At 38.1% G+C, this 72089-nt stretch overlaps 3 protein-coding genes and 1 long non-coding RNA gene across 4 annotated transcripts; 3 read left to right on the top strand and 1 right to left on the bottom strand.

Annotated features, from left to right (window-relative positions):
• Positions 1 to 1986: 1986 nt before the first annotated feature.
• On the bottom strand, positions 1987 to 19976 carry LOC135470269 (MAP kinase-activated protein kinase 2-like). Its single transcript, XM_064749104.1, has 10 exons — positions 19727 to 19976; positions 17966 to 18105; positions 11626 to 11690; positions 10907 to 10986; positions 10505 to 10631; positions 9584 to 9659; positions 8525 to 8649; positions 6520 to 6605; positions 6163 to 6243; positions 1987 to 4940 (listed from the first exon to the last, which is right to left on the bottom strand). The coding sequence occupies exons 1-10, from the start codon at positions 19877 to 19879 to the stop codon at positions 4809 to 4811; spliced, it is 1065 nt and encodes a 354-aa protein (XP_064605174.1). The 5' UTR covers positions 19880 to 19976; the 3' UTR covers positions 1987 to 4808.
• Positions 19977 to 21607: 1631 nt separating this feature from the next.
• Positions 21608 to 29942, top strand: LOC135470413 (RNA-binding protein spenito-like). Its single transcript, XM_064749340.1, has 2 exons — positions 21608 to 24834; positions 25422 to 29942. The coding sequence occupies exon 1, from the start codon at positions 21672 to 21674 to the stop codon at positions 24015 to 24017; it is 2346 nt and encodes a 781-aa protein (XP_064605410.1). The 5' UTR covers positions 21608 to 21671; the 3' UTR covers positions 24018 to 24834; positions 25422 to 29942.
• Positions 29943 to 43552: 13610 nt separating this feature from the next.
• Positions 43553 to 46281, top strand: LOC135469611 (uncharacterized). The gene is made up of 4 exons (XR_010444340.1): positions 43553 to 43608; positions 43861 to 43917; positions 44913 to 44952; positions 46114 to 46281. It is a non-coding gene; the product is annotated as an uncharacterized LOC135469611 (long non-coding RNA).
• Positions 46282 to 48666: 2385 nt separating this feature from the next.
• LOC135471404 (uncharacterized) lies at positions 48667 to 58620 on the top strand. The gene is made up of 9 exons (XM_064750632.1): positions 48667 to 48792; positions 49737 to 49982; positions 50600 to 50914; positions 51482 to 51796; positions 52360 to 52683; positions 53937 to 54065; positions 54354 to 54443; positions 54783 to 54863; positions 56795 to 58620. The coding sequence occupies exons 1-9, from the start codon at positions 48732 to 48734 to the stop codon at positions 56923 to 56925; spliced, it is 1692 nt and encodes a 563-aa protein (XP_064606702.1). The 5' UTR covers positions 48667 to 48731; the 3' UTR covers positions 56926 to 58620.
• The last annotated feature ends 13469 nt before the right edge of the window (positions 58621 to 72089 follow it).

Consider the following 72089-nt stretch of genomic DNA (forward strand, 5'->3'; position numbering starts at 1 on the left):
TGGTCCATATTTTGTCGAAGTGCGACCCTTTGTGCGTAATTAAAGGACTACTCTCATAGGTGCTTTTGTATGACCTCTCCTCTAAAGAGGGGTTTTTATACTAATTAGGCATTACTTCAGATGAGGTAATGAGGAATGATAAGTCATTCAGTGTAACGGGCAGCTACAAGACCGGATTATCTTTATATCATATGTACCATTCATTTTCTTTCTCTGTCTCTCCTATTTGCATACTCCAAAATAACTTTTTAGCTGTTTGTCACATTCAGCCTATAACCATGGAGAAAAGAATTCAAAATTTCGATAAAAAAAGAAAAACCCCAAAAAACAAACCTGTGTAGACAATCCTGCTTCTGTTGATGTGACATAATGATCAGAGTTTTTGATAAACGTCTTCCTTATTTTATTGACAAAAAGCTTGTAATACATAGCTCTATGATCGTGTTTTCTTTCCTTTTAACGTATGTTTACATGTAAAACTTGATAAGAAAACATTAGGGTCTGTTTGATTGTTGATTTTAAACTTGCAGCCTAGTGTTCTTTACCATGAACTGAGAATCTGATCATTTGTTTTTTTAGGAAGGAGTTCCTTGTTGGGTTAATCTTTGGTCAGATCATGCGTTAAAGAGCTACTCCAGTGTCAAGACCTGCATGTCTTAAAAGCATGGTTAAACGATCAAGATAGTCTGAATTGCTTTGTATTAAAACCAGTCCTGAGTTTTGGAAGATAATACAGAAACAAAAGGTTTCTGTTTTTTCTAATTTTGCCTGGTGTGACATATAAGAACACTTGACATCACCCATGGCTAACATATGGCGACAAAGTCATGCTCTCAAACAAATATGAAAACACTCCAGCATAACTGCCTTACTTAACATCATACCTGACGGATTCATCACCAGAAGAATTTTGTCACATAGCATGAAAAAAACTTCCAATTGTTCTGTTTTTGTATGTCTTTTTGAACAGGTTGTTAGCTCTGTTCCATAGGCTGTCCTTATTATCACTTTAATATTTCAGCCTGGTTTCTTTAGCGACTTATGTAGCACTTGAAATTATTTTAGTTTTTTTAAAGAGGGACACTCATGTCAGAACCTGTGTAGCTTAACAGCATGGCTAAATATTAATGGAGATAATGCCTTACTGTATACCAGTATCATAAAGAGGTAAACTTATGTCACATCCTGTGTCATAAAATCAATTCTGGCCCAGATTGTGGCCCGAGTGGATAAGACCGCTTGTCTTTCAGCTGAAAATGGCAGGGAATTTATGGGTTCCCGTGCTTCTCACCTCTTGTGTGACGTTGGTCACAAAAAGCAGCAGATGACATCCACATGATTGTTTGCACAGTTAACGTGTTGAAAACCATTTGTAATTCCTCAGTATGGTGTGCATGTCTGTGCCTTACTCAAGGGAAAATATGTCCGTGACTTGCCAAACGTTGCTGGGATACGCCAAGCTCTCCAGTTTCCTCCAACCATAAAACTGGCCGTCATCACGTAACTGAAAAATTCTTGACTAAGTGTTAATTAAAATCAAGGTGTTAATTAAAATCAAGGTGTTATTTAAAAGAGATAACTAAAATTGCATAGCATTAAAGCACACAGGGTGTAAACCATTACTATCGAGTAACGGCAAATGGCGCTGTACCTTTAATAGCTCTGGTTGTCGTTCTCTCGTAACATACAACAGATGTTATTCATTTGGCCCGTAGTTGCTTAGAGGAATAGTATCAACAAAATGTCATCACTTGGTAACACAAGTCTTACTCAGAGGAATAGTATCAACAAAATGTCATCACTTGGTAACGCAAGTCTTACTCAGAGGAATAGTATCAACAAAATGTCATCACTTGGTAACACAAGTCTTACTCAGAAAATATGTAAAAAGTATATGTAAAGGGTCCATGTATATCTCTTCCTGTTGGTGCATGTCCATGTAACTAGTACAGCATCAGTGACAAAACCATTGACAACAACAAAAGGTTTCAGAAAAACTAAAAACATTATTTATTTATTGTTAACACTCACATGGCATTCTAAACAAGGGGTGTTCAGTCTACCATGGCAAAAAGCAATGTACAGGGTGTTATTAATGCAAATGTGGACAATACATTGGATTTATATGGACTTCTGGAGGCTTCAAATTATTGGAATATCAGGCACTTATCGACTGTTTAGGATACATACTTCTCAGTAAGCCTTATAACCTAAGCCCTCGATGTCCATAACATAGATCTAATAGTTGGATTACACATAACCTACTTCCCACAAAACATGCTAAGACATAATGGCACTTTAAAAAACGTACACGCAGGCCTATTTGTAAATACCAGGTGTAGTGAATTCGAAAAATAAAAGGACAAATAAACAAATATTGAAATACTGCAGAAAAAAATTAAATGACAAAAAATGAAGAGAAAATCCCCTGAACACCTAAAATCTAACAAATAACTGTATAGCAGCAGTTAATAAAGTTTTGTGGGACATTCCAAGAGCACTAATATAGGAATCTTCAGGTGCACTAAGAATCTGTCTTCAAACCTTTGCCAGGTTGTAAGGTGTAGTAACCACATTAACTGAAATAAACAGATATGCGGAAACTGTTGTAAAATCATGCAGGAGTTGTAATCATGACTATAATTTCTCATCAGACCTACAGCTATGTATAATCACTGAAATTTAAAGATTAAAAAAGATTAAACTTTAGTTGCTTTAAGAAAACATGTCAAAACAGCCATTAAAGGCAAAAAAAAAAAAAACTAAAATATTTATCAGATGAAAGACCATTAAACACTGTCCAGGAAAATAGTTTTATTTTTTTAGAATTTATCTAACCAATTAAAATGCATTTAAAACACAGGATTCTGTGGTGGTCTGTTGGGACCAAGAGGGTATCAGTGACGTCTCAGCAATATTTTTGGCTTGAAATAGTTTGCTTCAAGGTCCATTTGTTGAATGCATTCATAGCTCTAAATGAAGATGCACTTTAAATGATGCAATACAGAAATCGATGTGTGTCAAGTGGCAAAAAGCTGAAATGACATGATTGGTCCGAATATGGTCAGAAAAGGCCACAGTAGAATTCAAAGTTTAAAATGCATTTGTTTAAATGCATTAAAAAAATATTCTTAAAAAAAAAATAAATCAAAATATTTTTCTAAAGAATATTTAATGGTCTTTCATCTGACATGCTAACATTTCATGCTAATGTGTTTTTTGCCTTTCAAGCAACACATTTCAGTCAGGAAATACATGGTATGGAACACATTTTTATATGCTGCTCCACAACAGTACTGGTGACAGCACCTGTACCTGTTGGGCCATTTCACAGATCATACAGGTAAATAGTGTTGTGTGTCTAGTCTGTATACAAGCAGATACTTGCAAGTACTTCAATTAGCAGCCAAACACAAAATACACCTGTAAACTACGCAATAGAGGCTCCATGTCACTGTAGTCACGACACAAAATAAGCCACAGAAGCTGGATACATGCAGGTGTGGCCAAGAGGATTGAGTCAGCACTATGTATATCTATTTACATGCTCATAATTACAGGTGTACATAATATGTACAGAAATTGTACTTATGAAGATGCTACAATGAAAACACATATTATAGGAAGAGTAAATGGCAACAACACTTACATTTTAATCAAATTCGTACAATCTCATGCCTGGTACTATTATTCATTTGATATGCACTTGCTTGTCATGCCTACTTTCATGTCGTCTCTAAAACCAAACAGAAACCATTTCCTGTGCAGAGGTATTCTGTTCCTTGTTGCGAATTTATTTAGTTTTTCTTTAGTAAAATATATAGCATATTCGGTGTGGTGATGTAAACACATGTAGGTGCTAAGAACAAATGCAATTTCCGACCTGAAAACAATCATCTCTTGGTTAAAGACAAGAATTACAGCAGTTGACATGACGAGTAAAACCCATACATTCACTTAAATGGAGGTAAATAGTGTGTGCACAAACTTTACACCTACACATACATATATAATACGTAGAAACGCTTCATGCAAAGTAAAAATAATCTGCATAAATTGGACTTATTACACATAAAGTCATAACGTGTCATAACATGAAGTATTAGTATAATTTTATCTTGCAACATACCAATAACGTATACCCTATATGTTGATCCAGTAATAATACATCACTTGACCGATCTGACAATCAGATTTCATGACATTCACGATACAGCCTATTTACAATTAAGCTAATGTACTGCATGAAAGTTGCAATTTTCTGAGAGACCCGTGCAGGTGAAAATGTATCAGGTACATGTGAGCTTTATCACTTGCATTCTGTCCTACATCACGTGACACTTGTGGGATGCAAGTATCAAAGCACACTTATGAAATGAGCCTCTCTTCACAATCCAACACAATGTCCAAGTACATGCACGTGCAAGTGTAGTCAAATGTGAAATGCAAAAGTCCACAGCAACAAATACGTCACAGAGTTAATGATATATGGCATATATTCTTAATTACATACCACACAGATGTGGGAAGTATGCTTTTACAGAAGACTACATACATTTGGCAACTTATAACATTGCCAGTATACTAACACATACTGACAATGTGATATGTATCACCAAATGCCACATAAATTTCGAAAATTTAACTTCTCAAACTCTCTGGTCTCATGCAATGGCTACACTTTATTTTCAATATAGAAAAAAAATATATGGGGATCTATGCTTATTTATATATTTAAATTGGGTACATATATATATATTGTATGTAACAAAGTCATTTAAAACATTCGTTGCTACAGTTTGTCAGCCTCAAACAGCTGAACCTGGCTCTTCCTTCTTTCGGCGTTTCTTCAGTATTGGATTGTTAGAGTCATCTAGTTGTTTAATAACACATTGGTCATAATCCACTCTCATTGTTGCTAAGGCATTGGTCATCTCCTCCTGGAAAAAAAATTTTTTGAATGAAAGAACCTTGCATGTAATGAAAAAATAATGAGCTTTTTAATAATACTTTTTAATAATAGAGTACTGATCTCATTTCAGCTATTTTAATTAAGATCAACATTACCTCAAAATCAAAACAAACCAAATGAAAATGAAAAAAAAAAAAAAACTTCTTGTTTTAACATTACATTTTAGCTCAGCAATAACACACTTTGCCATTACAAGAAAACTGAATACTGCTTGATCCTACATCACATCTGTCAAACAGTATTGCTATATTTTACAATGAAACAGTGGACATTTTAAACTTTAATGAATCACACCTGATTAGCACACCTGATGCTAAGTTTCTGAAGCTTAGGTTTGAGGTTTAATCATCATGTTGAACATGTACACATACAATTTGGTACTAAAGCTCATCTCAGTTTCTGGTAATCCTCATAATTTATTTGCCCAACACATTACATGTCAGCTACCAGTACCATGTCGTATGGATTATTTTTCATCAAAATTCCTTGCTTACATTTTTGCATTAAAATGTGACAAGGAGTTACAACTGTATCAAAGGGAGTTAATTCCACCCCAGTCACCTATGCCACCAGGTGACAGTACCAACAGTACACATTAGCAAAAGCCATTTAAGCTTTTTCTCTAGACATTGTTGCACAATTAATGTCACCACAAAAGGTTAACAACAAATGAATGGATGGTTTGTGACATGCACATCTGAGTGAGCTAATATTTTACGTGCACAGAAACCTCTGGGACAAACTATGCATTTGTCTAGCAATTATCATTAAATTATATACAAATTCAAATGAATGGTCTACGTGTTCATTTAGAGCTAAGGCACAGCTAAGCATTCTTGCAACATGTGGGTAAGGCAAGCTTTGTTTGGTTAACTAATCTGCAGGTAAGAAAATTCTTAAATACATATATAATAAAACTTACAACCAAAAAGTTTAGGTGCCCAGAAAAACTTTACTATTCTGAAACTGCATGATCCTAGTGCCATATAATAAAAGTTAGCCAGATTTACCACTTCATCAAAAATCCATGTTAGTTTTTCAGAGCGCGACCCCGTCCTCTTTACACGCTACCCTCAGCCTTTTCCCTTGGGAGCAAATTACCGATGGGACTTGACCAACTACACTGTATATGCATTTATATCGCATTTTTAGTGCTCCTATGACCCTAGTTACCTCCCCTGAGCACCCACCTGAACATCCACCCACAGGTCCTCCTCCTCTCTCAAAACCTTTGCTGATAACAATGGAGTCTGAGGTACCTTTGTGAATTCCTGTGGGAAAAACAAATTAAAAGTTTAACTAAATAATACTTCTTGTTGAGCTCAACTGAACCAATACAACCAGTGTGTGTGTGTGTGTGTGTGTGTGTGTGTGTGTGTGTGTGTGTGTATATATATATATATATATATATATATATATATATATTTACAGTAATGAACAGATGTTAAACACTTAATGAACTAAATAATGGTAACATTTATGGAGAAGCATACAAACAAATGACTTCCTATGTAAGAGAGCACAAATCATTAAGAGCAGAGACTTACTGCTATCCAAGGTGTTTTGATGACCTCTGTTATAACCAGCCTTTCATCTGGGTCTGTCTTCAGTAGTCGTTTGATTAAATCCTTTGCTGCCAAAAAAGACAAACACAATGTTAAGAAATTATGTCATGTATGTATAACATATCTATATCAAAGTGAGTTCAATGTACACCTGCGAAATATTAACACCTATGTATATGTAACATACCTAGACACAGTGCTGTTTTAATTTCAATTTATTGCAACCATAAAAATAGAATTTGAAGGCCTCGATCAACCAATCGTGTGGATCTAGCCTAGGTATACATTTTGCATTACGCAATATGTCAACCATATGAGCTGTGCATAGATTCCCTTAATTCAGGATACAGCTGCGTATCTCCAGAAGTAAACAGATTAATACATCTTACTTCTTACATGCAAAGACTTTTGTGACAGATTTAATACATGTGTCAAATCCTGCTTACCTCCCTATCTTATTTGCTGTGTTCCTTGGAATAATGTTATCAGATTTTTTTTTATCACACAGCTACAATCAAAACACTTGAGACCCATAGATCCTGTTTTACAAACTTCAGCTAAATGTACCCAGTACAAACCATACTGAAAAAAAACAGATGTGGCACATCCCACTGTAAAATATAACCATAGTCATTTTTTTCTGTCAGTTAATACAAATGCAACAGAATTGCTTTTGTTAGGTGACAGTACTAACTGCTACTGTAGGAAACTCCATTCAACTCTTGCACATACACATATACGTAGTAATTTCCACAATGTACTGCACACAAGCTTTATGGCACAGCAAAAGACAAAGGGCAAGTGAAAGCAACAGGCCAACTACATGTACCTTGTAAGAACAAGGCAAAGTCAGGAAAAGCAATAGGGTCCCTCTACAAGTTTGATGAAAATCTCATGAAGAGATACTGTGTTTACTAGCCTGTAACAAAACATTACTTACATGACCTTAAAGAAATTGGTCAAGGTCATCATAAATGAATAGGCTTTTTCACTCAGGAATGGTGTTTACAAAGATATGAATGGACACACAAACATATGTATGCCAGTCACTACAGTAGCACTTGGTCAAATTTGGCCCCAAGAATAAAATAATTACAGATTATCATCACCTGAGAAAACTTGTAATAAACTTGAAACAGCTCAAGTTTTTACAAGAAAATGACTTAAAAAACCTTAAGTTTTTACAAGAAAGCTTGAATAAAATTAAGTAAAACAAAACAGCTTGAGAACACAAATGTCTGAACAAGGAAAACTGGGAAATGGAACCTTTGAATGAAAAACTAGTATCAGTTGCCACATTCCAACTAAATAATTTCCATAAAAACTTTCCTTACACTTGATGTAATAGTTCTGGATATATTGTACAGACATCCAATCACATGGCTGCAATATACATGTAAAAATACTATGAATACTACTGATGGACAAAGCTGTTATGTTCACAGGGCTCATGTTAATAAATAATAGTTTTAATACAGGTATGTAGAAGTAAAACAATTGCAAAACCTCAAGGAAACATTTGGTGACATGCATTTTCAATGGACTTTTTAGCCAATGGCAGGTACATAAGCACTTCATGTTTGAAAGCCCTTAGTGAAACAGTTCTGTCAGTTGTTTGCAGATATATTGCTAACATCATGAAAAACCAGTATACTGTAAAGAGGTGTATAACTATTTAAAGTCTTTGCCATCAGAATCCATTTAAATAGGCTTCTAGGCCAATGATGGGTGTGGTAATCACCTTAACAGTAAATGAACTGAATGAAACAGTTCTGTAGATACATTGGTAACACGGAAAAGTTTATGGATGGACATACCATAATACATTCCATCCTTAGTAGAATGTCCAACAGAGAGGACTGCAGTATTATTGAAAGTATGAACAGAATAAACATTTTTATCTCCACTGCCAAAAGTAGCTCGTAAACACAAAGAATTAATACATGTTAACAAGCCTAATGGAAACAGAAGATTGCTATAAAGGTACCTGCAGGTGAGACTCTATCCCACTCTGGGTGAGGAAATTCATATTGTCCATTCCTAATTCTTTTCTTCATCCCTGGTGATATTGCCATGCCGTGGTTACTGTAAAATGGGGGATAACCGCACAACCTGCAAATACACACATACTTGTGACACACGTGTGATTTACCAGTACACTGACCATTAAAATGCAGCGTAATAAGTGTTTATCCTAAGTTATATATAAATGACAAAATCCATGATTCTGACCGAAGGTCAAGTAAAAATATAAATTTACTGATGTAAGGCGATCAATTTCACCCCTACACAAAGGAAAAAGAACAGTCATTTCCTTTCTATAAATATTTACAGAAGTCAGTTTGACACACTTAGTCTCTTCTTGGCTAACCCCCACTATATAATTGAACATTGGAGACACACCTCATTGATCACGTTCGTACTGTCTAAGCCTTGCATCGTGAGGAAGTCCTTGGTACTAACTACTGTTAATGTAATCAGGTTAGCTGATATGTGTAGTCTAATTAATGAACTGCTAAAAACACTGACAAAGATAAAGATATTTTGACTCTTTTGTATTGGTTCAATGGTTATCGTAATGTCCGTTGCATAATTTAAGAGTTGATCAGGAGGGAAACATAATATTTTACCAAACTGACACTAGCCTAAATGGGAATTTTATTTACCCCTGACGGAACTTACATATACATATATATTCCAAATTTGACCTTCCTATCTCACACCACAGTATGATTTCTAATTTGACATCTTCAAGAGTTTGTTGCCATAGAAACCAGAAATTAATTGAAATGACAACAGTCTAAAATAGGAGAGTCACAATCACCTGTGTAAAAAAAAATGTATTGTAAAGGTAAGAGGCAAATACTGAAATTTATTTTCAGCTGCAACCATATTTTAGCTCGATTTATCACACTAAAGCTTGTCTGAAAACAAATGCTTTTAAGGAAAGCTAACATGAACGATATAAGAAATTGCACAATGTCTATACGTGCACAGCATCTTGTAGATTCTGCTGATATGCTTACTAAATCTATAGTATACTTACAATATATACATGATAACACCTAATGACCACATATCACATGATCGATCATACTTGTCCGGCCCCAAAACTTCTGGTGCTGCAAAATCCAAGGTAGAATATTTTGATTAATTTCTACAGCAAGCATAGATCTGGTATTCACCTCAGGTTTAACATTTACAAAAGTCAGGAGATGAACAAAGCTGCTAGGTGTTTTCAAGTGGTTGCTGTAAAACCATACATCTCACTGAATTAGCCCAAATATGTCAAAAATGTCCCCATGTGAGCCTCTATAACAAATCTGGAATACGTTAGGACAACAGGATTCTGTTCATGTTGGTGAAACTTTCGATTTCAGTTTGTTTGCCATAGAAATCTGAAACTTAATCAAGATAGCAGGTAAAATACCAGCTTTGACCATCAAAATATAATTTAATATAGGTGATCCTCATACAAAGACCATATGTGTGATTTGAAGTAAATCAGCCAAGCATTTTTAGAGATTAAGTATACGGAGTCAATTAAGATGAAAGCCAGATGTACCAGATTTGAATGAATGATTATGAAAAATTTTCCCAACACTAAAACCTCTATGTGAAATTTATGTGTATGTTTTGTCTTATGATCGCAACATTCAATTGTGGCATTTGTAGACAGCTTCCATGGACACAAAAATTTGATCCACACAGCCCTAATTTAATATCTACTGCTTTTACTACATGTGCAGTCACATCATGATGACATAATCCAAATATGCTGATAGGACAAAAACAGCTGTAGGGAGACACTGGTTAATTCCAGATATTCCACTATTATCATGGTCCATGGATGGGTCACAAAACCCCATGAGCAGCTGACCAGGTAACAGTTAACACCTGTAAATGTTTGATGATCATACAATGTGAGAAATAAGAGAATCTCTTCTGAAGAAAGCCTGATACTTACCTACATAATAAGGTGTGTAACATGGTGTTTGTAAAGCCTTTGTGCTTGTAATTTCTTTGGCAAACCCAAAATCGGTTAATTTGAGAATTCCTTCTGGACCTTGTTTTGAGTACAGTAAATTTTCTGGCTGCAAAACAAGGGTAAACCCATAAAAATCACATCAATGAAAATGATAAAACAATTAATAATTTCAGCATCTATTAAACCATTCACAAATGGCATTAACCCGTTACATAGAGAAGCATGATATCAAGATCACAAAGAATTTACAAGGTAATCAATCAATAAGGAAGCAATCGCACTAATGTTGCTGATTACCTGTATGCAGTTATCAGCTCTGGGATGTTATTATCAAATATACATATGATATGTATACATAGATATTTTCATATATTTACTCACCTTCAAGTCCCTATGGGCTATATTCATGGAATGTAGATGTAAAATGGCCTGACACACATCATATATTATTGCTGCTGCTTCTGCAAAATCAGAATGATGCACTTGTAAAGGAAACATCCTACATGTACTTCATGGAAACAGCGAACGGTTAATGCCAGGCATGCTTTACCATAATGTTAATATATGAGACAGTCTAATACTGATGTTTCATCGACTCTTAAAGCTGCATTTTTAGTAACTTACGTGTACATGTGTAGGCTTTACACGATGCAATTGCTTTAAATTCATGACCTAAGATTTAGATCTTGACACAGGTGCTAATTTTTCCTGATTGCGTGAGCTCTACTGAGTTCAGAAAGGTGTTTTGAAGGTTGTTTGGAAATTAGGATGGTATGCTACTAGAAAAATATAATGAAAAAAGTTTCCGATCAAAATATAATACTTCCTGACATTTACCTCTAAAAATGTTCTTTAGGGCTGAAATTACCCCCCACATTGCCTATCAGCTAAGTGAAACATTTCTAAATGTTCTGAGTCATTTAATGCCTGGAGTCATAAAATATCTGTCAGTAGCAATCCAGAGGAATGTGAAGTGTCCTTGAGTTTAATGTCTCTGATTTTAACACATAAAGTAACAAAAAAATATGACAAACATAATTAAATATATTTGTGGATGTAGCACAATGAACAGGTGACTGCATGGTCACTGATGAGCTTACCTCTTTCTGTAAAGGGTTGGTCTGCTCTTTCCTGTATTCTTCCAAATAATTCACCTCCTTCCATACTGCAAAACACAGAACATACATGTATGCCTGTACAAATGTTCACAGGAAGATAAATTGGTGATTATTTGTCTTACATGCACATGTACTGAAAAGTAATTTTTGCCCTACTATGGAAGTCTGTGGTTAATTCAGCATGCCATTTATATAATGGAATATTGAAAAAGATCTGATATGTTTATAGTGTCTCACAAGAGATTCTTAAATTCTTTAGATAATAGTTTTACTGACTGAAATGTCTTTGTGAGCAATACACTTCCTGTTGGATCAAATTACTTGTACAAGTATTTCAGAATGATCAGCAAATTTCTGATTCAAGAAAAATTCTAAATGAATCCTAGGTAAGTGTACAAAGATGTTGTCTGAAGCACAATGTTCTTCAGCTACAAGAACAGGATGCTAAAAACAAAGGTTATATGTGTGGTGACTTTTATTCCTCGTCCTCCATTGACACGCTTAACACATATGTTCAACAATGCATTAACGTGTCAGTGTTTAGTGTCATAGAAATCCAGGGATACACCTTGCCACTTTGCTATCATACATGGAATGCCTATCTACCTGTTCAACATATCAACGCAAGTCAATAGAGGTCAAGAGGCAACACAAAAGGAAGGGTGCTTCACCTGTACAATTACAGTAATTCAGACAAGTCAGACAAGACATTACAGGTACATGTAAAATACAAAGCTCTGAAGAACCATGTACAGGTATTAGGTTGGCCCAGACCTATGATACATACATTTATATGTACCCTGGTATGTCTGCTACATTAATGTGTTATTACGCCATAACGACAAGAATTTTACCTCTTCCTTCATATGAAAGGCAAAGATCAGATTTCTTGCCTTTCTCTGTTAAAACTCTATTCATTTTATATAAACCAGTCCGTTTAAAACAAAGTAACTGCTCATGCTCAGTTTACATGTATGTATTGCTCCACACCTGACTGGTTTTACTGCAATACACACAAGCATACAAAAAGTGCATCTACCTGTACATCCATAACAGTGTGTGTGGTGGGGTAGAAAAACTGAAGCATTAATATGCACGCCCTTTTTAAATCATATGTGACCAGATTATTAACTACACAGCCTTGAACACCTCAATATCGATGATTCATTTAGGTCTTTTTCTTGCACTAAAATGCTAGGAGTTTGAAACTCAATTTAGATGAAAATAAATTACTGTATGTTGAATATGAATCTACTTGTAACATGTTACAATACATTACAGGTAAAAAAAAAACAAAAATTTTTTTGACCTGAATATACTTTCATTTAAAACATGTTAAGTAGGATTTTTATCTCTGAGAATGCAAGAATACGTTTACATATACACACCCAACAACACCATAAAAAGGAAAAAAGTAGAGTGACAATGGTTTTGGGAATTCGATTGGCTGGAAGATTACAATAAAACTGGACTAACAAAATGTTATTATAACTGGACACACGATCAGATGAGAAAGATGCTGCTTCTCATCTATATATATACTGCTGAGGTGATCATAAATTTCTATACTGACTCAAGCCTGTCAGCATGTTATTTAAATGTAGACCAAGGTTGCTTTATCTTTTATGATGCCCCAGGTATTTTTTTTTTTTTTTTTTACTTTTTCGCATTTTGTACTGTGATAGTAACTCACAATATAATTATAGCCTGATGTGAAACATTATTTCCTTGATAAAGCTTTTTTAGCAGGGCCTCAGGTGGCTCAGGTGAGTTACCCAATCACAGTTTTGTCTGGCCATCAGTATCCACCTGATCTTACTTGAAGATCTATAATGGTATTTGGCAATATTGTCCATCAGTACTGGACTTGCATTCTGGCAATGTAAAATTACAGTTGTCATCTTCTATCTATCATGAAAGTAAAAAGAACTGAGAAATTACAAGTTAAGTATACTGCACATGTTCACATGTATGCACAATATAAAAATTCATGAAAAAAAAGAAAAGAAAAGAAAACTATATCAGAAAATTATATTTATTATTTCAAATACTCATACCTACATGGATTTTTAAAGGAATTATTTATGATTTGAATGTTGTTTAGCATCAGATGTGTAAATAAGAGTGGCTGGGGTAAACTGTCAACCTTTGGTGAGTTACTCAGAAACTTCCTCACAAGATGTGACCTACAGATGTGCCCACCATATCGGTCAGAGGCCAGTGATCTTCGATGAATGTTACTCTGGGTTAATGAGCAATACCTGCCCTCAGACCACTTATTCTTCGTAAGTCCCCACGGCCTCAAGCAGGGAAATCCACATATTAGCTGTCCAAGACTAGTACAGAACCCTGATCTGATGTTTCCTAGCGGTTGAAAGGCAAGCCTGTAAGCCTATGGGCACAGGTTTTGAGTTCCTAGTTCACACTAGAACCCAAACCCACCTCCTTTCTCTGGATTAAGAATATGATGCCTCCTCATTACAGATGCAGCACGGGCAAGATCTCATGACAAGTAAGAGATTAGATCCTGCAAATTTGTGAGAATGTACACGTGTGATACCCAAGCTGAGGTTGATACACACATGACCACTCCCATAACATACTGCGTGTTTGATCTAGCTAGGAATGTCATGCCCTTTGTTCCAGGATGCGTTATGCACAGCCCTGCTCACACTCATCCATGAAGCAGGTTTACCTCTGTCATGCAGATCATAGCAGATATACACCCCCGACATACATCCACCAGTGCACGCTAGCTGTCACAAGTCAAAACCTGCAAAGTCACTTTGACTTTAGGTAACCCTAATTACAAAAACAATACCTAACATGAGAAGTACCTTCTTTCAGTACATCACAGTCAGAGATGAAACACTCACTGAAATGTTGATGTCACTTTTAGGAAAACTGTCATATTGATCAAATGAGTGGGTGTGGGTAACTATTCTGTTCTGTATAAGAAGAAAAAAGAAGCAAAAAAACAAAAACCCACAAAAAACAAAGAAATGTAAAAACCCTCCTAATCTGCCCCACCCTATAAATTTGCACATGTACACAGTCATACTTTACCCCTTACAGAGTAGGGGTTATTAGACATGAACTGCACAGATCTGTTTATAATATTATCAGGTAAATGGAAAATTACATGTATTTTAGGATAATCGTAGCACTATGTGTACTATTACAGGGATTATTGGGAAGGGTACACTTGATCGTTTTACCTGGTAATATAGTAGGACATTTTAAAATTGTATCCTGTACTACATCTCGTGAGCTGTTACATAAAATCACAATCCTTACCAATTCCTCTAAGTTCCTAAAAAGAGCACAAATTCACTACAGCTGCAACATTACCCAAAATATCAATGTCATCTAGCACTTGGAGACCATGTAAAGTGAATGGGCCCTGTTGACAAGATAGGCTGACTAACTCTGTGCACGACAGAAATACAGGTCTCTGTGAACGACAGATCAATTTGACTCTGTGAACGACAGACCAACATGACTGTGGACAGATCAACATGACTGTGGACAGATCAACTTGACTCCATGAACAACAGATCAACTTGACTCCGAGAAAAAAAAGATCAACTTGACTCCGTGAATGACAGACCAACATGACTGTGGACAGATCAACTTGACTCTGTGAACGGCAAATCAACTTGACTCTGTGAACGACATATCAACTTGACCCCGTGAACGACAGACCAACATGACTGTCGACAGATCAACTTGACTCCGTGAACGACAGATCAAATTGACTCCGAGGAAAAAAGATCAACTTGACTCAGTGAACGACAGACCAACTAACCAACAGACACACAAATTACGCTATAAATTGCTTGTCAGCTAAAAATACACGTATTTACAGATGAACACTATAAGCATAGAAATTAGGACATCTCATTTTAAATTTTATAATGTTTTCCCAATCTCTTCCATCTTAATTTTGTCAGAATAGGGTGTCTCACAGACACAGAATCACAGGATAGAAATTACGAAACAAATAAACATAATTATCCTTGAAAAAAAACTAAGGGTACAGTTAAAAAAATAAACTAAATGGAAAAGGTTACACGGGGGAAAATGTTGCACTGGGGAAAAGGGAGAAAAAACATGTTACAGATATATGACAAATATGGCCTCTAAGGTTCCTCCACATCTGCCAAGAAATTGGCAATTATCTGGGTATTCCCACCTTGTGTGTGTGAGAGAAAGTTTTACCAAATGGAGTTCTCATATCAACTAGACACCATGCAAATGTGCATGAGACATAAGACTTAGTCATATTACAACATTCACATCATCATTTGTCACTTGCCTTTTGTTAATGATTTTCTTATCAAAACATATAATTGGGAGGCTATTTTTTCAGAGTGACAAAAGACTGACTTTGTGCTGTTAATTATACTGATCATGCCAAAATAATGACTATGTAGAGGACTTTTAACAAGACTGTCACACAGCTGTGTTACTGTTTTTACTGGAGAACAGATGAATGACATGGACAAATACTCTGACCCCAGATTTAACAAGGAAGTCAATTTATTCATCTAGAATATTCAAACACTGAATTATAACACATGTATACATACCCTAATTCCTCAACCTTTTCACATAGGAAAGTGCAGCTTTCAGTGTAATTTATGCACATTTCTAATTTCAATTTAGAGACAAAACTACATTGGCTGCATTGGCCAGTTTCAAAGCTTCACAAAAAGTATAGTTTTATCAGTCAACACAGAACATGCTTGAATAACCACCTTGCATACATGCGAAAAGTTTAACAACTACAATATGTTTTATGTAGGACTCTCAATGACTCCATTAAAAGGTATATCCAATAAACTCTAAAATGGAGATAATGGTTTTAAGGTAAATAAAAACCTTACAAGGTTATCCCAAAAAATTTTAAAAATGAAAAGGAAAAATTTTATTTTAAAGTCATTTTCTTTAAAATCATCTCTTAATAACCCCTTGCTTTACCTGCGTTCTGTTAATGGTTGGACTAGCTTAGGACCTTTACTTGAACTCTCCCCTCCAACCCCTCAAAACAGAATTGTTTTGAAAGCTATCACCATCAGCTAACTAGTTTCTGGGCTGACTGCTGAGGCCTTATGAAAACTGTGGCTTAAGGCCATTTTTATGCTAGAAGAAAATATATACTTCAACAGGTTCATACCTAAACTGAATATTGAAATATAAATGTTTCATGTATCCATAAGTGTATAGATCATTATACAACACATAACCCAAACATTTGCCTCTTCAATACACAAAGATTGTGAACAAACACCAAAGCATTTGCTATTAACTAATGTAACACCAGATTCAGGCATGTGCACATAAAAAATGGAGAATGAAATGATGAAGATAACAAAGATGAAAGTGATGACCGTACTGGATTTTCAAAACATGTTTTTTTTTTTTAAACTGCAGAGCCAAGAACAAATCTTAGTAAAAAGATCCAGACATTAACCAAACTCAAGTTTTAAATCTTCTATATGTGTTTAACCAAACAGATATCTACAAAGCATCTCGAATTGATGACCTTGAAAAAAAAAGCAATGTTCTTTAAAAACTGAATTGTAAAAAATGATATGTATCATGTTTTTGTTTTCTCTATAAGGAAATACTGATCAATTCTGTTCCAAATTTTGTATTTCATTTTTACAAGGAAAGGTACCTGTGGTTGGCTGGATGTATTTTCTTTATTTTATACAAGACTCAATATACATAGTTACATCACTGATATAATTCACCAAGCATACATGTGTGTATGTTAACAGAGATTTAAGATAACTACCAATAAGGAGTATTTTTAATAAAACACAGAAAGATAGCGTCTGTATCAAGCACTATAATATACTGGAAGTGAGACAAATGTTGGGGTGTCTGTGTGTTGTTGCAACTTCGTTGACAGAGATCAGATGTCACATTCTGATTTGATGTTGCAGTTTTTTCACAAGGCATGGCATAATCTTTGCTGATTTGTTGAATGCTTCGGCCAGCAATAACTAATTGAAAATTCTTATCTTAAACAGTTGTCTTACATAGTGATCACCTTGTGCATACAAAAACATAAACGGCCATCTTGTTTAAATTCAAATTTAATTTTAAATATCTAAAGTTTTTTATTATGGTATAAATGACAGAACATTTTGTTTATAAAATAATAATAAATAATCCAAATATAGGCTATATTTCTGGGTGTGGCTGATTTCTCTGTAACGTAATATTCATCTCTCACCAGCAAACAATTATAGTTTTCATTTTACAAAATTGAGCACATTAACTAAGACAGGAAGTAATGAACACCACTTACCATTCCATTACCACCAAAAGACACTTTTGTCCTCCATACATATTTTCATAGACTTCTACAATCCGGACAATGTGCTTACATCCTGACGCTCGAAAGTGCAGACTCACTTCTCTCCGTGCTTTTGGTGCATCCCGCAAAACCTGCACAACAAAATAGATTAGTCTTATGAGCACAATATAACACTACATAACTCATGCCGAGAGCAGTTTATCTTGTATTCTTATGCACCTATACATTACACTGATAAATGTCAGTTTATTAAAACTTACAACTGCAGGGTGATGTCAGAAATCAGGAAGGTTGCATGACGTACAATGTGATGCATCTCAGTGATGCTACCTACAGCATGCATAGAAAATGACCTGCCAACATGGTGGCTGCCTAAAATTCGATTACCCGTCTGAAAAATGATGAACAGTGCCACGCATCAGTGTCTTCATAAGGTTTTAAAAGAGCTATGTCAACAACCTGAATGGTACATGTAGAAATTCAACTTACTCAGTACAACTACGTATTGTGCACAATCAATGGCCATATAGAACTGTAGAGTTCTGAGCTTTGTGATACTGTAAAGCAGCTTCATGTAGTGGCAACTACAACTGCAAGGCAGTGGTGCAGTACTGCAGCATTGTAATACTGCAGTAATGCCACACATAGTAATCAGCAGCCACAGCACAGTACCAAACACTAGATTGAAAACTGAGTGTTTCTATTTTCGTGAATCTTTCAGTAAAGTGCAGTATGTCTAAAGTGCTGTGCAGCAAAAGAACTGTTCAAAGTGAATACTATCATGTTGTGTTGTTTATTTATTTGCGTGACTATATATTATCTGTGTTAATGAATTTACTTGACAAGTGGGCTGAAAACCTGTGAGAATAACCTACAGGCGAGTGTTGTGTGAGCGAAGAGAACGTCTTTGATTTTACCCTTAGACGTTCAACATTGGATGTAGTAGGAAAATGCAAAGTATAATAGAATTAAGCATTACTCAAATTTCTACCGAGCAGAGACAACAAAACAGTTGATGCTGTGCCTGCCCCGGGAGTCTATGAAAATAAATATGCACCCGTTTACCGGCTAAGTATGACTTTTGATGTACCCGCTGTCAAAGGCCAGCGTGCTCAGAGTCGCGCGCACAAAAAGGATTGGAGGCCAGCTAAATGTTGACCGACGAGAGAAATGTTAGAACATTAAATAAGGAGGGAGGTCATTTAGTTCGCTGAGTTAAATAGCCAGTTAGCCATATTGGAGCCATGTTAACGTGGACTGGTATAGCCACAGTACTCCAATATGGCTTCAAAAGTAAGTCATGCAACGTCTATTATAAATATATATATATATATATATATATATATATATCTAGTTGGTCACAGATGTTTGGTGTACGCTGTGGAAGATAACATGGTAAAAATTGCTTCAAGCTTGGCAAATTATACACCACTGAAGAGAGCAAATCAACAGCAGTTGACCAGTAGTGGTTTTGAGTCGAAACTCCTTGACGTTTTGCTTGGATGCCCAGACTGGATCTCAAACCAGAGGAGTGTTCCTCAGACCGGCGTTTAGTTTTAGGCCGACCCATGGATCAACCCCAACCAGTAGAGGTGTGGGATGATACCAGAGGGTGTTGATATTGCAACAGTGGAAGTGTGTTGGTACCGGTACAGGAGAAAAACGGGGTCATGTCGGCATTTCTAATGAAAAATATCATTAAACCACTGATCAGAATAGAATCAACAAAGCCCGTTCTTATCAATAAATTACCTTCAACGCGAATTTCTCTCCCGTCTGTTTAGAAAAACACTCCACCACTTTTCCGTTGATTCCTAGACCTAACACATTTTTCGAAATCCTGTAATCTTCTGTGATCAGGTTTTTCTTGGACACCAGATTTCGTGACTGGGTTTCGCCCATCATCCTGACAGTGGCTTTTACCTCTTTCACTGCCAAACTCGACGTAATCGATGACTTTCCCTGACTTTACCGGTTATGCCTTTCTGAAAATCGCCTGCTTTTCTACAGCAAGTGCGATCTGTCTGTGTGTCCTACACAACTTTCGGTGACGTAGTTAGCTATTTTTAGAAGCAGAAAAGGTCATCGAGGTCATGTATGGAAACGTCACAGGAGATTTCACCACTTTTATGCGACTGGTCTAATTTCGTCACCAATGTACCATGAAAAGACGAAGAATGTTTATTTATTGGATTTGAATTTTATGTCGAACTCAAGGATATTTCATTTATATAGATATCGGCTTTGAGATTTTGAGGGGTAACCCTAGCTGGTGCCGCAATCTGTATACCTAGTCAAGTAACTGGAAAAACATGACTGGATTAGACCAGCGATGGGCAGAATCATATATTATAACAACGTGACATTTATTATGTGCATGAAAATATCTGCTTACTCTGTGACAAAAGAGAACTTTATTCAAATCTATATATAAATAAAAAATAAAAAATACAAATTTTTTTAGGCACGTACGTGTTACTAAACTTTGGTTTAGTAAAGAACTGTCTGTGATATATTTTATTGAATACTATTGAGGGAAATAAACTGTTGGAACAATTAATCTGAGTTTAAATACAGCAATAACTATATACATGTATTGTTAGGTACCGTAAAGGGTCCGATAGTCTAGACGCAGTGCGCTGGTATTTTCCATCTCTGGTACATTGATTTCTACATAGTGTTAAAATACCATTGTTCAATATGCTCTATGCGGATTAAAAAAAAAACTTATAAGGGCCGTGGGTAATTATATTTAGCCTTTGAACCAATCTATAAATACTCACAACAATATACAGAAAATGTTTCACAATGCCATATAGAAATACAATGTATAAATATGTGTATAGATGGGGTATATGTTCAACATAGGCCTTATGAAATTTTTGCCGCCACTATAATCGCACTGTTGTTACTGTACGAATTGTAGTACAGAATGGCATTAACAATGGATGAAAAATCTACTTTGTGTAAATGACTAACTTCGACATGATTTTACACCACCTTAAGCGGGACTCTTATAGCTACATCCATGAAATAGTCGGTGATTTACCAGATGCATGCTAGGGCAGTGCATGTGAGGTACTTTGATTATGTTCAAAATATTTTATTTAAGTGTTTATTTATTTGATTGGTGTTTTCACCGTACTCACTTCATTTCACTTACATACTACGGCGGTCAGCATTATGGTAGGAGGAGCCCGCGGGAAACCCATGACCACCCCCTGCAGACCTTCCCATCTTAAGGTGGACTTGAACACACAGCGACCGCATTGGTGGGAGGCCCATGGGTTCTTGCGCAGGAGTACATGTATATGATGGTACCACAACATACACGTTTGAACGCCTGACATCTGTTCAGATATTTTAGTATGACCCCTAACAGTGTATTAGCACGAGGCCGATTTACCTTGACCTGCAGGTGCTTGCTCTCTCTACGCGAGAAAATATATATCAGAGGGTTTCGACCAAAACGTGAAACGAAAGGCATAAAAATGCAAAAATCTTAACACAGTTGTATTTTGCCGCTTGCTAAATTATCGTGTGCAGTGTTTGTGCGAGTAGAATGAATATGTGCAGAAGATAATGGTAAGTGGCTGTAATTTATTCTTCCGCGCATCCTATACAAGATGGCGGCATAGAAGGCGTGTTGTGTGGAAGCAATCTTTGTTATTTGTATCAGTATTCAGATTCATTTCCAATGAAAATGAAACGACAGGACCGTGAAACTCCACCTAGGAATAAGCGACAGAGAGCTGGATATGGCATGCATGAAAGGGATGCCCCAAGAGAGCGCATGTCACCTGATTTTGACCGAAGAGATTCGAGAGGATCGGGACGTATGGGACCGGGCGGGCGCGATGGTCCCCCGCCATACTTGCCCGATCGAGATTTTGACTTTCCACCAGGACCCAGAAAATCGTTTAGAGATGACAGAATGATGGGTGACTTTGGCGGTGGCACGGGACACATGTCAAGAATGGACCAAAGAACGTTTGAGTATAGGTCTTTGTGTATCACGAACATAAGCAGTAAAATTCCTGGACCTGCCTTGAAGGAATCCCTTACAAGAGAATTTAAGAAATTTGGAGAATTTAATGTTAAGATTACTTTTAACGGTGATCATAGGATTGCCTATGTGAACTTCAGATATCCACAAGACGCTAAGGCAGCTCGGCACGCCAAAGCAAAGCTGACCTTATTTGAGAGGCCAGTGCGTGTTGAACCTGTCCACAATAAAAGGCGCAGTGTTAGTCCTCCAGGACCAGAATTTGGTAGAGCAGATGGCCCGCCACCACCCTTTCCTTCTGGAAGGGGTGGCTCCCCTTCGCATTCAATGGGCAGTGGTAGACGAACTGGTAGACATCCAAGTATTGATGGGAGGGACTTTCCTCCTAGGGATCGTGATTTCCAACCCTTCGAAAACCGTCGGGCTCCCAATGAGAAATTCCCCCATCATCTTCAACATGTGAATCCTGAAGATGACGACAAAGCCACTCGAACCTTGTTTGTGGGTAACCTTGATTACAACATCTCTGAAAATGACTTGCGTCATATTTTCGAAAGATATGGAATGGTTGAGGACATAGATATTAAAAGACCTGCTAAGGGACAGGGAAATGCATATGCATTTATTAAATTTTTCAACCTTGATTTTGCTCACAAAGCTAAAGTTGACATGTCTGGAAAACACATTGGCAGGTTTCAGTGTAAAATTGGATATGGCAAAGCGAATCCTACCACTTGTTTATGGGTAGGTGGCCTGGGACCATGGATTACACATGAAACATTGGAGCGAGAATTTGATAGATTTGGTGTTATTCACAGAATCGAGTGGCCACATGGAAAGAATTATGCCTATGTGCTTTATGACAGTATTGATGCTGCTCAAGCAGCCTGTCAGGATATGAGAGGTTTTCCTCTAGGTGGTGCTGACCGTCGGTTGCGTGTCGACTTTGCTGATATCACCCACATCACGCAGCAGTCACCTGTGCGTAGAGACGATGGTAATTTCAATCGCCCTGACCAGAATTTTGGAGGTAGGAACTTTCAAGGTGGTATGGGTTGGGGTGGGGGGCCTGGTTTTCCTGATGGTTTTGGGGACGATCGACAAAGATCACGTGGCGACTGGAGTCAATCAGATAGAGACCCAATGAATGCCTTTCGAAATCCTGATAATCCTCGTGGATTTGAGGGTATGCCTCGTCGAGGCCGTTATGATGATGGTGATCAGCCCGGTGACATGGGAGACAGACGACAGAAGCGGCCAAGAACTCCTGATGAGCAATTTGACAGACATTTCAGGCGAAGTCCGGAGAAGAGAAGTGAATTTTCAGGAAGGCTGCCTGATTTCAATGATAGAGACCTAAGTCCAGATTCAAAGCGTGGATCTCGGTTTATTCATGACCGTGATGGAAATTCAAGTTTTGACAAAACTATGAGAGACGGTGGCCGCGATGGGAGAGCTCAGATGGGTAGTAAGGAACTTAGTGTTGTTGATGGAGTTGATACGGTTGTTGATTTTGCTAAATGCCTGCCTGTAGCATGGAACGGTGCACTAATCCTGAAGAGCAATGCATTCCCAGCTAGAATGCATGTTGTCAGTGGTGATGTGACAATTGTGGACACTTTGATGCGAGACCCCACAACAACAGAAACGCCTGTGTTGCGCATAACCCAAAGGCTGCGATTAGACCAGCCTAAGTTAGAGGAGGTGGGTCGCCGTGTGCAGACTGTAGGGCCCACGGGTCACTGTATTCTTCTTGCACTCCCTAGCACACTGCAAAACTATGAGGACCCTTCTGGGGCCATACAGCAAAGGCCTCTACGGAACCTCATTTCCTATTTAAAACAGAAGGAGGCAGCAGGTGTCATATCACTGCCCCCAAATCCCTCCAAGGACAAGGATAATGTGGGAATATTGTATGCTTTTCCACAGTGTCAGTTTGGTCATGACTTCCTGTTAAAACGAGCCCCAAAGCTGCCCAGTTCTCCATCCCCACGAGATGAACATTTAGTTGTCGTAGTGGTTAAGGGAGCTGCTTAGACTTAATTATCCCTGAATTTTTACCATGAAGTAGGCTGGGTGATGCAACGGTCTTTACATCTGTCTCAGTTTCCAACAACAATCCAAAGTTTGCATGTAGTTTTCATACACAGTGCAAGTGTATGATGCCATATGTGTGTCGGAGTGATGTGTTGTTGACAGTTTCGCCATGCCAGAGCACGGTAATTTAAAGTAAAGAATCTACTTTTGTATAAAGTGCTGTCAAATTTTGTAGATGGAATATAGTGTTACTGTAAAGGTAATCTGAACCATTTTGTTGTTTTAGCAATGTAAAAATTTTCATATTTTTATTTAGTTTGTCTTCACAGCTCCTTTGGGTTACAGAATGCTCTGATGTTTTGCAGCTAACATTATACAATTGAGATGCCAATAAAATGCTACAGCATTTGAATTTAATGACCATACCACTTTCAAAAATGTAGTTCTTATTTACATTCAGATACGTAGTTGTTTACAGGCAAGAAATGATATTTTCAGTGTTCCTGATTTTTGATTTTGCCAGTTTGATGAACAACTAGTACTAGTTAGTTTGATGGTTATAACCAGTTTTCAAAGCCATTTTCACTTGATACAGTATATTACACAACAAACAACTCAGCTTCTTTGAGGTACCCTGTTCCTGCCTGATCATGTGCTGATCAGGTAAAGGGTAAATTGCTATGCAGCTGGCTGTAATTTCTTTATTTTGTTAACAATGGTACACATGTTCACGTTGTTTTGAAGAAGTTTATTTCAGGAACTACTGTGCCATGATGTTTCTTATTCAGGACACTTCCCTCGTCTGACAGAGTGACCGGTAAGATTACACTTATAAGATGAATCTTGAACTGTACTATAAATTATACATGTACCACATTAAAATGCACCAACATTATGGGGGTAGGGTGACAGCAAGTCTAACTGTTATTTGCCGAGAGTCTCCTAGGCTGAGTGGTTAGCATTCTATCACTGCAAAATGACTTGCGAGCCTCTCACCCCTCATGGTTATTTTGAGTTCAGGTTCAACCTGCAGATGGTTGTGAGTTTCACTAAGCTCTGTGTGGCATCCTTCCCACATAATATTGGCTGTCATCGTACATGCATGGGTGAAATATTCATGAGTATGGCATATAACACCAGTTAAATAACTCTCTAATGCAAACATTGCATCATGAAATCAATTTTGAATATATGCACTCAGACACTGTTAGCCCCTGATTTCCTCAGACCATAATGCTGGCTGCTGCAATATAAGCAAAATATTCTTGAGTGTGGCGTAAACACTAATCAAAGAAATAATGAAATAAAATCTGAGCCACACTTTGATTTATCTGATTCCATGAAATACATGAACATGTAATCAATGATGCTACCATCCACATAGTTCCGTTCTTACATTTGCAGGCCACAAGACATCTTGGCATAGCCTTACAGTTCCAGCACTGACCTGATTTACTGCACATCAGCTTGACCACCCAACGGTCAGTCCCAGAACAATGCAGATTGTGGAGTGATGTGTAGGAAGAGATGAAAGTGAATAATGGCCTAACAAAATGCCATTTTCCCATTGCTCAGATTAGGCTAGTCATCAACTTTAAAGACGATTCATTGTTGTCATTTTGGTGATCCTCATGATGACATAGGACTGAAGAAATGGTTATCCACAGGTGGCATGTAAGACTATAAACTATTGGATGTTCAGCTGAATCTTACTGAAAACTACTGTGACAACAAGACTTCAGTCTCTCATAAGTGTCGTCTGATTCATCTCTAGTCTTAGTTGTGCTACAAGTGCCATCTAGACCATGTGTCCCATGAAGTGAAATGGCCAGCACAGAATTAACCGGCAGCTTTTAGGAATGTGAATATTTTGGCTTCCTTCAAGACTAAAAAGGCATCTCTTAAGAGGTGAAAGATGCGATTTCTTGACCAAACCAGTATCAGAAGAGCGAAGGCCTGCCAGCAGATACCCTTCTCACGTCGGTTTGGATATTTTAATCCACAGGTTGCAGTGTGTTTCCTAGCTGAGAATACTCTCCTGTACAACTGTTAACAGTGGAAAACAGGAAGTGTGTTTATCAGGATGACTAGCCCTAGCCCTAGCCCTAGCCCATTGTTGTGGCATCGAGGCTTGGTGCTTTGAAGTTCAGTTGAGAATCTTAATCTAAATTCAGTGTGATGACTTCTTGTGCCATCCTTGTGTTCGGTGTAGGTGTGAGGAGGTTGTGATGATTCACTCCCTAGCACATTGGGGCATGCAGCAAGATTCTGTGTAATATGCCAGGTGTGTCATCAGGTTAATTATACACCTGTGATTAGTTTCGAGCCTTAGCCACTAACTCACCTGTTGGCAGAATTGACTGTCAAAGTTCTGATGTTTCTAAGGAAGTGGCACAGAATCACACGAACAAAGATTGAGGTTTGGTAAATTTTCTTGTGATGTTCTGTGATCTGCACCCTAGGTGTGTGCTGTGCTAAGAATGAAAGTGTTTGCAAAGCCTGATTCAGCTGCAAAATGTCAGCTGTGCAAGTGATTTTGAAAGGTGAAAACTACTTTACCATGCAGTTCAAGATAATCAGTGTGATTTTGCCTATTAAAATGATCCCTAATGTAGAAAAAATGACAAAAGTAGAAATTGTCAATTAGTATTTTAATTTTATTGTATATACATGTAGTAACAGTTAAAAATTGAAGAGCAGCACATGGTCATCTCCGCAGTTATGATTATATGGATGTCATCTTTTCATGTCACCCTCAGATATTCTGTGAAATAATGTTATGCACTCTAATGAGTAAGAGCCAATCAAAGTTAAATTTGCTGAACGTTTATAAATTGTTTCACTGACTACAGTATGTAAATGTCTCTTTATTCTGGATCTATTTTGGCTAGGTAGGCTAAAAATTTACATGGTCTCCACTACCCGTAAAGCTACTCCTAACTAGAGAGAGAAATTATTCTTAAGTTTGTCTGTTTTGACAGAAGATTTGAAATGTAGTTTCCATGCTGAACAATTCATTGGCTCTTACTTATAAACATGTATTCAGCTGTTCAAAAGTAACCAACCAAGATGTCTTAAAACAAGGTGTTTTAAGACATTATTAGTTTTATGAAACAGTTACATGTACTGCACATGTAACTTCAGAAACATTAACTCCACCATATTTAACGTCAATCTTCCTGTTAAGAATATCTCTCTTTAAATGACCTTAAGGAAAAGGGCTTTCATATTATATATATGATGTTCTTTTCCTGTAGATCTCAGTTTATGTGGTGGTTAGATCTAAGAAATTAAAGGGGTTGGACAACTTTCAACATTTATAAACAGAATAATCTTCAACTGATTGTTAAGGAATATAAATCGTCTAAGAAACAGAAGATCAAACTGCAAAAACATAGCACATTCAAATAAGGCTTAAAAACCTTAGTGCACTTGATGGAAATTGTAGTCGAAGTAGTTTGTGGAAGTGTTCTAAGAAACAAAACATAGATTGGGAAAAATAGTACGTTCAAATAATGCTTGAAAAACGCTTGTGCAAATGTTTGAAATTTGGAACCAAAATATTTGGTTAAAAGTGTGAGATTCCCTATTTATTTGTAACTTTTTTTTTGTTCTTATACTTTTTGGGCTAATCTTTGACACATATTTACAAATATCAGTAATAATTTCTTTAAAAGCTAGTTGATTTTTTCTGTTTGTCACATTATGCCCAACAAATTTTTTTTAAAGGATGGCCTTACATGTAGCTCTTTCATAACTTTGCTCACAGATATTTTCTCTATACAGAATTTTAAATTTGGCCTATTTGGCTCAAGGTTTCCACAGTAATATGTCAAACTAAGGTATAGCCCCTTCTGACCTTCTGACCAGGTAGGCAGCTATGGTTCATCGCACATACCTACCAGAACTTTGACTGACCTGTGTCCGCTGACTGTTCACACAACCGTTACACCTGTACGCCAGCTCTACCATACAAGATGAACTTAGAGAACTGTGGGTAAAAATTGATGCTTTACTTTCGCATAAAACATCAAGGGGCTATGTGACTTAAAATGTTTATTTTAAATATTTTAATATTTTCTGTTTTGTTTTTTTTTTACCTGCATTGAAAACTTTTTATACTATTACCAAAGAATCTTTGGTTTGTCACTTGGAAAGTTTTAAAGATAGACAGCTGAAACTATTCACGACCATGTTACACATATTGTCTGTTGATGATGTACGAACCCAGACTTTCGTTACTTGTATGGCTGTAAGGCATGTAACAGGTCCTATTGGTACATTCAGATTTGACAGTTTCCAGTGAGGTTTCGGCTTTTCTCGACCTTTTTGTTGCTGGACACGCTGCAGTTTTATGTCAGAGGCCAGGTCAGTGTGTTGGGTATAGTGGTACTTGCATGTAGAATGGTCCAGTTCCACTGACCATTAAGCTGACCACCAACCATCTGATAAGTTGGGGGATTTTAAATCCGGGGTACACCAATCAGTGAAATACGATGATCTAGTGTATTTATGTGTACAAATGAACATTTCCGTAACTATTTCGCATGCCAAGTGCCTATTTTATTTCAGATGTGGAGAAATTCTTATTTAAGGAAGCTCAAGTAAAGAGCCTCTATTTATTACATTAGAATAAATGGCATACATGTTTGTTAGGTGCTTGGTCATTGCCTGACAAATTACAATTCTCAGTGGCATGTGAAATGGTTAAAGAAATGTGAATTGTATAAGACATCAAGAAAACAAAAATCCAGTCATCCGTATTCACTACCTTAAGCACGGACTTACAGAATTATGAAACAGGAATGGAGGTTCAACTATTTGCCACTATCTCTGAAATCTTAGTATGTTCAGAAAATTAGCGACGTTGAAGAGTTGGATTTTTGTTAAATTGAATCTGTTATGCAAATATTTAATATGTTTGCCACAATAACTGATAAATTCTGTGCATAAATTTACTACGTTGGCTGAATATGTATATAACAATTATTGCATTAATATTGAATGTTTATAATATGCTATTCTAGTATGTCGTGTAGAGTAGCTTCAGTTTTATTATAAAATGTAAACTTATATATTTACATGTATTTCGTACCTGTATCCTGACAGTTTTTATGTGTTACTAATGGTTATATGCATGTTGCCGTGTTCTGAGCAGATAGGAGTGCCCCATTTGTTTGGGATCCTGTGTGACATGGTAACAACACCATCGTGAATTGTTCGCCTATACTGTACTCTTCTCCAGTAAATAAACTCGTGTATTTGCCAAGTGTCAAACAGAATGTGAATTGTTTGCCTAAGTGAACCGCAGTGTGAGTGTATATAGTGTTCAGAAAAGGAGTGAGCGACCAGCCATTGATTCTCGCCGGCACTGGTCCATTCAATCAGCCGTCTTCATGGTGATGTGATGCCTTTTTATTTTAGGCTCTATTCAAGCCTATGGCTTCATTGTTTTGAGCTGCTATGTGCAAACAAATGAAACCTGTGGGAAAAGGTGTTGAGTGCTCTTCCAGAAGTTACACCTGAGACCAGTTTTGCGCATGATTTTTAAATGTGTGCAGGCATTGAGGAAAGCAATGTTATATTGAAGAAAAGTGTCAAATTCTTAAAAAGTCATAACTTGAAAAGCATCATATGATTGGATGTGACGTGCTGTGTGTGAGAACTAAGTTGTTTATACTATATCTGAGCACAGTTTAGCTGAAATCTTCTTGACAGGCTTGTCAAATGTGGATAAGCTGATCTATTATCCACCCCGTGTGTGGATGAATTGTGTTTTTGTGATCACCCCTGATGACCAGCAACCAGCTCAACTCTGTTTCAACAACCATTAAATTGGGTGGTCTCCAGGCAAGATTGTGCGACAGAAACCTGTGTTATTTTTCTTTGTTGTGTGTACTTGTGATCCCTGTGTCAATTTACTGTGTGCCATGTATTCGTTTCATTATTATTTTCTGTGATTCCTGTGTTCCCACTGATATTCATGAAACTTTGGTACGCTTCAGACCATATCGAGCACCAAAGAGTTACATGAAGCAATTGGGATCGTCGTTAGCAACAATATTCAAGGCTTTCTTCGAGTGGAGGTGAATTGCAGTGTCGAGTTGAGAGCCAGCGAACAAGGTGTAGGAGGTGAAAAAGAGGTTTCAGATATCATTTTGGAGAAACAAGACCCCATGGATTGCGTGGCTTGGGTGCCTGTGCATGTGTTCATGCAGGGGATGAGGGTCATCGGATTGTAACAGCCGCTGTGTTGTGCCTGGCTTACTTATGAAGCCTGCCCGAAAATCACAATACGGCAAAGTTCCAGGTTTTTTTTCCTATGCAGTTGTATGGTGACGATAAAGTGGAGTGCATAAGGATTACATGAATGTGTCTTCAAAAAGTTGGAAAGTCTCTCCACGAGTTCTGCTGAAGTGTTATTTGTTCTTGGTCGACTTGTGATGAAAAATTAGACGCGTTTAACAGGAAGTGTTGGTAGTGTCCGTGACACCTCAGACAGATCTAGCCGACGACATCTATTATTGCATGCCCGGTATCATTGCACCATGCCACAAGTGCATTCAGAATACCATCTAATCTTTGAAAGGAAGTTCAAAAATTCCACAGATTATGTGCTGTGATGGTCATAGTGAAAAGTGAATATTTAATACATGTTTGAAGTATGTTCTTCAAGAAATAAGTTCGTGAAATTGAATGTGCTTTGGAAACAGAGCTGCACACCGCGACAATTCTGATGGGTGTATTTCATCAAGGCTAAAAGCTCGTAGAGAGTGCGTGACTGAATTCTGAGTTATTACACGTCTTTGGCCAGTTTTCAGCAGTGGAACTTTACAAGTGATACAGTTCACTGGTTGGAACATATTTCCTTGGACCTCCGAGAATTTGTATAATTTACGCCCGTGACATCTTAATGGAGATTTGCAGAGTTTCGAATAAGCCAAAGAAATTCCGCTTTTTAGTCACTAGGAATGAATACACATAATAAGAAGCTACATTTATAGTGCTTTGTGTTCCCACATCACAACTTCTGAAAGATTCCGTGAAGGTTGTTCATATCAAGAAAGACAACTTGTACTGCCAACGGCATAATACATGCACGATATCCATCGTTGAGTAGAATTTTCGAAACACCAGACTGCATGTTGTGTTCAAAGTGACAAGAAGACATCGTCGCTTTGGCTGTTAATTTTCTGTTCTCTGTTCGAAACAGTGAACAGCTTTTAGCTACCAACCACATGAACTGTGATAACCTCAGTGGCTGCTGTCATTTATTCAGGTTAGCAAACACAGTAATATCTAGCTCCCTACATATCAATCCAAGATGACTCACAAAATGACACGCAGTTAAAATTACATCGGAGTGACTATTGGAAATTTGGATGGAAGGTGATGGCCACACCGGAGACGTTTTGAGTAGGATCAGCTGTGGTAAGAGTCTGCGTTGAAACCTGCCAAACATGATACCATTCATTAAGCGCGTGGATGTGGTTACTTGAGAATTGTCCGAACAGACGATTGTGTCATACTAGAGATAAATTCCTTGTGACCTGTCATCACATAATGATGAAAGTAATATGATATCAGAGTGTGTCTTAGAAAAACACGTGCGTAATGTGATTACACGTCATTGGAGTTGTCACATAATTCAAACTGAGGAAACAGCTAAACTATTATCCCACATGGCGCCCACGGACATTGCTGTATAAAACGGACAGACCAAAAGTTCCACTTAAAACAAGGTGTACTGTACTCTTAGCTCTGATTGGCTCCCCTCGGCTTGACTTGCGTGGATTGTCTGTTTTCGTTTGCAAGTGTAAAAGATGTGTGCGGTGAAACAATAGATTTGTGCACAAGTCATAGCGAAGGTAAGCCAATCAGACTTCACTTATGGTTCTTGAATGTTTTTTTTTTTCCGGAATTTTCTATAATAATTTCGATTCCAGACGTTCCGTTGAGTCCTATATACTCCGTTAAAGCAAGACACGAAGTTGTACGAAAAGCTCTACGAAAATACTCCACTAAATTAAAGGATACAGGAAACATTTGATTTTTATTTCACATTATGCAGTGTAATATATAAAAGCACCAGAAAGGCTTCTTGGCTTTCTTGAGGTATAAGAAGGCCTTTACAGTTTTCCTAAATCCGGTAAATATACTTAGTAAATTAACTAGGATCACTAGTTAATCCGGTAAATGTAGCGATTATTAAGCTCTATAAAATATGCTTTTTAAAATTAAAAAAAAAACAGTTTTGGCCGAACTTTATTGTCCTTAATAATCTTTTTGCATGTATTGGTTTTAGTCGAATTCATTTTTTCTCACCATCAGAAAAAAAATTGAAAATTTCAACACGCAAGTCTGTAACTGTGCAGTATTTACTCTGACAAGGTTGTGCTAGGTCAGTCATCTGAAAACTCAACCATGGTGGTTAGTCTGATGGCAGTGGAGAACAGAGCAAAAGGAAGAGTTCCTCGGTAGAACATGGTGTGAAGAGGTAGATGAATGTTGACGAGAGGTGGAGTGTAGGGGTCTACGGGTTAGTGGGAGTCCTTGCATAGAAAGGAAGGGAAATGGTGGGGTTGTGGAGGGGTGGTGGTGATTGTGGAGACCTCCCTTTGTGGAAGAGTCAGGCCAGAAAAGGAATTTACTGTGTTATACAGGAATTGGCTAAGATGTGTGGAAATGAGATAAGTGAAGAGAAGCGCTGAAAACATTGTATATGTGAAGTAAGAGAGTCATTGTGGGATTTCACGCAGGCATGCATTGAAGACACACAGGCCATAGAAATGAGTCATCGTGGAGAGTACATGGGTAAGAGGGGGGGGGGGGGGGGAGGGGAAACATTGCGTTGAAGAGAAACAGGTCATAGAAAAGTCATTATGGAGGGTCCACGGGTGAAAGGGAAAAATAATTCTATTGAAGTGCAACGGGGCACAATAAGCGAAATATTCTTGAGTACGGCGTAAAACACCAATCAATTAAATAACTAAATAAATGTAGAGAGAACGTATATTGTGGCGAAGATTTACGTGTGAAAGGAAAAGGTCACTGTTTTCAAGCACGGGAAAGGAAAGAACTATTGTGTAGAGTGAATGCGTATGAAAGAGTCTCTATAGAAATGCAATAATGCAATTGACTGGAAACAGCGATTGCGTATAAAGGGTTAGAGCGAAAGGAAAGTCACTGTACAAAGGGTTGTGGTCGCTGTGTACAAGGAAAGAGTCGCTGTGTACAAAGGAATAGGGTCAAAGGAAGGAATCACTACAAAGGGTTAAGGTGAAAGGAAAGAGTCACTATACAAAGGGTTAGGGTGAAAGGAAAGTCACTGTGTACAAAGGGTTCGGGTGAAAGGAAAGTCACTGTTCAAAGGGTTAGGGTGAAAGGAAAGAATCACTGTAAAAAGAGTTCGAGTGAAAGGAAAGAGTCGCTGTGTACCAAGGAATAGGGTCAAAGGAAGGAATCACTACAAAGGGTTAAGGTGAAAGGAAAGAGTCACTGTGTACAAAGGGTTAGGGTGAAAGGAAAGAATCACGGTATAAATAGGGTTTAGGGAGAAAGGAAAAGTCATTGTTCAAAGGGTTAGGGAGAAAGGAAAGAGTTACTGTGTACAAAGGGTTAAGGTGAAAGGAAAGAGTCACTGTGTACAAAGGGATCGGGTGAAGGGAAATAGTTACTGTGCACCAGGGACAAGCATGAAAGGAAAGAGTCACTGGGTACAAGCGACAAGCATGAAAGGAAAGAGCCATTTTTCTGAATGTACAGCGGAAAATTTTCAGTACCTATAAATGTTTAAACATCCATCCTTAACCCGTTTGTATTATTTTTAACGCCCACATCATGTAATTATTCAATGTTAATATACCTAGACCTACATGTGTATATATAAGGTGACATTGTATGTGTGCAAGATGGTAGACATGGAAAAACTATTGTTTGTAGAAAGGAGATCTTGAACACCTTACTTCTAAATCCAGTATCACAAAGTCTGTTGTCATCTTCTTTGTTATAGGGTAAGCATCTTCATGCAAATGTACATACATTTACAAGCATACTTACACACATGCAGCGTTGATCTACACTGAGTTTTACATTAAAACGTTTTTATTAATTTCAACGACCAATGTATATTTTTGTGTTACTTAATATGCATTTGATTTGCCGTAGAACAGTTTCCAGCAAGGATTGGGATATCTGAGGGTTCAAGGTGAAAAAAAAAACTTCACAATACGGACGATGTGTAAGGTAAGTGCACACCTAAAGGTAAGTGTTTTTTCCTGTAATCCTTACAAAACCGCAATCTGGCCATTTGCCAGGGATGCAGTGGGTATTCTGGAAACAGACCCGAGGCTCATTGGCTGATAGTGGAGATATTGGATTAAAAAAGTGCTAAAAGTGAAAACCGCTGACTTGGCCGCGCTTGAATGGTTCGGGCATTATTCTACGGGAATTCTAATGGAGCACACATTCGGCTTCGTACTGCAGACAATCGTGACGATGTCACTGAGTTCAGGTAGGCGGACCTCAGATGCTAATCCTCTGTGTTGGTGACACCTAGCCAGTCAGAGTTCCCTGATGTCGTTGCTTTGAAACAGTTTTTGAGCCTTTCCAACGAATTGAACTAACACTGCCTGGTCGAAAGCGTTTCAAGCTGAGATTGCAACAGGAGCACTAGTTAATCCACCTGCAACCATTTAATCACGAGTTGAGCGCGTTGAGGGAAGAAAGGTCACGATTCACCTTGGCCTGCTTCTCTCATAATACAGATGTGAACACATACCAAGAACTCTCGGACGATTGCAAAGAATGTCCTATCTGACGGTGATGTCATAGATTCTGCATACAAACGTTTTGATTTTTAAGTCAATTGAGCTTGCCTGAGTATTACTTGACAGAGCAACACTGGACCATGGGATTCCATTGTAAGAGTTCCAACATGGCCGCAAACAGGCTGGTGTATGATTTATTTATTTCATTGGTGTTTTACGCTGTACTCAAGAATATTTCACTTATACGAAAGCGGCCAGCATTATGGTGGGAATAAACCGGGCACAGTCCGGGGGAAACCCACGAATATCCGCAGGTTGCTGACAGACCTTTTCACGCACAGCGGAGCAGGTGTATGAAATTTAAGATTATCTTATTTCAGTTTTGTGAAAAGTATTGCGATGAAACAAGGCCCGTTCTCAGACCTTAAAAGAGGAAGTTGTAACTTCCTAATGCAACGATTGATTGACCCGTATCAGTATAATGGCCAGGGTGAGGCGACTTACTTGCCTTCGGTAAGTGAAGCAGCACTAGATAAAAGGGCGGCAAGCATTCTAAGGACTCCTTCGTCGTCATATGACTGAAAAATTGTTAAGTACGACTTTAAACCCCAAGCACTGACTCACTGAAGGCCCATTCTCTTTGGTGATAAAATATATGAAATAAACGAAAAAAAAAGAGCAATTATTTCTAAACGCTTTCTTTAAGATGTGGATAAACTTACGGTGATTATAATGAATTGATAATATTCTTGTGAGAACTAACAAAAACATAATGGGAGCTGATACACATTAAATACATATTGCTTCAGTTACTTTATGGATTTGTTTAAGTTCTGACGAATATAGTCCTTAATGTTATAAAGTTGTCGACACGTACATATTTTTAAATGAAAGCCATGCACGTCCCAATAGTGAAATTCTAATTTTATGTCTATTCATATACTGGGTATTGTGTGTGTGATTTTTTAAATATTTTTTTTTGTTATTCATTTAGGGCTGATAATGAATTAACTTTTGCCTTGATCATACTTAGGTACTTTTATAACATAAGAAGATAAACTGTAAATAGAATAACATCATCTGCTGTATAAGGTTTTCTAGTTACATATTCGTATTTGTTCTATACAGACAGAATTCGTAGTGCCTTATAATATCATTTTTACACGTTTTCAACTCCTTTTTATGGCTCACAACAACGCAATAAAAGATATGTATGTGTAAAATAGGTCTCATGTTTGTGAACTTGGAGGAAATAAAAGAAATTATTTCTGAATCATTTCACGCGTTGGACGTTAATTTATTCATTGATATCTACCTGAAACTCTTGTCAATTTACTGGGTTGTTCGAAAATTATTACTACCGGTATGTTCAGCCAGGTGGAACGATTATTCAGTTTCCTCATTGACTGGTTGTCGCTTTAAGTGTCCCAGTTAGGCCTAAGATAAAGGTATTGTCACCTCCGTTTCAACAATTTGCATATATGTTCAACCCCAGTTAGAATCTTTAAGCACCTGTGTCTGGTTTATTCCATAGCACACCTTTCCCATCCAATGGCATCTTGGCGCAATAGTATTTTGTGTGAACCGTTCAACACATTAGGTCGCTGCACGAGTGAAAATCGATGCGTCACGCATGCAAAAGTTACTTGACAAAGTTCAATGGTTTATTCATAGCCAATCGGCTTTCTCCTCCCCTGACTGAAACTACCGCTGTCGTATGAGTGAAAGTTAACCATCAATAAATCAACAGTGCAGTGTATCTTTCACTGAATGGATGTGTAACTAGAAGTTTGTACCACTAAATTACGCCAGGTATATGGCCCCGGATCTTGATAGAAACCATGCAGTGGTCGTCAAATATTGTCATCTTTTGCTTCTTGGTCATCGTTGAGCACTAGCTGGGTAATGAAGTGGGACAGTGTTTACGACCACATGTATAAAGAGATTACACAACGAGAGACCCTGTGTTACAATCGATATCACTGGAGTCTGTTAATTTTTAGAATAACGAGCCCTGGCTCATAGCCTCAAGTGATATCCATCATAACACGGGGGGACTCTAGTTGTACAATCTTTTTCTCACACCACACAAAATTTTCACTTTTAAGACGCTTAAACACATCCAACTCACAAAGAAACAAGTTTTGCATGGTTTTCTCATAGTCACGAATATTTATGAGATCAGGGGCCTTTTTACCGTTTGAAAAGAAGACAAACAATATGAAACACAACATAGGTCACAAAATTCAAGCCTCGATGACCAACAGTTAAAGCTGACAGGTAAAAAAAATGTGCCGTCCGATTCGCAAAGCATATTATTTACACTATTCAAACATTCTTTAAAAAGTGGCTTGTAAATCATACTCGCAGTTGTGTACATGTTGGAGTGGTACTTGGTAGCCGGGAGCCCAGCGAAGATAAGTTTCTGTCGAGTACATATCATCAGTTTCACAAACACAATGATAACAAAGGGGAGCAATTGTAAAATCAATCAAAAGAAATAACGAGCAAAACGTTTACGGGGGAAAAGGTTATCACTGATGAAAATGGCGTGAGGACTTGTCGAAAAGATGCGTGGTGGAAAACTTCGAGTAACAACAACAATTCCCATCGGAATAACTTGTGTTGTGGATGAATGTGGATTGTAACGAAAAACATAGTTTTTATTGCTGTCTGTTATTGCCCGCCCAATCAATCTGGTAATGAACGGGAGCTCTCTATTTAGTAAGATACATGATTCTATCACATCTATCACAGAAAATCCAGACGTATTTTGTAAATTTTGGAGACTCAATGACAAATGTATCGAATGGCTCGACTTTCACGTCAAGAGTGAACTAAAAATGAGTTTGTATGACTTGATCACGGGAAACACCTCTTTCAACTTATCGATGTATCGCTGGCTACACCGACGAAAGTGGTTATATATTAGACCTAATTATTACTGACAGTATTGGATATATAGATGACTATGGTGTGGCGGCATCACTTGCCAATATTGACCACTGTACTAATCTATTGTACATTACAAATCACCCGATATGAGGCCTAAGACTTGCAAAAGCATGTTTGGGACTACAAATGTGCCGACTTTTATGCCATCTCCTATCTGTTACGCATGGATGTAAATCTTTGCTGACATTAATGACAAAGTCCTTTTGAAATACGGATCAAAAACAGATGCTTTACCAAAAATTCAAACGTACCAAAACAGAGGAAGACAAATTCCGTTCCTACATTTCTAGACGTGAAGCCAATACTGCTAAACGTAATGCAATACTGCGTTTCTCGGCAAATTTAAAACTTAAATTATCTGACCCTTAACTATATACAAAAACGTACTGGTCAGTGATGAAATCTTTACTGGGCCCAAAAGCAAAGCCCCCAATTCTGCTCTTAATCTTGATGGTAAAAACGTGTCGAACAACAACGACAAAGCCTACGAATTCTGCAGTTTCTTTGCCTCCCATTCAATTCTACCGCAAACAGTACCAGATTTACACAACCCACCCCCCCCCCCCCCCCCCCCCCCCCCTTACATATCTTACCAACTCACGACGTCTTTGCAAACAAACCTGTGGGAAGAGGTTACTTGTTTACTTAGAAACCTAAGTACAAGAAAAGCCTCTGGTGGTGATGGTATAGATGGTTGTGACGGTTGTGATGATGGTAAGTAACTTCATGCTCAAATATTGTGCTGAAAGTATTGCTCCATCTCTAACTAAACTATTTAATTTTTCTTTACAGTCTGGGGTATTCCCCACTTCATGGAAACTCTCTCGTGTTAGTCCAGTGTTTAAGAAAGGGGATAGACATGACATTTCAAACTTGTATCTCTACAACCTCCGCTTTCCAAAGTATTCGAGAAAGTTGTATATAAACACCTGTATGAGTATTGTATCAGTAACAATCTTCTAATACCGAACAACTATGGATTCAAACAAGGAGACTATCATATATCAGTTACTGAAGATAGTACATAACATATATCAAAACCTTGACAACGGAAATGACTTGTATGGTCTTTCTTGATGTGTGTAAAGCATTTGATAAAGTTTGGCATAAAGGTCTTATGTTTAGGTTGGAGCAATTTGGTATTGGAGATACCAATTCTTGGCTGAATGACTATCTGACTGATAGAAAAATCAAGGTCTGTATTAATGGTACTGCACCAAACAATGTCCATTACTTTACTTAATATTTGTATATAACATTATTACAAACATTGAAAGTAATATTAATATTTTTGCTGATGACACGTCACTATTGGAAGAGATCAATAACTAGAGTGACTCAGAGGCTAAACTAAATCGAGATCTTGACCATTTGTCAAAATAGGCAAGTCAGTGGGTTGTTAACTTTAACGCTCTTAAAACTGTTTACTTGCTTATATCTTTAAAATGTCACCCTCGTCATCCTAATTTGTATTTAAACGGTGTTAATGTAAAGAGCGTTCGCTCCAACAAACACCTCGGCATCATTCTGCAATATAATGGTAAGTGGAACGAACACATTCGAGCTGTAGTAAAGAAATCTAACAGGACATTAAGTACTTTCTACAGAGCAAAGAAAACTCTCACTAGAAAATGTCTTGTCACTCTCTTCCAAAACCCAGTAAGATCGTCAATCGAATATGGCAATGTTCTGTACGACAACTGTAGCCTCAAACTGGTAAACTCTCTTGAAGCTATCCAAAGACGCCTAGCTATCCAAATTACTCTGTACTAGAGGATTACGTCAGATGTCATACAATAGTTTATTAAATGAACTCAAATGTGAATCTTTACATAATCGATGTTGATGCCATAGAATTCTACTATTCCATAAAATTGAAAATAGACTTTCTCCGCCTTATCTAAAAAGGATATTAGACTGCAGAAATATCACTGATACAAACACATACAACCTTCGAAACAGGGACAATGTTCGACTTTCTAAAACTCGCATTCAGTTATTTTTCTCCTCTTTCTTCCCCAAAACTGGTAAAGATTTGAAAATTTTACCGTCTCATATCCACAATGTCTCAGTTGGAGTAATAAAGCAATTTCTTTTTTTCAAGAAAAATAAAGAACTCACTCAACTGTACAACATGTTCGATTCCTACTATTCTGTTATTCAATGACGAATGAGAATGGGACTTAGCGCTCTGAATGCCGATCTTTACAATTGCCGAAGTACAATTTAAGCAATGTTCACGCGTAGGCCTATCCGATTTGTAATCATTTATGTGAAAATGTACTTCATTATTTCTTTGAATGCCCCAAATATGCCAAAGAAAGAAAGCATATGCTCGGACAAATTACATCAACAATATCTCCAGGCGTAAACTACACAATACTTATTCCTTCGTGTTCAAAATACATTTGTAATATAGTATTATTTGGATCCGATGAACTAAGACTTGATGAAAACAAAACTGTCTTAAAAACTGTGCGTAAATTTATTGCAGAATCAAAGAGATTTTAAATCGAGGAGTAGCATGGAAATTTCTTCTTCTATTGAATGACAATGATAAATATTATTTCAGTAAGTAGTCATTATGTCCTTGCATTATAGCTTCATTTTATTACATATGGTATGATTCATTCTTTTATATATTACATACATATGTTATTCGGTCTATTATCTATCTGTATCATTTCCTTTATTTATGTTTGTAACCAATTCCTTGCTTTGTCCTGTACATATGTTATATGTTGTCGAGGAGACCCCCCGAGTGGCCATTGGGTTGTGGGGGAATCCTCGTTAAACAAATGAAGCATTACATTACATTCTTTCTTTACTCTAAAGCTAAGTGGAAAGGTCAAGACCTTCTATTTTGCGTAAAAATAATCCCAATTGGTAAACGTCATTTTCATTGGTTAACACTTTACGACGTTGACGAATTGACATTGCTTTGTGGAATTGAAGACATAATTTAGGTCAGAATATTACTCCGCCACTTTGAAAACCTTCTTTTGATTGGCTACTTGAAGCCAGAAACCATCTGGTAGTAACTGGTTGACTATGACAGCAGTAGCGTATCGCTCCGGAGCGGGTATGTCGGGGTTGTAGTTTAAGAAGTTAATATATATGGGCGTCATATAGAAAAACTTGGTTTTTCGTTTCATTCCACTGGAGCGTCTAAAGTAGACCAAATACGTCACACATGGAACCACAGAACGCAACATGTTTGGCTCGTGCAACAAAAGATTTTTAACGTGCATGTCCTAATTCTCACTAGTGCCACATGTTGTGAGACGAGAATCTGCCGGTACCTCGTGAAATGAATTTCAGAAAGTCAAAACTGTGGCTTGCAAAAACGGACAAAATTGCTCTTTAGGTAGTGCAAAAACTTCGAATGGCTGTTGAATCATGAAAAAATGTAATTGGCAATGATTTTTCAAGAGTCAGCAGTTGCGAGGGGTTTCTCTGATTGAAACTATAATCAGCGTATTACTGTTATTGCTGTTATATTTACGTGGTGATGCGTTGACTTCATTATTATAATACTCTAAAAGCTGAAATATATTCTTGAATTTCAATTAATTCTGTGTTAACGGAAATATTCATGAATTTCAGGGATAAATCACCACCCATATACTGATTATCTGACTTTGGAGACTTTCACTTGATAACGCATTTCTCTTCTCGTATTGAAATGAGGTAGACACAGGGCACACACATGCAGATGGCTGCGGACACACCAAATCAGTGTTGCTATGGTTTGTTCCTGATAACGCACAATGGATAAGGAATTAAGACTGCTTATATAAGTTTTTTTCCGCAGAGAAGCCCGTTTACCCAATTAAATATTACCGCTGAGGTGAATGTCAACAACTAAGTGTATGGCAGTTTATATTGTGATATGGTAAGGAAGCTGGCTTGGGTTCAGAGCTGCGAAAAATCATGCATGTATCTCGTACCACCGGTCATTCTTGGAAGTTTGTGTGGCGGATTAAACAGGTGATCAGTAAACAAAGACTTGCTGCATAAAACATGTTGCTGTGGTATTATATTCGATATGGAATACAGCTGGATTTATTACTATGGATTTCACAAGAGTGTTTAAGGAATGTCTTTTTGTATTTTGCCTGCTGTTCTGACAGTAGTGTCAGTCCGCCATATTTTTGAAATAATCTTCAGGGTGGCGCAAAACTTAAAACAACAATTCAAGGCTCTTTATCTCTTCATTACATCATAATTAATTTGTCAATAAATAGTCTCATCAACTTCCGGAAACACATCATTTATACTATTGAATTGTCTCGGAAATTCCCACACACCACACGTTGTTTGGTAAAAGCCGAACGGTTTGTACCACACGGCTACGCGGTACTACCGTTCTAATGCGGACGCATCACTTCTAAAAAAAGACTTTTCTTTCTCAGTTGGTATAGCCGAACACTTACTGTAGTATAAACACTTGCCGTATTTCGCACCATGAATGGTTCGGTAATTGAGATTTACTGGTGAACTGCTTTCGCAGTGGCACAGTGAGTGCTACATAACCGTATGCCTCCAAGTTATAAGCTTATTTTTTTACCTATATGTTGCCTAACACGTTTCTGTGGTCATATTCTCTGGATTTGGTGTTTTTTTAAATGTAAAATTGAATAAAACAATAATTATTGGACATCATAGATGGCGCTGTAGGGCTCTTCTATGCCCACTTGCCATCATGCTCGCTAGGTCATCACCCGCCGCTATTCGCTTCTGCACATACAGGAAAAAGTATGACTGCCGATACCTGTAGATAGTTGTGTGACATGATAGGCTGTTCTATAAGACAATCCAGAAGCTAGAAACCACATGATTTCCCTGGTTGCAAACAGGGTGGGTGAAGAAATTCGTCTCGCAAAAAAAAATATTACACAGGACAAAGCCTGTTGTCAAATCGATGTCAGCGGTAGTGTATTCGTTGGATTTGTGTCATTTTCAGCTTTCTAGATAGCCTAGGTGTTTTTTGCAGAACTCATGTGATGTTTTTGTACAATGTAAAGTTAGACACAAAGGCCGTAGTATAAACATATGCCGTATTTCGTACCAGGAATGGTTCAATTTTCGGTACTTGAGATTTACTGGTGAACTGCTTTCGCAGTGGCACAGTGAGTGCTACATAACCGTATGCCTCCAAGTTATCAGCTTATTTTTACCTATATGTTGCCTAACACGTTTCTGTGGTCATATTCTCAGCATTTGGTGCCTTTTCTATGTAAATTTAAATAAAACAATAATTATTGGACATCATAGATGGCACTGTAGGGCTCTTCTAAGCCCACTCACATGCGTGTCAAAGTCCACTTTGCCTACTCCTAGTTTGTCAGCAGTGAGACCAACAGCAAGGTGTAGGTATGGCATCCGTGGAGAAGGCTTTGCCGCATGGTATGGCCGGGGCGACACCTGAGAACGCACCACACACTGAGGCATCAAGAGACGCGGCACGCAAAGGGGGAGCAGTAGCAGTTTACCTCCGGCAATTGAGATTTACTGGTGAACTGCTTTCGCAGCGGCACAGCGAGTGCTACATAACCGTATGCCTCCAAGTTATAAGCTTATTTTTTTACCTATATGTTGCCTAACACGTTTCTGTGGTCATATTCTCTGGATTTGGTGTTTTTAAAAAAAAATTGAATAAAACAATAATTATTGGACATAGATGGCGCTGTAGGGCTAATCTATGCCCACTTGCCATCATGTTCGCTAGGCTATCGCCGACTGCTATTCGCTTCTGCACATACATGAAAAGGTATGATTGTAGATGCCTATCCAATTTTCCTTATGCAGGCAACTTGTGGCTACAGAATTGTCCACCGCGACGGATTATACGTCTGTACCTTGTCGTGAGTATATTAACTTGACAAGTAAGTTGACAAGAGGCCGGATTTCACCGGTTAAGTGAGAACACTTGGCAACTCACCTACTGTTGAGCCTGCCCTGTGTAATTGTATTCTCCATGTGTATAGTTTCTTTTCATATTTTGTAAATAAGAGCTGACCGAATCGTATAAGTTAAATATTCTTGGTTACGGCATAAAACACCAATCAAACAAATAAACAAATAGATAAGCTTGTGCTCTTTGTATATAGTTTTAGATGAACGCCAGATTGAATTGCTCGGTGTTCATCAACCTTTTGAGGAAACCCACGACGGTAAGTATTACACCGTAACAAATTACACTGTAATTTTCCAGTGAAAAGTGCTAGCAATTTTGTGACCAGTTCTTTTCACTGTAGCTTTACAACATGTGCTGTTTAATATTAACACCCAAAATAGTAGTATATTTCCATATATACCATTGTAAACAATCGGTTTACTCCATTGCAAATTAAGAAAATTAACATATCTAACAAGAAAACCAGTGTACATTTACAGCAAAAAGTGCACTGTCAATGGGAAGACCGCTACAGTTTTACAGACAATGCTCTAAATGCACATCGTCTAAAGTAAACTTACAGATATAGGTGCAGAATTGCGCTGGAAAATGGTGTAAAATATTTACAACATTTACTGATTTACTGTAACAATATACAGTGCATCAGGCTGTAAATTTGCATTCAATTCTTACAGTGTAGGCTTTTTCAAATTATCCATTTTGACAACCACGCCAAAGTCCATATATTCTGATATGATCTCAAAGCTTTACATACATAATGTGACAACACCCACGCGTTTATCTTACTTAGATATAGACCGTCGTCATATAACGGATAGGCTCTTCGTGCTGCACGTAATTGTGACATCAAATTGTCTTGGATACATATGTGTAGTTCTACGACAACATCAGATCACAAGGTCATTGAACTATATTTTAAATACCCTTATAAAGGTTCAAGTAGAAGTATAATTCCAAGCGAGTCCATATATGCATAAATTATTTTCAAAAGATAGGAACAGAAAAAATTCTGATCTCACTTCACAAATTGCCCCTGTTCGAGCCAAATCCTCATAAATAAATAAAAAGTTGACACAGTTAATTGATTATTTGAATTTTTTTATCATTCTTTGAAATGCATTATACCTGCTACGTTCCACTGTTCACTAGTCACACTTTCCTACTTCTGCCTTACACTTTTATATTTGCATAAGTTGTGTCAAAAACTATGTACGCCTCTTTGGTGACATGTTTTCACGCTCGGTATTGCAGGTGCACATGGAGTGGCTACATGGGTACCCGACGATCAGACGTAAGTAATACAGCATAGGCCTAACGTTTTGACTTGTTCCATATATTGAACTGCCTTTTAATCACCTTTCCAGAATTATTTAAAATGGAACGTTGGAGCCCTCGCTGGTGCAGTCGACTTAAGCGTTATTCTCAAGCACTCGACCTGCTTCTGATCAGGCGTCACCGGATTGAATATAACTTCGGCTGGTCTTTAAGGCAGGAGGTTTTGCCAGGAAATTGGCGGAGATCGGTGTTTTACTCCTGGCACTCTAGTTGGGTTCCACCAGCCATAGGCATTGCCAGTGTCGTACATTTAAAAATTACTGGAGTATGGTAGTAAACACAAATTAAAAAATTAAATAAATATAATATGGCAGGATAGTTCCTATTCGTGCGAGGTGTAAGAACGATAATTCATTAGGCCATATTTTGAGATAGATATTCCATTTTGTGGAAGTAAACAAATCTGTGAGATATGGTTAAAATCCATTTAGTTTAATGTTGGCACGAATGATAGAATTACAAGTTCAGCAGTTTATATGTGATCTTTCACTTTTAAGAGCCGACTTTATCTAGTCTTAACTTAGATACTATATTAGTACCAGTATGTATTATTAGGGTGCTGCTTTAGAAATCGGATAACGGGAAAGGCTGGTGTATATAAGTAGTTATAACCCTTGTCTTCAAGTCGTTAGGATGCACATTGCAGGCGTACAGGTTCAATCTACGCCATGGGCTAGGAACTTTTGTAATCACTTACACAGAGAGAGAGAGAGAGAGAGAGAGAGAGAGAGAGAGAGAGAGAGAGAGAGAGAGAAAACACACAGCAATGTGGTTTATAACTGGAAATGGTCGAATTTTAAACTCTCAGTTTATAGGGAAGAAGGCTGTATTATTTAAATACTCTCAGTATCATGGTATCTTACTCTAATCTATTTATACAATTTCTTAAACTGTGCACTTGGTGTTTTTAATAGGCGTTGATTTAGGTGTTAATGTCAAAAAGACTTCGTTTAATATACAAGAAAGATTTAGACTGAAGGGACAGTCTGACTCCAAATAGGGTCTAGTGCAAAAAAGTTTAAACAAGTAGAGCCCGATTTTAACATTGAATTTTTTTAGATAAATACTTAAATGAGGAACATTTCGTTGCTAGTTTCTGTTTTTACTTTTATCATAGATGCAACGCAGCTTGCCACCCGTTGTGGTACGCCAGCAATGATGTCATTGCACTGGCGAACAACAAGGAATGAGCCCTTGTGTGTAATCCAGAAGTCAGTGCTGCACCTATCTTGCCTCGGGCAATACTTCTGCTTGGAACTGTTTTCATATTGAACCTATACTTCACTTAACAACGTTTTTTATGTTTATCCTTTCCTGACAATAAAGATGTTTTATAAGTGAACTTTATTGTGTAGTTAAGATTATTTCATCTGTTTAATTAAGATCAGAAGAAAGACTGGATCAAGATAAATCAACCCCTTAATACTGTTCTGGTGATCGTTCTTTAAAGTTTGTTGGGGACTGCCTGTCATGCGCATTGAGATAAGTCTGTAGGTGAAGCATGTGTGCGTCACTTGTGGGGAAATTCGTCATTTACGTGCTACATGCGAGACGTTGGTTTAATATAAACACACCAAGCTCCCTAGGCAATAATCTTTCTCGAGTAAGTGAAATATTCTTAGCACGGAGATAAAACTTCAACCAATCACTTGATGGTAAATGCATTGTCGTGGGAATCAGTCACAGATTTTACAAGGCAACAAGGATATAGTGGGTGGACAAATGCACATATGATATCCGTGTAAATAATGTGATCTGTAAACACGCAATACAATAGCTTAAGTACGGCATATGTATACATAAGACATATAGGAAATAGGTAAAGGGAGAAAACACCACCTTGCCTGAGTCTATCAGACACACTGACAAAGCGGGAAAAAAACCTCACAAACACCCAACGGAAATCATTGGATATTCTTCCAGATATTTAAATTTCATATTGACAATTATAAATTATTTACTCCAATACCTGAGAAGTAACAAATCTATATCTATTACAATTTACAGTTACTCTTACAATGTGATTTATAATGACAATAATAAGTCGAAGAAATAGGCACCAAACAAGTAAGCAGTGGCTTTAAATATTGACATATATCCATTCATATAAATTAATCAAGTCATTGACCATATTGCAGGTTTTAGTGTTTTCGTTAATAGGGAATATTTCAATATCTGTCCTGTTGTGATTTCGGTTCGAAGGATGCAGTCTACAAACGATACCGGTACATGTTATTTCATGTGGCATACCAAAATTCCGTGTCCAAATACATTACGTGAGCAGCCATCTCATGTGGACAATAGCCAATGGACCAGGACATGCTAACACCAGGGCAACCCCAAAAGGATAAACAGCGAAGAACGGACTTACTGATCAAAAACCACAACAACAACACTCCACCAACACCCCCCCCCCGTACCCTCCTCTAAAAAGGCTAAGTTACATGAATGATGGGCGTAAAGTTACGGCTGCCGCAAGTGTATGGAGTTGTTATGTCAAAAAAATTACAGTGACTTTATTTTGACCATAGAAAAGTTCTGATTAGCACAAGCAGCGAAAATAATGCTATTTTTGAATGTTACATAAATTCTTTAATTGTCGTCCCATTTAACAGAAGTCAGCGATGTATACTGGGGATGACATTGGTACTTCCTCAGCAGGAAGCAACGTAAGTGAATTGCGCATAACATTGGTACATGTATATATGTTTATGAAACAATTAGCAGTGATCCATATGCAGTGCATTATCACTGCCGGTATGTAATACATGACTTTGTTTAGGGAAATAAAAGTGGCAGGTTTCACAGGTCTGGTATAAATTTTCTCTTTTACCCTAGTCCACGTCTATGCATGGCATTCATGGTCAGTGGATTTAAGAACATCATAATGTATGTGTATTTTTAAAATTAATAGTTGACTGTGACACATTTTCTGCTTGACGATGAAACGATGATTTCTCGAAAGTAAGCAAAGGTTAGAAGCCCTATATATGACTATATTGTTTTAGACACATTTACACTCTCCCACAGTAGTATAGTTAGGTGTGTTGTTTTCAGACTGTTCCTGCAATCAAAGACTGGAATTTCTGCGTACGGGTTGGTTATTGACGTGACGAGGGTTGAATATTATGATATACTGTAGGTGGCATCGGTCTCTACTACTTCCGTCTATTTCCCAACTCTCCAACTCTGAGGCAACTGTTCTCAACGTCTTACTTGAAAAATGTCAATATGGTAAAAAACAACTTGGGTTGAGATATTCCACTTCAGGCTGGAAAATTGGACAATTTTCGCAATGGTGTGCGAATAAAGAATAATGCCCATATTCACCGTAGAATGTTTATTTTAAGCTGAAGTAATTGAGCCAATTTTTTTTATCCGGGGTCATGCAGCTGTAACAATTATCTACATGACACACTACAGGCAATATGAGACTATAGCCGTACCATTTTTATCTATGTTTACCCCACTATAAACAGTCATGTAGTACACTACTAGTGTACCACAGGGCTAATCAGGGTTAATTTATCTATAAACCATTTACATGTGAAAGAGACACTAAATCCTGCTTCCTTGTTTACCCCATTAAATTTCTGACACAGGGAAATTTTTCATTAAACTTTGAAGCTTGTATTAGCCGCGGATTTCTCCACCCCTGGTTTGGCCGTAGAATGATTTGAGGACACATTTTAGTTGTACCTGTTGTTGTCTACACAGAGCAATTGATGGTTCTCCATGACGCACTTTACGCCTTTACTGACACTGTGGTGTGTATTTGTACTGATGGTTGGAACAGGTAAGCCCTTAATATCGTGCCACACATTACTTTTTCGTGACATGCGGTGAATGTTGTACACTATATAAATGTTGTAGGTATAATGAACATCATGCAATTTTTCATGACAACAACCACGTTTAGTGGACGTCCTGCTAAGTAAGTATGCTCCGGAATCATTTTCTTCATTCTTTCAGTTCTGTCGAATCCTGAGACCAAGTTGGTACAAGTTTATCGGAATAAAATTGTTTATTGTAAATTGACAAGCATACATTTATATATAGGTGCACACTTTTCAGGACTTTTAGGGTTCCCGTTTTCCTCACAAGCCGTTGACCTTCCCCTTCCGTTAAGTGATATTTTTCTGTTTATGGATGTTACTGTTGCCAGGTTGAATAAAACAGCTGAATGTGCACAAACCATACAGCGTATGCACCGTTGCATTAACTCTTCCTTTAGGTTACCGGAGCACACCATGACATACCACCAACAGTAGCCTGCACGTTTATCTGCAATATATCAAGAAATCACCCTCGCAGTGTTATAGATTTTCCCCACCATGGTAACCTCCAGTGGAACAGACAAAATTCTGATGCATTTAATTAAGTGTAATATAATATCGTACATGCAAAAAAAAGTATATTATCAACCTATAATGTCTGTGTGGCAGTATTTTCCAATCAGTGTTTCAAAACTCTTTTAAGTCGTAGGCAAATCTTGGAGTATGTATTACCTTTACATCACTGTCACCACTATACAACTTTCACCATTCAACAGCTTAGATATATGTGGCTTGTAATTTAGGCTAAAATAGCTTAGCCACTAATGTCCTCGTGCGGACATTGTCATTCAAAATGCCTTAGATGTCCGTTTGAATATTGTGATAATTGCATAGCTATAAAAGAGAACACATATGCTGACCTTTCAAGTATTAGAAATATAAACTGAGTGCGTTCCTATTGCAGGCGTTTGGGCCAGAGATGTCCTTGGTGGAATTGGTCTGAAGATGGACTGTGTTAGTTCGAATACCTCTGCCTCTGTTGAATGGTGTAAGAAGGAACAATGTGGTGATGACGACCCCGCAATTGAATGCTGGGAACAGAACACCCTGCAAATCGAAAATGTGTCGTATCACAAAGATAAAGGCTGTTACCTGTGCATGGACCAAGACACTAACGAAACACTACACAACGAATCCTTCAATATATACGGTGAGTCCAGTTTCTAATTACAGGTTTTCTGTATAGGATATTAATGCACAACCAGTTTGAGAAAAATCGAGACGCTGTTTTACAGTACTTCATTAAACCACAACAGCCCAGTCTTACATTGTTAATAAACAAGACGACAAAAGTTTTACTGAAATCTGTTTTTTATTAAAGCTATAGACCGGAAGAATCGGGTGATGTCGGCGCGGTGACCTTCCTTACTTTCCTCCCTTCTCGTTATTTTCATGTAAATGATTCCTAGTCTGTATACTATATGCATACATATGACGCATGTCACGTACATACAGCCAAGTCATGATTCATATCGCTGTACCTGCTCCTCCCGTTATTTCTTTGCTTGAAAATGGAAGTTATATGGCTTTCTGCGTATTTGCGCCATTTTTTCCTTTAAGGTGTATACTAATATGATTTTCATTTATGCTAGTCTGTATCTATCTCATACAAATGTACAGGATTAAAATAATTTTAATAACATCACTGAATAAGTTCAATAATTGATTGAACCGAAAAACATTAATACAGTTTCTGTATGTATCTTAAGCTATCAACAAAATGGGGGCAACCATCAGTGTGAATAAACTACTGTTTTTGTATTGAAGAAACTCCTAAGAGAGTATGGCTGACAGATAAAACCGGTGTACCCCTAGTCTCCGTGGCTGGCAGGTTAGGCGACGTTGTAAGCTTGGCCTGTAATGTTCCATGCTCTAACCCGGAACCTCGTGTCCTGTGGGAAGACAGTAATGGCATATCAATAGGCAACGGAAGTCTCATGCCAGAGGGCGAGTGCAACTACACTAGTGCCATCGATGTCAAACTGACTCCCGGCTTGGCGGGAAATACCATAAAGTGTTTAGCTCAGAATATTGAAATGTGGCCGCCAGTTAGTGCAGCATCCGAGGTTATACTTACACCAAGTAAGTCAATTATACGGTCCATGTATATGGAGCCCTTTCAGATAAAAACAAAACCGTCGGTTATTCCTGTGCTCAGTCCAGCTGGTAACATTCTTTCTCATGTATTGGCTCCTGGCAAGAACATTTTTATTTGTTTATTTTTTTTGTGTGTGTTTTACGTCATTCTCAAGAATATTTTACTTGTACGACGGCGGCCAGCATGATGGTGAGGGAAACCCACGACCATTTGCAGATTGCGGGTAATTAACGTCATAGCTTTAGAGGTGAACCTAACTTCAAATTTGGACCCTTCTTGTGTGTATATCAGATGGTAAAGATGATTTACTTTACAGGAAACGTTATTCGCCTGAATCTTTGGTCAGCTGTCTTATCTCTTTGATGGTTTGGGTTGAACGATATATTGGTAATTGGCCTTGCGATCATTGATCTGGAACGTCTATTAGAGCGACGGGTGGTACACAGATGTCTGTTTTAACTCCTAGATTCACACTTTTCCTGTAAGAAAACTGTCTTTTCCAAACGTCATGACCCACTTACACCCAGTTTGTATATGTGCTTCCTTTGTAGCTGATGTTACCCTCTACGCGTCACCTAGTCATCGTGGCGCGTCTGTCATTGACCTCTGCAGGGAAGAGGTTGCCAATGTGACGTGCGAAGCAAAGGACGTGTTTCCCCCTCCCAACTTCCAGTGGAAACTGGGTGGGAAACCTGTGCAGTCCTATGCATCTGAGTCAAACAACAATACATCCTGCAACAACTACACCTGTTTCAACTATATCTCACTCAAAATAACACTACACCACCATGGCGAACTCTTATCTTGCACAGCCTGGAATCACTTCGGAAACAAGGTGACAACAACATCCAAGATCAAAACGCGAGGTGAGTTATCTCATGGTAGTATCTGACGATGCAGGATTAACGCCTGATGTATATATGCATAATTTGGACTATTGACCTTTTCCCTGTTTTGTTGTCGAATTAATCCACATTAATTTGTGATTTTTTGAAAACGTATATGTAATATTATGCATACTATATTGCATTTAAACAAAGTATGTAGTTCGCATTGTTAGTTAAATGCATAGGCTTCTTTTATCGTGTAGCCCTACCAATTTATCTGAACTTGAAGGATCAAAGGAAACAGTAAGGCCAGGGCAAAGTTAAACTAAAACAGTTTAGACCATGTGCTAATTGGCATTTAACACATATACTTTAAGACGGGAAAATGGCTTCTGAAAACTTCTGCTCTACTGGTTATGCTAACCTGACACTGGAGTAGTGTATCTCCAGAAACGGAAAGACCAATTTTGACTTAGTATGCCAACATTTCGGTTCTCCTGATGGTGACATAATTATGCACTAAAATATGGCGTCAAAATAAGTCTTTCCGTTTCCTAGTTACACTGCATATGTATAACTGTTTACAAAATTCATTTATTTAGGTCCCCCAATATTTGAGAAGAAACACCACATTGTAGAAGCAAAGCAACATCACAGAATAAAAATGGCTGTCTTTTTCTTCACCTACCCATTGTTCACAACGGTTAAATGGGAACGACTCGCTGATCACCAGTGGACACCGATTTCCAGGAAACTCCACAGTGAGGATAAAGCGGTCGTCCGATTCAGGTCAGAGGGGAAGGATGGCAGTTTTTGTGGGAATTTTACTACATTGGTAATACCGGATGTGCGAGAAGAAGACGCTGGTCTCTTCAAGGTGACAGTTGTGAACGATGAGGGGGAGAAATCTGTAAACATTACTGTCAGTAAGTAGAAAGAGAATATTATTAGTTTGTATATTTACATTCAACTCTCTCTACCTGTAACCCTTCTCTCATCCCTCGTCGACCGCTCATTTTTACAAAGGGTTCATAGAGAGAGCTTCATCCAAGTAGATGGTATTACAAAGTCATGGTTCAAAAGTTAACAACAGTATGAAAAACATCAATCTAACCATGAGACCCCGAGGCATTAGTGCGGCCTTCAAAGTGATGACAAAGCCATTTCGCTTGGTGATGCCTTAGCATTTTATGACAAGAAGACACCGTGTTATTATGGCGAGAAACCTTATCCTTAAGACATGAAATCTTGTCCTTAAGACTCGAAACCATGTAATTATGGCGAAAACCGTGTTATCATGGCTAAAAACCTTGTCCTTGGTAGCTGAGACCTTGTTATTATGGCGAGAAACTTATCCTTAAGACACGAAAGCTTGTTATTATGACGAGAAACAGTGTTATTAAGACATAAACAATTTCATCAAGGCATTGAGACATGGAACTTTGTCAGTAAGATATAAATCCTGGTCACAGAGTCATGGAAATCTTGTTCTTAAGGAATGAAACCTTGTCACTGGGACTTGAAACATTGATATTATGACAAGAATTATTGACATTTAACACTGCCGTTAATACATGAAACGTTGCCACTGAGACATGAAACGTTGCCATTGAGACCCTACAATTTGACACTGAAGCATTAAACATTAAATTTGGGCATAGTGGCATGAAACCTTGTCATTAATAGAGAAATCGTGTCGTTGTGACACAAAATATTTTCACTAAAACATGAAACCTCTTTAAGACAAGAATCCTGGGCATAGATACATAAACCCTTTTCATTATAATGTGCAACATTGCCACTGACAAAAGAAATCTTTTCATCAAAGCATGACGCCTTGAATAAAGACATGAATCGTTAATTGTCATTAAGACACGAAATATCATTGAAACATTGCCACTTACAGATGAAATCTGGCAATTATGACATCTTTATCCTTGTCATTAGGACAGAAACCTCGTCATTGGAAGATACTGTAAAACCCTTCCCACAAACAGGAACAATACAGGTGTACGTGTAGTTAGGTCTCATGATGACGGAAAAATAAACTACTAATATATCGTGTTAAAAAGAGCCATTCGTTTTTTGGAGAACTTTACATTACACTTATATTACGTTAAACTAATCAGTGGAACACAAGGTACAAGTCGAACTCAATTTGCATATCCTTTGACTTCAGAGATGAAGACTGCAGTTAGCTCCGATGAATTCCCTCTGTTTTGGCTAGTAGTGGTTGCAGTGGTAATACTTGTTGGTATTGGTAGCATCTGGATAGCTATCTTGTACATAAAACTCAGACGTAAAAATGGTAAGTCGGATGTATATTCTCATCACGCTGTAAAAATATCCAAGACTAGAGCTGGTGCCTCATTAATTTTATACGGATTTTAGGTTGACACAGGTAAAAAATTGGTATTACTAACATAAAGATAAATATTTATACGATGCCTAACATGTGAATTATTTTATAAAACAGAATATGTCTCGATGAGCACTTTTTCATGCAAGGGCGTTTCTCCTTAGGTATACGTGAGAAAATGTTGTAATTTTTAGTAGTAATCTCTGTAGGACTACAAGAATGATAGTTTTGTTTCAGATCGTAAGCAGGCTGTATCGGAGATGGTGAACTTGCAATCGACGTCTGCTTCGTCAACTCAGTCCAGACCACGGCTTAGCACTCCTAGAGGTAAGTAACAACGTCCCCGAGAATTGGGTACTTTACTTATCTTTCAAAAGTGTTGTCGCTGAATCTTGGGTTTTGTCTGATTTAATCATCCTTTGTACAAGTAAAAATCGTAGTAGTTGGTTCTCCAGATAGGTCTAGTATCCACATTTTCACCCCTAAAACTGTTCGTTGTTGTGAATGACCACTCAACCGAATAGAAATCTCTTTTATCGATATATGAAGTACACACACTTTGTTGACATAATGCTTTTCGTTGTTTTCACATGCTCTCTGGCATGATGCAGGAACCCCTATAAAATCCATCCACATCGATTACAAAAAGGTTATTATTTTCCACAGCCTCTGTAGCTGGGACATATGCCGATATTGATGAATTATTTGCCAGTACTATGGCCATGTTCCCGATGGAGCCATTTAGAGGTTCGTATGAAATGTTTCTCGTAGCGCCATATATGACAGTTTACAAGCATAATTTTATGGGCTTGTGGCGATTTTCTCCCCCCCAAAATCATGGTGTAAATATTAAATATATAAACATCTTTTAAACAGGGTAATATATATTACCTTTGACCTTGACTCTGTAGTCTGGTTAGTTATTCTACATACATCTACATACATATCTGGTGAAAACCCATTTGAAGGTGTACAATACATAAGTCATCTCAAGATTCAAACTGTAGACTACATTTGAAGGTATACACTTCACAACGAATCTCAGGCTTCAAACTGTAGGACGCATTTGAAGGTATACACTACACTACGCATATCAGAGTTTACACTGTGGGATGCACTTTAAGATACACTATACACACACGCATATCAGGGTGCAAACTGTAGGATGCATGTACAGGTGCACACTGCTCAACGCATTTCAGGGTTTGAACTGTATGATGCATTTTAAGGTACACTATGCACAACGCATCTCAAGGTTTAAACTGTACTGTTTAAGGACGTCTACATTTATAGAACGCATTCACAGGTACTCACTACACAACTACTCTCAGACACATTATATCTGAAGTCTCACAAGACACTACATACTAATATCACACAAGACTTGGCTTACATGACACAAGACTTGGCTTACATGACACAAGACTTGGCTTACATAACACAAGACTTGGCTTACATGACACAAGACTTGGCTTACATGACACAAGACTTGGCTTACATGACACAAGACTTGTCTTACACCACATAAGACTTGGCTTACATTACACAAGACTTGGCTTACATGACACAAGACTTGGCTTACACCACACAAGACTTGGCTTATATCACACAAGACTTGGCTTACATCACAAAACACTTGGCTTAAATCACACAAGACTTAGCTTACATCAAACCAAACTTGTCCTACATCACACAAGACTTGGTTTACATCAGACATCACTTGGCTTACATCACACAAGACTTGGTTTACATCAGACATCACTTGGCTTACATCACACAAGACTTGGCTTACATCACAAAAGACTTGGCTTACATCAGACAAGACTTGTCTTACATCAGACAAGACTTGGCCTACATTACACAACACTTTGCTGATATTGCACAACATTTGGTTTACATTACACAAGACTTGGCTTACATCACACAGCACTTGGCTTATATCATACCAACCTTGTCCTACAACAGACAACACTTGTCTTACATCACAAAGGAATTAGCTGACATTACACAACACTTGGCTTACATCACAAAAGAATTGGCTTACATTACAGAAGACTTGGCTTACATCACACAAGACTTGCCTTACATCACACAAGACTTGGCTTACTTCACACAACACTTGGCTTACATCACACAACACTTGGCTTACATCACAAAGGAATTAGCTGACATTACACAACACTTGGCTTACATCACAAAGGAATTGGCTTACATTACACAAGACTTGGCTTACATCACACAGCACTTGGCTTATATCATACCAAACTTGTCCTACAACAGACAACACTTGGCTTACATCACAAAGGAATTAGCTGACATTACACAACACTTGGCTTACATCACAAAGGAATTGGCTTACATTACACAACACTTGGCTTACATCACAAAACAGTTGGTTTACTTCACTCAACACTGGGCTTACATTGCACAACACTTAATTGGCTTACTTTGAACTACCTATGATATAACAGAATGCTTACGGTACTTTCTCTTAGAAAGTCTAGATATCGACAGCGTATTTTTACATTTTCACAACTTTTTGTAACGTTTCAAAATGAAAAATCATTTAAACACAGTTTCCCTATTTTAGAGCGTAAACATACATAAAGATTCACACTAGATCACAACTCTATATTAATCACTGTTAAGATGTAGCTGTTTTTTTTTTTCATTTCCAGAAGCGGCCATCGACGTTGAGGGCTACGAGGTACCTGTGATTCGCAATCCCACAGGCAGAAAGCCAATGTCGGACACTCCTGACTACGTTAACACCTGTGATCGGGATCCTCTAACAACAGCTTCAGTGTAAAGAATCTAGACGTATCTGATATTAAATTTCAAAACAGTGCGGAAAGCATTGAATGTTTACTGTGGAGTATTTTGTATATCGTTGATTTGAACAGTTGTGGCGGGGAAGTTGGGGCACAGCATATGCTGGCCCTCCAATGCCAGGAGCTATTTCGCTGTAGTTGCTATTGCTTTTTATATAGCCTTACTTATATAAAAGTTTTTGACCACCAAAGCTATGAAAGTAAGACCGTGTATCCATTACTACTGAAGATATATATTTAATCAATCTGCTGCTCCCTAACATCAAAGAGGACTATAAGCTGACCCCTAGCAGCTATGAAGCTCGTCAATCCGTCACGAATCTGTGTTCCATACGTTTACAGAGCGGTTCATTGTAATGAATTGAAACATATTTTTTTCCTGAAGAGTATTGGTTTTCACAATTTACAAAGCGAGTGTTATAGATCGCTTCTAAAACTTGCACATCTACATAAAATTTTAATCTGAGGGAAATCTGAGGGTTTTATGTTCCGGCTTTTAAAATATATTATGTTTTTCAAATTCATTTATATAATTGTAACAGAAGTTTGAATTTACCGAACTTACTGCGTGTCATTACCTCATATCTCAAATATCGCTGATTGTGAATATAGCAGATTGTATCTTGTAACGTTTATAACCGACCTGTGCATTTTTCACTCAAATTTATAATCCAGTTGTTTTTATTATGGATAAATTATTGTACATAATCATCAAATGCAAGGAAAATTGCGACATAGTTTTAATAACCTCACGTGCCTATAATTTTGAACAAATTAACCAAAAATAATTGAGGAAGGTATTACTATGATTCTTTAATGTGTTATATGTGATGTATATTGGCGAATGCATAACTGTCAGTCGTCTTGCATTGTAAGTATATCACATGTAAGCCTCCTATTCATAATACTATATGGAATTATCATGTTGGGTCAATTATTAGTGCATGCTTTCTTTGGAATGACTTCTTAGTGGAGATTTCCTTATCACAAGCGCATGATCTAATTTATTTTAATGTTCATAAACTAAGAAAGAAAGAAATGAAAATCTACAAACTCATGTGAAGGTATTTTGTGAAGATATAGTAAGTAAACGATTAGCCTAGGGACTGGTACATTAATTTCTATTACGATGAAGACTTAGTTAGCAATAGGCGAGGAAATGGTTGTGTATTTAGAGAAAAAATGTAAAAAGGAGGAATTTCCTTTCATTACGAAATCTGGAAATGAAATCATTTCTATGGTTTTGGCACAAATAAGAACAAAAAAAGTTCTTACACTCTGTCCACTATTGTTTTGATTCCAGGTTCCATGGTTTATATTTTGTAAGAAATACAAATATAACAAAGCGGCAAAGGCACCGTTAGTAAGCATTTCCTTTAGGCCTGTGCATTATCCCCTAATCTCGAGCGACGTCGATTTTGGCGTACGTTGTAGTATGACCATCACGCAGTGCTGCACCAGTACTCCAGATGTGCAAGGTTCAAATCCATATGTAATTTCAAAAGATTTGGCTGTTTTGTTTTATTTTATTAATTTTGTAAGTCGACATATTAAACACTAGAGGTTTAATTTCAGTTCTTTATAAGTTTAAAATGTATTGAATGACCATGTCTGCCAAAGAGAATTTGGTTCAGAAACGGCAGAAATATGCAGTACTGTCAGAGAATAATAAAGCCATCATGAAAATCAGTATCTAGTCTTTATCCGTTTAATGCACATCTATTTTCTCCTAAATCCTTGATCATGGTTGGTGTAAGAGTGACACTAATTTAGAAGATGACTCCTACAGGAGCATGATAAAAATACCTTAATTGTGGCTCTATTTCACCGGTCAAACCTATTCCGAACATCGCTGATTCAAATTCTTAAATTGCCGGCTCGCTTTTTATTCACCGTTGAGGTCGCGCGATCGAACCTAGCTCTAACTGTTTTTTCTGCTTCTTTATGTCAAGGGGTTTGTCAGGTAATTGGCGAAGCCGAATGATTTACTTTTTCAGGTTCTCCGATCTCTCCACCCTTAGATAAACCTTACTGCCGTCATATATGTGAACGGTTAGTGATCACGGAATAAAAAAACATTCAAATAAACAAAATAAATGAATTAAAGAGAGACAGACGATTCCCTTTGCGTAAAATAGCTGACTATTCACAGACTGTCATACAAAGAACCTTTTTTAGATATCACACCATAACGCTGGCTCGACGATTCGTTTTGGACCAGACCCTCGCCTTATTTCTTCCACAGTTTTAACGGCTCTCCGTTCATCATTGTGGTAGAACCCTGGACAGTATTCAGCACTGCAGGTAGTTCGAAGAAATCAAAGGTTAGTTTTTACTAAGCCATCCCATGAAATTTCTCACCACAAATCTTTAGTCACTTGTTGTATTTACTGACATCCAAGTTGACTGATTGTGTGATTTCAATCAAGTCTGCGGTGCACACTTAAGAGGGATAACATGATTGCTCATAGTGGATCCTTTCTAGTACTTCATTGGTCGAAACGTACCACATGTATTTGAACTCAACTAGAATCAGGAACCAAAGATGCCATAGTCAGTCCTGAAGACACGAAGGCACTGCTCCTTTCTCAATTCTCAGCCTGTGTCACTTCTTAACCCAGGAGCTGTTTGCTTTTACTATCGCATGCTGCGCTCTATTGCATAAAAATAAATGGATAGGAATGAACGACCCTATTTTATGCATATCGTGGCGATATTTATATATGCCTTTATCTTTGTACAAAGATCTGACGTTAAACTTAATTATACGCTTATATCGATACAGATCCTAACATGGGTGCCAGGACTAGATCTTACATAAGGTCAAGCTGAATAATATTATCAGCATTTTGTAAATATATGTATCCAACTGAAAACTATTTGAGAAAACCATGACGAGTGTGGATTTATATGTCTTAGATCAACACTCTTCACACAGTGTGCTTTGATAAAGTTAATTATGATAACGGAGTCAAGATTGTTTTACATGCAACATGTATTGTTCGGTATTCAGTTGGTAGCGGTATGGGCAATGACTACAATGCGACAACAGACTATTCGAATCTTAACAGTAAGATTTAACATTACTCCTATGTGGACAAATATGTCCGAAATGAAAAATTACTCAAGTTACTAATCATACCTACAATACAAAGCTTAAAATCCCACGCCTTTGTTTCTTCTATGTCGAAAATTATTCAGATATAAATGTTTTATTTTTATCACGGGAATAATATAGTCACGGAAATAGTATAACGAATGTATGAATGAACGAAATGTATTGCACCCTAGAGTTATTTAACAGGCTTGTGAAGAAATTCACATATTTAAATGTTTAAACTAATTGAATTTCTCTTCGCCAGATACAAGCCATACTTCTGATGTAGGAAATCACATAAATAATGATGAAACCCCTGCTGTTACATGCGACACATATTGGGCGTTAATTGGTGCCCTCCTTATAGTCACATTGCTATGTCTGTTTTTGATGGTGTTTTGCCCAATGCTGCTAAGATGGAAGGGGAGTCTCGTAATATACAGTAAGTGAGCTGCATGTGCAAGAGGTACTTCTAACTGCCCAAACAACAACTAAGATATAGCCTGGTTAACACTGAGTGAGAAGCATTGAGAAGAATCAAGTTTAATCTAACTAGTCAAACTAAAGTTTTGTTTCACGAATCTTTGCACACGTTGTGTAACTTTCTGTGCATGGATTGTGCTTGATCCTAACTGCACCTCACGGTTCATTTCCTCTTTTGAAAAGAACAGTTTTATGTATGACATAGACCTTCCAACTGGCTGGCGTTATCCCTTTTTGTAAGCAAAACTGGTCATATTGTGATCCGTTTATTGAAGGTTTCCGACTGATTAATCGCTTAACTATTCAGTGAACTAACAGTTTAGTATCTTTTGAATCTTTAACAACTATCTCATTACACAAGCTAGTATAATAATCTGTCACAAACTGTCTTCCACGAATCTAAAATTATCAAAAAAGAAGTTTTTCAGCATTTTCACAGGTATGATAAGTTACATTATATCGTTGAGTAATTAAGATGTGTTTTCACCTTTTGAAGTCTGTAGATTTCCACCAAATCTGTATAGGTAAGACATGTTTTGCATGTTGTCTCTTATAACTCTCTAGACATTGTCAATGGACTCTCTCTACATGTCCGCTGTATTGTAACCTTGCAAATCATCGTACCATTGTTTCACCATGTTATCATCTGACCATGGTGCAAAGCGATGGGGGTATGGGACATGAGATGGCAAAAAGCTTCCATGCCTTCCATGCGCATACCGATCATAATGGACATGAGGAGACAACAATTAACGCGTAGTATTTTAGTTCAACGCTAACAGTGCATCATGACAACATTATGATAACATATCGCATTACCCTACCTAGGTAGGGTAATGTCCCTTATGATGTTGATGCAACGGTACGGTACTACTACCTGGGTTATGTCCCTTATGATGATGATGTAATGGTACGGTACGACTACCTGGGTTAGCTCTCTTATGATGCTGATGCAACGTTGCGGTACGACTACCTGGGTTATGTCCCTTATGATGATGATGTAATGGTACGGTACGACTACCTGGGTTAGCTCTCTTATGATGCTGATGCAACGGTGAGGTACTACTACCTGGGTTATGTCCCTTATGATGATGATGTAATGGTACGGTACGACTACCTGGGTTAGCTCTCTTATGATGCTGATGCAACGTTGAGGTACGACTACCTGGGTTATGCCCCTTATGATGATGATGTAATGGTACGGTACAACTACCTGGGTTAGCTCCCTTATGATGCTCATGCAACGGTGAGGTACGACTACCTGGGTTATGTCCCTTATGATGCTGATGTAACGGTACGGTACGACTACCTGGGTTATTTCCCTTATGATGTTGATGTAATGGTACGGTACGACTAACTGGGTTATGTCCCTTATGATGCTGATGTAACGGTACGGTACGACTACCTGGGTTATTTCCCTTATGATGATGATGCAACGGTACGGAACGACCCAGCAAAAGTTTTAATTAAACTGGCGAACTTGGCGCTGCTTTTTCTTTTTAAACCTAGCTTTAGTTTTACAATTAAACATGTTCCACGAAAGTTTCTCATTTAATGTTAGACGGGATCAACTCCAACAAAAACAAAATGCCTCAGGACACGGGTACCTTATATTTTGAAAAGAGGCAAAGCTATACAGCCCTGTTATGGATTATGAACTAGTCAGGCGGGAAATGGTTTCTCTAGTTAGTGAAAAAGTTACATGCAGACTGAAGTGAAGTTTATTTTTATTCTAATTCCACGGATTCTCACAGACGGATGAAATTGTTTAAAATTGTCGCTGTTTGTTGGAAATTGTGAAAAATAAAATGAAGGATATACATCTCCAGGTTACCAGCTTTTCACTCTACCCTGTTTGAGGAAAGATTATTGATGTTAAATTCCTTTGAACTAATACGACTATATTCATAACTCGCCTCTTTATATACGAGTCCATTCCTATTATTGCAAACATTTGTGTAGAAAACGTCAGTTGGAATATAAAATATGTGGTTTACTTTCAGTCACTAGGTGTTTTATACGAGATATGGATGTCTTCATTTCTAATGCAGATACGATGACAATAACTTTTATACCAGCCCATGGAAGGCACCATCATTCACAGAGCGGAAATCCGATGCAACCCTAACGGATGATGTCTTCAAAGGCCTTGGTAAAAATCATACATTTCTTTGCGCATTTCCAGTCACGAGCGACTCTGGAAGCAATTCTGCCGTGTATTCCATGCAAATCATATATCTCTCAGTACGACTGAAGACATCCATATATACCTTCATACGACTGAAGCCTTTCAATTATTCCCCCATATGACTGAAGCCTTTCATGTATCCCTCCATATGACTGAAGCCTTTCATGTATCCCTCCATATGACTGAGGCCATCCATGTATCCCTTCATATGACTGAATCCACCCATGTATTCTCCATATGACTGAGGCCATCCATATATCCCTCAATGTGACTGAAGTGATTAATGTATCCTCTATATGACTGAAGCCATTCATGTATCCCTCCAAATGGGCGAAGCATCCATGTATTCTCCATATGACTGAAGCCTTTCACATATCCCTCCATATGACTGAAGTCATTCATGTATCCCTCCATATTACTGAAACTAGTCATGTATCCTTCCATACAACTGAAGTTATCCATGAATCCCTCCATGCCACTGAAGCCATCCATGTATCCCGCCATATGACTAAAACATTCATGTATCTCTCTATTTGAGAGGTCATCCATTTATCCCTCTGTTTGAAGGAAGCCGACCATGTATCCCTCCACTGAATAACGGTGTCGTAACAGATCGACCACGATAAATATATGTTCCATGTAAGCCCTTAAGGATTAGGAGTTACTGTTACATCTCCGCGTGTTCATTTCGGGCAATGGATGTTTGGGCAATGTGAGTGAGTACTTGGGGTTTTTAACATCATACTTGACAATTTTTCAGTCATATGACGACGAAGGAATCCTTAGAGTGCACGTAATGTGCCTCCTCGTCACAGGACGGATTTCCACCAATCTTTATCTATTACTGCTTCACTGAGACGCCTTACCGAAGGCAAGTACAGTTTAGTGTATCTCAATTTCAGACTGCGATGTGGGTATTTCACAAGCCAAATCACAGAGAGCATCTGCTATGTCGTTCCTGTGGGATGAAAAGAGTCCTTGCGTTAAAAGAACCCCAACCCTTGCTCAGAGTGACATGCCGTCGGTTAGTATCGAAAAGATGGACTTGGACGATTTGATTGCATCGGGCGCTTTGCTGTTGGCGGATGAAGAAGGGAGTAGTCTTGACAATGAAATCTTTGTTTGAATCCTCCACTTAAAATAGTCAGGTTACACAGATGAGACGCTCGTTGCATCAGCTCGTGGACAGTCATTTCAGTACAGACTCGGTGTTCATGTTAATGATATTTCCTCTGACATAAGAAATGGTTCGATTTGTACAACAGTTGATAACATATGTAAAGTAGCACGATGTATGGTTATCGGTGTATGACGTACGTATCATCATAGCAAACATGGGCATGAATATGCCTCTCAACTAATCAAAAATTATAATAATGCATTAAGTTTGGTCACGACAGTTGCTTGTGTTACAGAAGTTTGTCTAATTTGTTAGTATATATCGTCTTTTTTCGCCACGCGCAACCAATCAGTCGACAGGATTTCCCTACAATATCCATGGCCTATTAAAGTTCTTTTTTTCTGTGGTACAGCTTGTTCAGTGTTGAGTTCTTTGCCTCTTGAAAACTACGGTATGTGCTAAATACGTTAGCCCGTGATTGACTCCAACAACACAACATTTTATCTCGGCTTCGCCTGGAAGCGATGTTGTGTAGTCCTCGTCAATCGCGGTCTAACCATATATTTAGTAAAAAAACAGTGATGTATTTCAAAGTAATAAATATGGTTTATTAGACAAGGTATCTTTTGTACAACGTATAAATGTATACTGAAAGGAGACGAGCCTTATTTCAACCGAGTTAAATATGAAAAAATATCAGACTGAATTTGCAAAGGCAGTATTTACAAGGTTACGAAGTTTGTACAGTATGATTGACCCTGTAATGTGTCATATTAGGATGTCCCTGCAGCTAAGCATCAGTAACTATATACAAATGAAGGCCATCACCATGCTGCACTGTTTGACTATCTTTTCCCCCATATGTTCCATTCATGCTCTCAATATCTACAGTTCGATTAAGGTGCTCACGTAGTCAAGAACCTCTGTATGCACACTTTTTATGTACAGAATTAATCGATGGTGAAACAAAATACCTATAGGCGAGCATATTTTGTCTTTTGTGAAAAGCTGCTACCAAACAAATCCTGTTTGGTCATTCACAACTACATGAACCAGTACTATATATAGGAATAATAATAGCACTCCACTTAGATCTGATATATGTTGATATATAAGCGCACTTATAGCAAATATCGGTCTCAGGAAACCATGGACCATCTGGTAGTTAAAGGCATATAAGATTAGGATATATCATACACACACGCACGCACACGCACGCACAACTACATATGTATACATAACGCCGAAACTGGCGTGAAGGTAATAGGCGTACAAAATGGGCCATTAAAGAATGATATTTGACGGTAAAAGAAAGTAAAGCTACATCCAAAGGCTATCGACAAGATTGTCAGCATACAATCTGTCTTCTCCACAGGCTGTTTTAATGGTAGGCATCTACAAAAAATTAGGCGACTTTCAGGTCAAACTCTAATTCAGTCTTATTTGTATGAGTGCACAACAGTTACAAAAGTTCGCTTCAGTGTCATTATGTACAACACATTTAAAGGTTATCCGGCCACAAGAATGTAATTGGTCGTGAAAGACCTCAAACGCCACTGATCACAAGTGAATATCCGAAGGCAGGCAGTTGCTCTGCCAGCCTCCATCGCCTCTCTCTAGGTCAAGGTACTCGTGTCCTACTTCCGCGTAAGAGTTTTCCGACTCTGGCGAGTAGGTCAGACTCTGGCGTCGACTTCCAGGACCGTAGTCTCCGTTGGAGATTGTCGGAACGGGAGAGAGCTCGTCTTGGCGCTCTAATACGAAATAGTCGGGCTGTGGTATCTGGATAGAGCCTCTGGGAGAGGATCTGTCATTTCCCATCGCGACGGACTGGCCACTTCCCTGGCTGAACAGGGTCCCCACGTCATATGCTGAGGTAGAATGAGGATAGTTTAGCATTCCTAACATAGCCAAATTTGCGCCATTGCCAGGTGTAATCGGTACTTCATATCCATGAGGGGTTTCCACAGAGCTCAAAGGCTCGTAAGCTTCCCGAGGGCTTGCCTCTAGGGTCCTAGGCAGAGAATCTGTTGGTCTGGCCGGTAATGGTCTCATGGAGTTTCTCATAGAATTTACTGATTTCAGGTTGCCCGCACTTGAATTTCGTTTAACAACGGGGGGCATACGTTGGCGGTTGACGTCATAGGGCGTTGGTACACTGCGCAATTTATGATGTTGGGTTTTAGACATGGAACTGACATTAGATGGGGTTCGAGAAGTTGGTTGCTTCTGACCCTCCACTAGCTCCTCATACGCTTCCCTGGCAGAGGGTTCCACATCACATGGTAATTCCTCATAGCCGTTCGACTCCAACTGCTCCTCCCCAAAACATATTCCTCCACCTCCAACAAAGTTGCTGTTGGTCGGTTCTCGGAAGCTGGGCGCATACGAAATCTGAGCAGCTGGCGGGCGATAGGGAACCGGTGGTGGACCGTTGACAGACTTTACACTCGACTTGTACACAGGATCGTTCTAGCAAAAACCAAACCAACAAACATTTGCCATATTTCATTAAGGTACTGTAACCCGAAGGCTGCAAATTCTAAGTTTGATCAAATGATGAAATTTGCAAAATGTCTTCTAAAACAGCAATTAAAAACATAGTGAAGTCTTTCCGCAGCAAATCGTACATGCTAGAAACCTCGGTTAATGAGATTTATTTAATTGGCTTACATCATTGGTTGTACAAATTTGGGTGGAGGTGGAGGTCACTGACGTCGCGTCGGATTTGCATAAGACAAATTCAGAGTCCGATTATTACCTGTGGCTGAGTCAGAAAGTTTGTCAGATATCTGGCAAAAGGTGGTGATAAATAAAAAAAACCAATAAATGTATATATGTCTTTTTAAATGCCGAAACTATGTATAGGCTCTGTACATACCAACATGTCACTATCCAGAGGAAATCCACTGTACTGAAGATGTAGTCCACGGTGACTAGATGTAGTAGATGCCCCACTACTGTTAAAATGAAATTGAGAGTCATGTCACTTAAAGATATAGCTTGGAACGCTGTTAAAATATGACCATAATTAGATAATTCTAAACGAAAATATATAGTGTGTACGTATAGTACCTTTTGCCGTCTTTTCGCCTCTTCACACAGCACACGGTCAGACAGACCATAAACAGAGCCAACAGCGCCCCGCCAACAATACCACCGGCCAGAATCTTCTCGTCTAACTTCTCCCACTCGTTCGATGCGTTCCCAATAGGTCCGGCTTTCGTTGAGATTTCCGTTGCCCCTGTGAAATTGTTGTAGATAAACTTACAGAGGCTGGGAAAGGAGTGGTACATACCTCTAAAGGTATTCCAAACCCGACTTCATTCATCTTGAGTTTAGATATAACGTTTGAATGGTTGCCTTCAAGGTGAGACACTTTCTTTTCAATTTCATTCTATTTACCTCAGCTAAAAAAAGTGTCGGATCACGAAGCAGGAAGTCTTTGTCTTAGCCCAATGTTTCGCATATTAACGTCTTTCAGGAAATGTGTATCGTTAATTCTTACAGGTGAAAATTTGTCGTACATCTAACAATAAATGTATATATTGAATGATGTCAAACATATATTGGGTTACGTGTAGTTTTGTGGTTCTAGTTGGGAGAGTAGATTACTTGATCTGTCAGGCAACAGACTCACCTGGTGCTCCAGAGACGTTTCCATTCCGATGGAGGGTAAAGAACGGCTCCTGACCCTGTACGAAGCCTCCCTGCGTGCCGGCCCCAAATTCACTTTGGGCTCTCGACGAATCTGGCTTTTGTGTAGCAGACCCATTTCTAGTGTTTGATGGTCGACGTGTGGACTTTTCTTGTGCAGAATTAGAATTCTTCCAGATGTTGAGGTTTGACAGGACGGCCTCCGTCGATGTGTATACATTTGCGGACGTAGCCTTTCCCGCCGTTTTAGGCAAATGCTGCTGAGATGGCTTGTGGAATCGAACACGGGGTTTATTTGGCACATTTCTGTTTGACTGCCGATCACCAGATTGATTACCTTGCTGACTTTCGTTTGGTTCCTGTGGACCCTCTGACATGATTGGTGGGGAGTTTCCCGCGTTCCTCCCATGTTGGCCATTGAGATCAGTGTTGACTGGGATTCGGTTAAGTGTTCCGGAGTTTTGGTCATTCGGTTGGGAGCTAGGAAAACTGCTGGGCCTGCCTGAAGGTGGGTTGTTCTGCACGGGAAGGCGGTTTAACCGGACAGGAGTGATGTTTTCTGAAATAGGAGCTGAACCAATCCGTCTTAATGATGGTGGTGCTGCAGGAATATTCTCCGGAGATCCCTGTCCTACCGGAGCGTTACCTGGATACGCAGATCCTACCGGTAATATAGGCTGAACGAAAATGCCTGGGAGAGGTGCAACAGGAACCGGTGACAGAACTGGCGGAAAGACTGGTGAAGGTGGGCCTTCCGAAGGCGCAGGTAGGTTGTTTGGTGGCTTTTTCACCTGTGCGCTCTCAGCTGACTGGACGAGAGAAGCAGTCGTCACAGTTGGTGGTGTGTTCTGTGTGCTGGAATACCTCATCATAGGTGTCGTGGAAGCTGGAAACAGAACAAAAGAATTTCACAGTACATGCATTCCATGAACAGAAATATCCTGTAGTTGGGGTGCTCTTTTTATTCATCAATAGGTTATGGTTATGGTTATGGTTATGTAAAATTAAGTTATGGTTATGTAAAAATTGTAAAATTAAGTAGATGAATTCTGCATTCTGTATGATATTCTCTAATAATATGCAAACTTGCACAATGCGAATTTTGTCAACTTTTGCACAATTTCAAAAATTTAGGCGTATGATCACTATCTGTTTATTACAATGTAAATAACAACTATTAATTGAATGTATACCTTCAATTTAATGCATTAAGAGCAAAACCGGGCGGCAAGTGGTGATATGTTATATAAATCGGCTCTTACTTGTAGAAGAAGGACAGATGTGCGGAAGAATTTCTGGGTCGCAATGTGGCACAGCTGGGTCCTGCACCTGACAGAGAATTGTCTCGCACTGCGGAGAGAGTAGACACCGCCTGTGTTCTTCATGGTCTGGTAGGGGGTGGCCTAGAGGATGCCAGCTCACCTAAAGAAGCGTGCCGTTGTAGGTCGGATGGTATTGGCGGCCTAGACTGACAGGAAAACACAAAAACAACCCGTGAATAAGAACAGCCAGACAAACTACATAAACGCTACATCTAATGTTCAAGCAGTTGATATGTTATCTGTAAAGGCGTTAAAGCCACCGTTCTAAATCTCGGCTTTGATTATACCATCTCTAGTGCTGTGAACAGGCTGGGGGATGTACACTTTTAGAGCTGAAAGACATAACTCATAAGCAACATAAAATGCCACGCTTCAGCCGGATATATTAGGTTTTCGAGACAAAGTAACGAAAAATTAGAATTTAAGATACAGACATTTAAGATATTCACGCTCACGTGTCAGGTCTGGTGGAGGCGTTACAGCTAAAAAGGCTTTCTCAATATTTAAACTTATGTATTTGATGTACTCAAGAACTGTATGTCGCAAGTAAGACGGAGATTTATTAAAAGGCTGGAGAAAACCTCAGTTCTTTGACATGTGGCACAGATATTTCCACGCGCAGAGCGAACAAAATTCCCATCGGAATAACTTGTGTTGTGGATGAATGTGGATTGTAACGAAAAACATAGTTTTTATTGCTGTCTGTTATCGCCCGCCCAATCAATCTGGTAATGAACGGGAGCTCTCTATTAGTAAGCTACATGATTCTATCACATCTGTTTTAACAGAAAATCCAGACGTATTTTGTAAATTTTGGGAGACTTCAATGACAAATGTATCAAATGGCACGACTTCCACGTCAAGAGTGAACTAAAACTAAGTTTGTATTACTTGATCACGGGAAACAACCTCTTTCAACTTATCGATGTATCGCTGGCTACACCGACGAAAGTGGTTATATATTAGACCTAATTATTACTGACAGTATTGGATATATAGATGACTATGGTGTGGCGGCATCACTTGCCAATATTGACCACTGTACTATCTATTGTACATTACAAATCACCCGATATGAGGCCTAAGACTTGCAAAAGGCATGTTTGGGACTACAAATGTGCCGACTTTTACGCCATCTCCTATCTGTTACGCCATGGATGTAAATCTTTGCTGACATTAATGACAAAGTCTTTTTGAAATACGGATCAAAAACAGATGCTTTAAAAAAATTTAAACGTACCAAAACAGAGGAAGACAAATTCCGTTCCTACATTTCTAGACGTGAAGCCAATACTGCTAAACGTAATGCAATACTGCGTTTCTCGGCAAATTTAAAACTTAAATTATCTGACCCTTAACTATATACAAAAACGTATTGGTCAGTGATGAAATCTTTACTGGGCCCAAAAGCAAAGCCCCCAATTCCTGCTCTTAATCTTGATGGTAAAAACGTGTCGAACAACAACGACAAAGCCTACGAATTCTGCAGTTTCTTTGCCTCCCATTCAATTCTACCGCAAACAGTACCAGATTTACACAACCCCCCCCCCCCCCCCCTTATATATCTTACCAACTCACGACGTCTTTGCAAACAAACCTGTGAGAAGGAGGTTACTTGTTTACTTAGAAACCTAAGTACAAGAAAAGCCTCTGGTGGTGATGGTATAGATGGTTGTGATGATGGTAAGTAACTTCATGCTCAAATATTGTGCTGAAAGTATTGCTCCATCTCTAACTAAACTATTTAATTTTTCTTTACAGTCTGGGGTATTCCCCACTTTATGGAAACTCTCTCGTGTTAGTCCAGTGTTTAAGAAAGGGGATAGACATGACATTTCAAACTTGTATCTCTACAACCTCCGCTTTCTAAAGTACTGGAGAAAGTTGTATATAAACACCTGTATGAGTATTGTATCAGTAACGATCTTCTAATATCGAACAACTATGGATTCAAACAAGGAGACTCTATCATATATCTGTTACTGAAGATAGTACATAACATATATCAAAACCTTGACAACGGAAATGACGTGTATGGTCTTTCTTGATGTGTGTAAAGCATTTGATAAAGTTTGACATAAAGGTCTTATGTTTAGGTTGGAGCAATTTGGTATTGGAGATACCAATTCTTGGCTGAATGACTTTCTGACTGATAGAAAAATCAAGGTCTGTATTAATGGTACTGCACTAGATGCCAAACCTATTTCCTGTGGGCTTCCTCAGGGTTCTGTACAATGTCCATTACTTTACGTAATATTTGTATATAACATTATTACAAACATTGAAAATAATATTAATATTTTTTCTGATGACACGTCACTATTGGAAGAGATCAATAACTAGAGTGACCCAGAGGCTAAACTAAATCGAGATCTTGACCATTTGTCAAAATAGGCAAGTCAGTGGGTTGTTAACTTTAACGCTCTTAAAACTTTTTACTTGCTTATATCTTTAAAATGTCACCCTCGTCATCCTAATTTGTATTTAAACGGTGTTAATGTAAAGAGCGTTCGCTCCAACAAACACCTCGGCATCATTCTGCAATATAATGGTAAGTGGAACGAACACATTCGAGCTGTAGTAAAGAAATCTAACAGGACATTAAGTACTTTCTACAGAGCAAAGAAAACTCTCACTAGAAAATGTCTTGTCACTCTCTTCCAAAACCCAGTAAGATCGTCAATCGAATATGGCAATGTTCTGTACGACAACTGTAGCCTCAAACTGGTAAACTCTCTTGAAGCTATCCAAAGACGCCTAGCTATCCAAATTACTCTGTACTAGAGGATTACGTCAGATGTCATACAATAGTTTATTAAATGAACTCAAATGTGAATCTTTACATAATCGATGTTGATGCCATAGAATTCTACTATTCCATAAAATTGAAAATAGACTTTCTCCGCCTTATCTAAAAAGGATATTAGACGGCAGAAATATCACTGATACAAACACATACAACCTTCGAAACAGGGACAATGTTCGACTTTCTAAAACTCGCATTCAGTTATTTTTCTCCTCTTTCTTCCCCAAAACTGGTAAAGATTTGAACATTTTACCGTCTCATATCCACAATGTCTCAGTTGGAGTAATAAAGCAATTTCTTTTTTTCAAGAAAAATAAAGAACTCACTCAACTGTACAACATGTTCGATTCCTACTATTCTGTTATTCAATGACGAATGAGAATGGGACTTAGCGCTCTGAATGCCGATCTTTACAATTGCCGAAGTACAATTTAAGCAATGTTCACGCGTAGGCCTATCCGATTTGTAA

Source organism: Liolophura sinensis, chromosome 7, assembly GCF_032854445.1.
Source record: "Liolophura sinensis isolate JHLJ2023 chromosome 7, CUHK_Ljap_v2, whole genome shotgun sequence".
NCBI lineage: Eukaryota > Metazoa > Mollusca > Polyplacophora > Chitonida > Chitonidae > Liolophura > Liolophura sinensis.

Bases quoted from the DNA above. Each gene is read 5' to 3' on its own strand.
- LOC135470413 (XM_064749340.1), top strand. From the start codon at position 21,672: ATGAAAATGAAACGACAGGACCGTGAAACTCCACCTAGGAATAAGCGA.
- LOC135470269 (XM_064749104.1), bottom strand. From the start codon at position 19,879: ATGATGGGCGAAACCCAGTCACGAAATCTGGTGTCCAAGAAAAACCTG. The intron at 18,106-19,726 runs GTAATTTATTGA...TTTGTTGTGCAG, and splicing joins GAGAGAAATTCGCGTTGAAG to GTTTTGCGGGATGCACCAAA. The intron at 6,606-8,524 runs GTACCTTTATAG...CTTTTTTGGCAG, and splicing joins GGATAGAGTCTCACCTGCAG to CAAAGGATTTAATCAAACGA.
- LOC135471404 (XM_064750632.1), top strand. From the start codon at position 48,732: ATGACGCACTTTACGCCTTTACTGACACTGTGGTGTGTATTTGTACTG. The intron at 51,797-52,359 runs GTGAGTTATCTC...TCATTTATTTAG, and splicing joins ATCCAAGATCAAAACGCGAG to GTCCCCCAATATTTGAGAAG. The intron at 52,684-53,936 runs GTAAGTAGAAAG...CTTTGACTTCAG, and splicing joins ATCTGTAAACATTACTGTCA to AGATGAAGACTGCAGTTAGC.